Below are 71,690 nucleotides of genomic sequence, written 5' to 3'. Positions count from 1 at the left end.
CTCTTCAGCAGCCCAGATTGGTTTTCCCCTACGCTGCCAATTAGCCTTTTCCCACTTTTCCAGCCATCCCCATAGAGCATTGGCTACCATCCATGAATCAGTGTAGAGGTAGAGCTTTGGCCACTTCTCTCTTTCAGCAATGTCCAGGGCTAGTTGAACAGCTTTGAGTTCAGCGAGTTTGCTTGATTCACCATCTCCTTCAGTAGCTTCTGCAACCCATCATGTGGGACTCCATACGGCTGCTTTCCACTTTTGTTTCATCCCTACGATTCGGCAAGAACCATCGATGAAAAGAGCGTGGCGTGTGTCTTCCGATGGCAGTTGGTTGTATGGGGAGCTTCTTCAGCACGTTTCACTTGTTCTTGTTCCTCTTCATCAGTGAGACCAAAGTTTTCACCTTCAGGCCAATTTGTGATTATTTCCAAAATCCCAGGGCGATTAAGTTTTCCGATACGGGCGCGCTGTGTGATGAGAGCAATCCATTTGCTCCCTGTTGCATTGGTGGCATGGTGGGCAGAGGGAACCTCTGCTTTGAACATCCACTCCAGCACTGGTATTCGGGGTGCCAGGAGGAGTTGTGCCTCAGTGCCGATTACCTCTGAGGCGGCTTGGACTCCCTCATAGGCTGCCAAGATTTCCTTCTCTGTTGGGGTGTAGTTGGCTTCAGACCCTCTGTAGCTTCGGCTCCAAAATCCCAGTGGTCGACCTCGAGTCTCACCAGACACCTTCTGCCAAAGGCTCCAGGACAGGCCATTGTTCCCAGCTGCGAAGTAGAGCACATTTTTCACCTCTGGTCCTCTCCTGGCTGGGCCAAGGGCTACAGCATGAGCGATTTCCTGCTTTATTTGGGCAAAGGCTTGTTGCTGTTTGGGACCCCAATGGAAATCATTCTTCTTGCTGGTAACCAGGTAAAGAGGACTCACAATCTGGCTATACTCAGGAATGTGCATTCTCCAAAAACCTATGGCACCTAGGAAAGCTTGCATCTCCTTCTTATTGGTCGGTGGAGACATTGCTGTGATCTTATTGATGACCTCGGTGGGAATATGATGTCGTCCGTCTTGCCATTTCACTCCCAGGAAGTGGATCTCTTGAGCAGGTCCCTTGACTTTGCTCTTCTTGATGGCGAAACCAGCTTCCAGGAGAATTTGGATGATTTTCTCTCCTTTCTCAAACACTTGTGTTCCGGTTTTCCCACACACAATGATGTCATCAATAATGTACTGCTGAACATCTGGAGCCTCACCCTTTTCTAGTGCAGCCTGGATCAGTTCATGGTAGATGGTGGGACTGTGCTTCCACCCCTGGGGCAGTCGGTTCCAGGTGTACTGCACGCCCCTCCAGGTGAAGGAAAACTGAGGCCTGCACTCTGGCTCCAGAGGGATGGAGAAAAATGTGGTAGCAATGTCAATAGTGGCATACCACTTCACTGCTTTGGACTCCAGCTCGTACTGGAGCTCCAACATGTCCGGCACAGCAGCGCTCAATGGTGGAGTCACTTCATTCAAGGCACAATAGTCCACAGTCAATCTCCATTCTCCTTCAGATTTGCGCACAGGCCAAATGGGACTATTGAATGGTGAGTGTTGCTGCTTCTCCGAGCTGCCCTTCCCCCTCCGCGAAGCAAGTCAGGACTTGCCTCTGCCATATGCTCTAAACTCGTTTGTGCCAAGTGCGGGCAAAACTGAAAGGAACTCTAAACTCTAGAGCAGTGTCTGATTGTCCAGTTACCCCGGGTCTTCCCCCCAGTTCTCCCCTTTCCTTTCCTGAATAAAAGAGGACCCCAGAGGGGGCCCGCCCTCTGTGGCTCTGCATCCCTTCTGTGAACAACGTCTGTGTGTCTGTCTCTTATTGAAAGCAGGAGTATAGCTTAAGCCAAGAGGTATATTTCTCCCTCTTTGCTTCTACTAGTGGTATTAGCTTTGCAGCTATCATTTGCTGCTTTTAGAGCTACTGAAATGCTAGATTGCCCGTGCTACCTCTCTAGGCTGCTCGAGGCTTTCTAAGGCATTGAACTACGAGCGCTATCCAGTAGAAAGCTGTGAGTATTCCACATTTGGCTCCCATTGAGCTATCTCTGAACCTCGGTTCTGAGAGACTTTTAGGGTGTCCTGGCCGCTGCGTGTCTGCCGGAGTTAGCTCTGCGTGTCCTGCTGTGCCAGCTCTTTGTAGCAAGCTGTTACATTTTGCGTAACAGTGAGCCCAGAGCCTCAGCCTGTACCCTCCCCCACACCGCATGGCGAGTGAACGGCTGGTAAGTGGAAGACCCATGTTGCTTATTTTTTTCTCCGGACCTGCTTTCCTGTGATAAAATCCAGAATTCTGGTGAGTATTTCCCTGCTGGTTTAGGGGGTCCTTTTTTAAGCTGGTTCTGGTGCAAATTTTCTCTTTTTTTTCCTCTTTTTCGTGATTTGGGGATGAGGTTTATGGTGCTGCATTCGTAATGGGATCTGAGGTTTCGGCACACCACAGAGGAATATACTACCAAGTTCAAAGATACCTTTCTTGTACTGGGCATAAATACCCTAAAAATCTAGTTCAGTCTTTTGTGCGATGGCTTTTCCAGTACTTTCCTAATCTGACGTCTGAGGATATGAGCTCTTCTGAATTTTGGGATAAGGTGGGGAGAAAACTCTCCTCTCTCAGATGACCGGGAGATGAAACAGTTTCAAAATTCTTTCCTCTCCTGTTACTAAGTTTCATTTTGCCTGAGAAAACCACAGTACATGAAAAGCCACCGCAAAAAACCCTGTTAATTCCCTTATACCCTCTTCCAACGCCTGTGTCCCTGACCCCTCTTCCCCTATGCTGGAAAACACAGCTAGAGCAGACTGCTTTTTAGCACAGGAGAGCTATCGTCCTCCTGGCTCACAGGTGTTTCCTTAGCACCCTGCCTTGAATGGGAATCCAAAGCCCGTCCCAGGACCTTTCCGACCCCTTTTCTCCACTCCTTTGTCCCCAGTTTCTAGTCCTCATGTTTTAAGCGCGCGTAAAAATCCCTTCTCCCCAGATCTCTTTGTTCCCAGGGACAGCCATTGCCATGTGCTCGCAGCCTGGGAAAAACCCCAACCCTTTTTCTCCGAGTTTGTTTGTCTCCAATAATGGCAGACACAACGTTTCTTCGTCTCCGAACTACACCTCCCACAATCCCTTTCTCCCCCACCCCACAAATCCCTTCTTGTCCCCATCCCCTCCCACTTCTGCACCGCAACCTGTCCCCGACCCCAACCCTGCCCCCAAAGCCTTGTTTCACACCTCCCTCTGTTCCTGCCCATGACTCAAGTACCACCCCTGCCTCCCACAACCCCGTCCCCAAGCCCTCCCCTCCTCCTGCCGCATCCCCACCTCCACTCCCATGGAATGTTACCATTGGCTTGTGCTTCCCCAAGGTATGAAAGATTCCCCAACTCTCTGCCAAGAGTATATTGCTAAAATTCTATCTCCCATCCGTGCCAAAGCAGAGAAAGCCATCATCCTTCATTACATGGATGATGTGCTGGTATGTGCTCCCAATAATCAGTATCTCGAGCAGACACTTAACATGGTGATTGAGGCCCTAGAGGCCAAGGGCTTTGAATTACAACCTGAAAAAATGCAGAGAACAAGCCCTTGGAAATACCTTGGACTCAAAATCACAGAAACCTCTATCACCCCAACACACGTCACCATTAATAATAACCCAAAAACATTAAAGGAAGTACAATGGATATGTGGGACACTGACCTATCTAAGGTCCTTTTTAGGACTCACCACAGAGGATGTAGCTCCTATTGCAAACCTGTTGCAAGGAGAAGGCGGTCCAGCATCCCCTAGATCCCTGACAGAAGAGGCAAGGCAGTCTCTCAAAAAGATACAAGAGCTCATTTCCACCAGACAAGCACACAGGTATCAGCCCTCCTTACCCTTTAAGCTTGTCATTCTAGGGAAGGTACCACGTTTTCACGGCCTCATATTTCAGTGGGACAAAGAGCAGGAGGAACCCCTCATCATAACTGAATGGGTTTTCCTTCCACTCCAACCGCCTAAGACCATCACATAGCCACAAGAACTAATGGCAAAAATTATCATGAAGGGTAGAGCAAGGCTCCGCACCTTGGCAGGATGTGACTTTGCATGCATCTACTTACCGGTAACAACAGACACATTAGATCACCTACTTCAAAATAATATAAATTTACAATTTGCATTAGATAGTTACTCAGGCCAAATGTCAAATCATTACCCAAAACATGCATTGTTTAATCTGGCATTCTCTTTCATCCCTTGAGAGATTCAAAGTAGAAAACCCCTTGATGCTTTAACCATTTTTACCGATGGCTTGGGAAAAAGTAAAAGGTCTGTGGTCACATGGAAAAATCCAAAGACGTAAAAGTGGGAATCTGACATCAAGGTAATCCAGGGATCACCACAAGTAGCTGAACTAGCAGCTGTCCTTAGAGCATTTGAGAGGTTCAAAGAACCCTTTAATTTGGTGACAGACTCAGCATATGTAGCTGGAGTAACTGTTAGAGCTGAGCATGCTCTCCTAAAAGAAATCTCAAACAAAAAAATTTATGATTTGTTCTCAAAGCTAATTTATCTAGTTTCCCACAGAGAGCATCCCTATTTTGTCATGCATGTGAGGTCACATACAAACCTGCCAGGATTTATTGCGGAAGGTAATCGAAGAGCTGATGCTCTGGCTATGCCAGCAGAAATAGTTCTATCAGCCGACTCACCAAAACTCCCCCAAGTTTTTGAACAGGCAAAATTGAGCCATTCCATGTACAATCAAAATATTCCTGCTCTTATCCGTATGTTCCATCTGTCACGGACACAGGCAAAAGCAATAGTGGCAACATGTCCCAACTGCCAGAAGCTACAGCTTCCATGACTGGGCATGGGGGTCAATCCCAGAGGCATTAATAGTGGTGAAGTGTGGCAGATGGACTTCACACATTTCCCTGAATTTGGGATATTAAAATACATTCATATTTCTATTGATACCTTCTCTGGTGCTATGTCTGCCCCTGCACATGCAGGTGAGAAAGCTAAGGATGTTGAAAAACATCTTGTCCAAGCTTTTGCTGTGCTCGGTATACCTGAAGAGATACAAACTGATAGTGGACCTGCCTACACCTCTCAGGAGTTTAAAAACTTCCGTCAGCAGTGGGGATTTCGACATGTTACAGGTATTCCTCACTCCCCAACTGCACAAGGCATTGTTGAACGTGCCCATCAAACCCTCAAGCGAATGCTGTTACAACAATCAGGGATCACTAAACTCAACTCACCTGTCCTCAGACTCAGCAAAGCACTGTTTACCATAAACTTCCTGAATGGCACCTTTGAGGAACCAAACCCTCCCATCTATCATCATTTCCAGAACACCGGGAGACAGAAACTGAAGGAAAATCCAGAAGTCCTGATCTGGAACCTGGAGACTCAAAAAATCCAAGGGCCATACAAACTTGTAACTTGGGGATGTGGGTATGCCAGTGTATCTACCCCTCAAGGACTGAGATGGATCCCAGGGAAATGGGTAAAACCTTATGTCACTTCCTCAAAAGTCAAGGTTAAAACTGCCTCCTGGAGGAGATGCCGTAAAAAGGATCCTGATTTTGCACCCTCATGTAATCCCCCTACTGCAGATTTTGATGTTAATCCCTTAAGGTAAGTTGCATTGTTTTGCACCCACATTTTGCACTATATTTTGTAAATCTTCATCCTGATACCCCATACCATAGATGTCCTGACTAACCCCCTGAGTTTTAACTGGGGAACTAGTTTTAAGACATCCTAGGTACTGTCAGGTTGTAGGGACGATAGATTCCAATTAACTTTTGCACTGTTGTTTTGTTACTGTTCTATGCACTTTTAAGTTACTAAGAGGTACAACCCAGCTTTAAAGAAAAAAAAATAGGGAATTGTTCCTGCCTGCTCCAAGCTGCCCTTCCCCCTCCCCAAAAAAAGTCAGGACTTGCCTCTGCCATGTGCTCCGAGCTCCTTTGTCCCAAGCTTGGGCAAAACTGAAAGGAACACTAAACTCTAGAGCAGTGTCTGATTGTCCAGTCACCCCGGGTCTGCCCCCCAGTTCTCCCCTTTCCTTTCCTTGCCCCTCTCAGGCTCAGTTTAAAGGCATAGAAAGGTACAAAAACTAATTTCTGGGCATAGGGCAGCAATATGGGATACACATCATAAAGTCACCCCAAGACAGGACTCCAGCTCGTACTGGAGCTCCAACATGTACGGCACAGTAGCACTCAGCGGCGGAGTTACTTCATTCAAGGCACAATAGTCCACAGTCAATCTCCATTCCCCGTCAGACTTGCGCACAGGCCAAATGAGGCTGTTGAAGGGTGAATGGGTCTTGCTGACCACCCCTTGGCTCTCCAGCTCACGGATCATCTTGTGGATGGGGATCACAGCATCTCGATTAGTCCGATACTGCCGGCGGTGCACTGTCGAGGTGGCAATTGGCACTCATTGCTCTTCCACTTTCAGGAGCCCAACTGCAGAAGGATTCTCTGATAGTCCAGGCAGGTTGCTCAATTGCCTAATGCCCTCTGCCTCCACAGCAGCTATTCCAAATGCCCATCTGAGTCCTTTTGGGTCTTTGTAATAGCCGTTCTGGAGGAAGTCTATGCTCAGAATAAACGGGGCTTCTGGGCCACTCACAATCAGATGCTTTTACCATTCCTTCCCAGTCAGGCTCACCTCAGCTTCCAACAGGGTCAACTGCTGTGATCCCCCAGTCACCTCAGCAATAGCAACAGGTGACACTGAACTGTGCTGTAAATCAAATCTCTCCTGATGGGAGAGGGAGTTTTAAAAGTCCTTGCAAGGAGTTCACGAAAACAGAGACTCTTCCTGGAGCTTCACTGCTGCCAGATAGCTGTTTATTAAGTCTTATCAGAGAAATAGGGTCACTAGCGTGACCCAGGCATAACATAGAGCAGTGAAAGAAGGAGAGAAGTGTGTGTTTATCAAGATTTACACAGCCTTTTAAAGATAATTTAACCAATGGTTACTAGAAACGCATATTATTTTTACTTTCCTACCAATTATTCAGTAACATGGCCAGGAACTGCAGAATTCTTTGTCCAATCATCCCAAATTACTTTTACTGCAGAATATGGAGTAATAGAAGAAGAAGAAGAAGGTTTAGAGAACAACAACAATCCTCCATTTTGGTGTTTTTTGCTCTTATCTATTTACTACAAAGAGAAGCCTAAAACCTCTAAATTTTTCACCCTGTGACAATCTTACATAGTAGTCTATCACCTAATTCACACCATTGTATTTTCTAGTTCTTGTCTGATCGTAGGCAGTTTTTTCCAAGGTTGGAGGTTAAAACAGTGTTGTTCAGGGGGGTAAAAACCCTTCAAAACAGGCAGAGAAATATTCTTGGCACTCTGGGTTCCTACATCTCCCCCTCCTGTTTGAACCAAAAACACTTCCTTGACAGCTTTGTCCATGGCTCATCTAGCACAGTGAAGTATACATGGCACAAATACTAAAAGAATTACAACAACAATTAAGACATACAAACCTATCTTCAAAATTTTTCTCCATAAGGGTGTAAGGTCAAACCAATTGAACAAATCGTTCAACAAAGATCTGCTTTCTTCTCCAAGTTTAGCTATTCCGTCCTCTAATTGCCATATACTTTCATGAATGGATTTCGAATGATCCAACAAATTCATACATCACATACCTTCAAATTCTTCACATCTATGTCCATGCACTAATAGAAGATAATCAATTGCTGCTCTGTTTTGCAGAGTCGCTTGTCTCACACTCTGAACATCAGTTAACATATGGCTCAGTGCGAGAGAGACAGCATGAGAGTTCTTACTTAGCCAACAGCCCAATTGATCCAATTGTCTTAAGGCTGCTCCTGCAGCAGCACCAGGTAAAAGGAGAGCTGCAGAAAACCTTTGTCCAAAATTCCAAGCTACAAATTTGTGATTACAATCAGATTTATATTGCTCAACAAATCTTTTCTCCCTACTCTTATGTTCTTTTATCATTTTTGCATTAGGCGTTAGCAAAGAAAGCTTTCCAAAGCTGCATGGACGGCCTTTGACATTTGAGGGAATTGCAGGCCAAATTTTGCCCCCACAAATGAGAAACATCCCTCGTGGTAATTGTAATGGATCCTGGTTGAACGGTGTGCTCATCTTTACTGTTGAATTGCACCAAGATGTTGCATTTCTATATATTTTGTAATTTGGAGTGACATCTGTTATCTTGTCTTTATTTTGTTTCAATGACCCTGGAGAACTGAATACTACACAAAACTCCATCTTTATTGAACCAAGAATTTCCAATTCCTGAGGTTCGTAAGGAGCCTCCGGAAGGGATTTGGTCCAAACATCCCAACTTTCCACTGGATTTGAACTGAATTGTGAAAGTTTTAGATTAGCATGTTTGGAAGGTGGCCATTTGTCTGCTGGTAGACCAACCAAACGTTGAAAATGGCTTCTTTGGCCTTGAATGAGTTAGACAGATGGTATCTAAGCCTGATGCATTGGCCAAAGTCTCCCAGACATTTTCTTTTGGTTGTTTCACTGGGAAAGCTGCATTGCTTAAGGCAATCAGTGAGATGATAAGACACAAATGTAATACCTGATTGAGCTTCATGTTCAACAGCTTTATCTAATATAGGAATCTCTGATCTGTAACAACTTCTACCACACTCTTACATACAAAATTTGCACCATTAACTTTCCCACACTTTTGCATAAGATTCAGTCCACAATTCTTGCACAGAAAAATAACCGATGTCTGTGGCATCGACAGTAGTGTTGACACTGATTCACGTCTGCATGCTCGCTTCCTTGTCCCCGGAGTCGATTCCTGCTTGTTTCTGGACTTGATAAGGTTTCACGGTTTTTGCTGGAATCCACTTCGGTCCTGCACCTGTTGAGACACAAGCATACCCTTTGCCCCGTTATTAGTTGAAATGGACCCTCGATCTTTCCCGTCTCTAAATCTTTGATCAAGACTAAAGGATTTTCTCTCAATTTTGCCTGAGTACTATTTGAAAAATGCCTGATAATTGGTGGAGTAGGTTCTGCAAAGGAGCTATTCAAGAAGTTTAAAACATACAAAGCTTTGTTCAACCGCATTTGAGGCATAGCCTCTGCTTCCCCCCTTTTCTGTTTATCCAAAAGTGATTTTAAGGTATGGTGTGTTCTTTCAATGATGGCTTGGCCCGTAGAAGAATTAGGAATGCCAAATATGTGATGAACACCCCAATTTTTCAGAAATGTGTCAAGGGTTCGTCCGCTGTAAGCTGGACCATTGTCTGCTTTAAGTTCCTGAGGAATGCCTAATAATGCAAATGCTTGCAAAAAATGTCAACATGCATGTTTCGCTGTTTTGCCTATGTGTAGGGAAGCAAAGACTGCACCTGAGAAGGTGTCCACAGATACATGAATATTTTTAAATCTCCCAAAACATGGGTATTTTGTGACAACTGTCTGCCATAATTGCAGGCTCTGCAATCCTCTGGGATTCAGTGCTCCTGTGGATACAGGGGGTTGCACAAGCTGACAGTCTGGACAAGCATTTATGATGGCCTTTGCTTGATCTTTAGAAATGTGAAATGTCCACATCGGTGCTTGTGCGTTCTGATGAAAAAATGCATGACTCAGTTTTGCTTGTTCAAACATGCTCGGCAAAGTGTTTGAAACGACAATGGTTAATTTATCTGCTTGTGCATTTCCTTCTGCCAAAAATCCTGGAAGAGAAGAGTGTGGTTCTGTTCGTAACCGGGTGGAAAAACCAATTTAGTGTAGTGGTTTGGCCCAAAATACTCATTACTGTTTATCTTCTGTGAGATAAGAATTAGGAGGAATGCAAAGCAGGCACCAAACTTGAAAGAATATAAAGAAGTTTATTAACAGACCTAAAAGAGGGAAAAAAAAATTATGCCACCTTCAGAACTCTCCTCCTCCCCCCACATTCCTCCCTTATCCCACTGACAATGTAAAAAGACAACCCTTAAGATGTTCAGTCTGTTTACCACTTCCATAATAACCTTGTTCAGTTCATTTAGAAAGAGAAGTCTCTTCTTGCTCGTGCTATGAAATCATTATCACAATGAGACAGCCGCCCACTTCCAAATATTGCTCAGTCCATTTAGGAAGAGGTCTCTCTGTTTGCAATGTGAGTCCCTTCCCCCGACTTGCAGCTTTTCCCACAACTGCTTTCAAGGGTCCACTCTTGAAGGTTTTTGGGGTACAATTTTAAGGTTGAGCCATTCAGAAACAAAAGTTCTCTTCACCTATCTCTGGGAGCATTTAATCTCTAAGAACAGAGGCCCTCCTCCTTCCCTGGGAGCAAAGGGTCCTCCTCATCTTCATCTTTAGGACTATCTCTGGGAGCTTCTCTAGGAACTGAGGTTTTCTCCTTTCCTGTGTGGACCAAAAGTCCTCATCGTTTCCATCTCTCCCTGTTCAAATTTCTCATTAAATTACAGCTGCTTCAGCATCTGCCTATCTCAGCGCAGGTGCTTTTGCTTATGAGTTGAACACTCCACCCCCCATATCTTCATGAAATTACAACGGATACTCTGATATATCATAGCTTCACAACAGAATTTCAGCTTTAAGCATCTCCTCTTTCTCTTCCCTCAGGTTTTCAGCTCTTCACAGCAATAAAAGGGTTAATCTCACCTTGGCCTTGCAGCTGTGTGGGTTATCGTTGTTGGCCACCTGACCTCTGCTGGACAGCGGTACCGCTTTCGCTGAAATCTTGGCTGCAGTGGGGGGGGGTTCCAAGCCGCTCTGGCTGCCCACGGCAAGGCAGTGGGGGGGTCATCCTGGAGCCGTGGCTCTGCCCAGACTGGCCCGAGCAGGGGCTGGGCCCACTGGCCCCTGCTCGGGCCCCACAGCCACCTGTCCCAGCACCGGAAACGAGAGAGAGCTTGGGGGAAGAGTTTGTCTATTCTTAAGTGTGTATCACAGAGGCGGTCACAACTTTAAGTGGCTTAAAGAATTGTCCATATTCAAACTGGCCAGCTGATAGGTTCTATCAGGTCCCAGAGGAAGCTGTAAGCACCCCTTAGCAAGGACATCCCTTCCGGGACTATGCTTGCTAACCTATGACAGTGGTCTGATATAGGAAATAAAATATTTGTGCTCTCTCTTATCTATTAATTTTTTCATACACCTGAGATAAGAATACAGATTCTCATTATCAACTTCTTTCCAAAATGATCCTTCTATTCTTTTAACTATATTTGCTATGTAAGCTGAATCTGTAATTAGATTGAATGATTCTTGAAACAAATGAAATTCTCGAATGACTGCTGCTAATTCCACAATCTGGAGTGAGCCTTGTACTATCTGAATATCTGATTCCCATTCTTTTGTAGTTGCATTCTGCCATGTTATCACTTATCTAAGTGTTTTCCCTGAACCATCAAGAAATAATGTTATTGCGTCTAATGGCACTTCACTTATCATGGGTTTTTCTCTAAAGCTTACTTTTGCTTGTAGCAGTTTGTGGCTTGGAAAATGAATTGAGCAAACGCCTGAATAATCTAACTATGCAACCTGCAAATCATCTGATTTTTGCATTGCCCAGTCAAAATATTTCTTTTTCAAAGGCAAATAGGTTGTTAGTAACCTTGCTCTAGCTCTGATTATAATTTGAGCTGCCATTTCCAAAGTTGTGAATATTGTTTTAGGGGATCTATAGGGAAGAAAAATCCACTCTAACATTAATAAAGGATTTTGCTGTGATGAGTCCCATTGAAATATGAGACCATACAGTTGCATATTTTCTCCTAACACTACAAGGAAAAACGGTTGGCTCAGTATAAAGCGATGTGCTTGTCTGTTGAAGAGCTTCAGCAATCTTTTCAAGACCTTCTTGAGCTTCAGGTGAGAGGGTTCTGGGCGAATTGATATTACAGTCTCCCCTCAAGAGATTAAAAAGTGGTGCAAGTTCATAATCTGTGATTCCCAAGATTGGTCTGATCCAGTTGATCTCTCCCAAAAGCTGTTGTAGATCTCATAGATTTTTAACTTGAGTTCTGACTTGTATCTTCTGTGGTCTTATTGCTTGCTCTGTAAGTCTCCATCCTAAATATCTCCATGGTGAATTTTCTTGAATTTTTGAAGTGGAGATTTCCAATCCGGCTTTTTGGACTTCTGTAATCACACTGTTGCGAGCTTCTTGTAGTTCTTGTTGTGTGGATGCCTCAAGGAGCAGATAATCCATATAATGAATAATTATCGCTTGTGGGTGTTTCTTTTGCTCTGGAGATAAGGCTCGCCCCACAAACCATTGACAAATGGTTGGATAATTTTTGAGACCTTGTGGAAGGACAACCCAGTGATATCTTTGCAGAGGTTCTTGTCTGTTGATGCTCGGGACTGAAAATGCAAATCAAGGAGCATCCTCTGGATGAAGTGGGATGTTGAAGAAACAATCTTTGAGATCAATGATTACAGGTGGCCAATCTCTCAGAATCATCGAGAGAGATGGAAGTTCAAGTTGAAGTGATCCCATTTCTTCAATGACTTCGTTAATTTTCCTGAGGTCATGGAGCAATCTCCATGGACCGGAGGTTTTCTTGCAAATCACGAATACTGGAAAATTCCAGGGACTATTGGTTGGTTTTATGTGGCCTTTTTGCAATTGTTCTTTAACAAGACGCTTGAGGACACTCCATTTCTTCTCTTCCAGGGGCCACTGGTCCACCCATACAGTATCGTCTGTTTTCCAGGTTAATTTAAAGGTGGTGAGTGCTGCAGTGACCCCTATTAAAAATCCACTTCTATCTTTGTTCCCCATTGTGACAACATGTCTCTTCCCCATACTGTGATGGGCTTCTTCACAATGAAAGGACGAATGATTGCTGTCTTTCCTCCTGGTCCTGAAACAACGATTGCATGCTCACACTGCAGGCATAGGGTATTTCCTCCAATACCTGAATGCAAATTCAGAGTTGCCCTCAAGCGCCATTCTTTGGGCCAAAAGAGATAAGACATGACTGTAACATCTGCACCAGTGTCCAACATGCCCTTGATTGAGATTGTCTTGTGTAGCGGGTTTGGTTCTGTAACCGGGCAGAAACACCAATTTAGTGTAGTGGTTTGGCCCAAAATACTCATTACTGTTTATCTTCTGTGAGATAAGAATTAGGAGAAACACAAAGCAGGCACCAAACTTGAAAGAATATAAAGGAGTTTATTAACAGACCTAAAAGAGGGAAAAAAAAAAAAAATTATACCACACCTTCAGAACTCTCCTCCTCCCCCCACCTTCCTCCCTTCTCCCACTGACAATGTAAAAAGACAACCCTTAAGATGTTCAGTCTGTTTACCACTTCCATAATAACCTTGTTCAGTCCATTTAGAAAGAGAAGTCTCTTCTTGCTCGTGCTATGAAATCATTATCACAATGAGACAGCCGCCCACTTCCAAATATTGTTCAGTCCATTTAGGAAGAGGAGTCTCTCTGCTTGCGATGTGAGTCCCTTCCCCCAACTTGCAGCTTTTCCCACAACTGCTTTCAAGGGTCCACTCTTGAAGTTTTTTGGGGTACAATTTTAAGGTTGAGCTGTTCAGAAACAAAAGTTCTCTTCACTCATCTCTGGGAGCATTTCATCTCTAAGAAATCTTTGGGAGCGTCTCTAGGAACTGAGGTTTTCTCCTTTCCCATTTGGAGCAAAAGTCCTCATTGCTTCCATCTCTCCCTGTCCAAACTTCTCATGAAATTACAGCTGTGTCAGCATCTGCCTATCTCAGCGCAGGTGCTTTTGCTTACAAGTTGAACTGAACACTCCACCCCCCATATCTTCATGAAATTACAATGGGATACTCTGATATATCATAGCTTCACAACAGAATTTCAGCTTTAAGCATCTCCTCTTTCTCTTCCCTCAGGTTTTCAGCTCTTCACAGCAATAAAAGGGTTAATCTCACCTCGGCCTTGCAACTGGAATGTTGCTTATCGCAGTGGAGAGGGGGGAGAGCCGAGCCGCTCCAGCTGCCCACGGCAAGGCTGTGGGGGGTGTTCCGCCGGTGGAACAGGGCCCATCAGCTCCAGGATGGCCGTGGCCCGGCCCGGCCTGGCCCGAGCAGGGCCTGGGCCGGGCCCACTGGCCCCCGCATGGGGCCCGCAGCCACCTGTCCCAGCACTGGAAACGAGAGAGAGCTTGGGAGGGGGGGGGGTTGTCTATTCTTAAGTGTGTATCACAGAGGCGGTCACAATTTTAAGTGGCTTAAAGAATTGTCCATATTCAAACTGGCCAGCTGATAGGTTCTGTCAGGTCATGGGGGGAAGCTGTAAGCACTCCTTTGCGAAAACATCCCTTCCGAGACTATGCTAGCTAACCCATGACATCTTGTCTCCACATGTTAAGCTGCAAATGATCACAGGTTGATCACAGCCTATCTGCTTCATCCAACTGGCATGAATGTCCACGTCTTCAATGCCAAGTGAAGCTTGTTGATTGGTCACTAGCATGATCAGTTCTGTTGTATGAGATGGTAAGGCAATAGCCTTGGCTATTGGAGTATTTTTTGGAATAACCAGTGGAGGACGTAAAGGTTGAGCCAAAACTGTTAGCTCTTCATTTTGATCTGCTGAAACAATTGATGGAAAAACAACAAGCCCTATGATGCTACATCTTTCCTTGCCTACTGTTAAAAAGTCTTGTCTCTTCCAAGATGTTCCAGTGACCGCTGTGGGTATCACTGCATGACTTTCATTCATAAAACTTACTAATTTGGAAGCTGCCAATTCGCATTGCACCCCTGGTGGTAGCAATTCTGGGTCGCTGGGGAATCTACAGATGGTCCGATCGATGGAGTTTGATTGACCTTCCCCAATAACTGTGTTCCCTGTGGGATTACAGATTGAGCCATCGCCATCACTTGTGTCGTAGCACGTTGGCGTCCCGCGCTCCTTTTCAAGTTTTTCGGAAGAGGTAAAAGATTCCCATCCACATATGTTCTGGGGCGACATTGATTGGCATGATGCCTTCCTCTACTACATCTTGGACAGAGACCTGACGCTTTCACATTTTTTCCAGGTCCTGGACAATGCTTTTTCATGTGTCCATATTTTCCACATTTAAGGCATGGTCCCCCAGTGAATTCTGCAGCCATCACTTCTGTGGAGTTACTTCGTTGTAGATCTGAACGAAACGCTGCTACTTGCTCTTTAAGAAGTATTCCAAGTTCTTGTCCAAAAGCATTTGCTTGGACTGTTGCAACATGCTGAGGTGTGCCCACCTTACTGCATGCTTCTATCATTTCAGCTATGGTCGGTTGACCAGGCATAGCACTGATTATACGTTTGCACTCTGCATTAGTGTTTGCAAAAGCAAGACCTCGTAGCAGATATGGTTTTGCCTCATCATCACTGACTTGTCTGTCCAAGTCTTGCATAAGGCGATCGACAAATGAGGTAAAAGTTTCAGCAAGACCTTGCTTTATTTCTGTGTAAATGCCTTCTGGAGTTCCAGTTGGTGGAATTTGTAAGATTGCTTTTTGCGCTGCTTCTTTGATATCTATAAGCACATTTCAAGGTAAAACCACTGCCTGATCTTCTGGTCTAGCATGAAGTTCGTCACCAGCCAATTGCTCTAATGTGAGAGCTGCATGTGGTCCTCCTGCATATTTTTCTCTCAGCTCACGAAGTGCTCTTCTCCATCTTGCATCCCATAGCAGGAGTTGTGCATCTGTAAAAATTGTTGAGGCAATACTTCTACAATCAAAAGGTACCAAATCATAATTGTTAAATGTGCCTCTCAAAAGTTGTTTGAAGTATGGACTTCCCAGTCCATGATTCTTTACTGCATCCATTAAATCTTTGATGACTTGATGATCCATAGGTTGCCATACAGGAGGATTTTGATTTTGTCTGGAATACGTAACTGGCATTACAATACTATCTGTTTCGGCCATATTAAAATCAATGTCTTTGAGTCCTTTTTTACTAATACTTGGCCAGTCTGTTGTAACAGATGTATCTTTTGAAACATATTTGTTGGGTGAAACCATGTCCATACCAGCATTCCGTGGACTTGCAGCTTGAGAGGATGCAGGTTCTTCCTCACTGAAGAATCCATGCATTCTATCTTCTTCTCCCCCTCCTGGATGAGGAATAGGGGAGGGTATTCGTGGTCATGCACTGTAAGGTAATAAATGAGGAGTGGCTGAACCTGCCATCGCAGGTGGCTGTGATCTGGACACGGGAGGAGAGGGTACAGTGGATTTGGACAGGGTATTGCCACCATGCGGGATGGGTGAGGGCTGGGGACCCAGTGCACCAACCTCTTGAGGTAGATAATCTCTTGCACATTCTTTGAGTCGGAAATTAAGATGACAAACTAAGTCATCCAAAAGCTGAAGGCGACGGTGGAAGAATGAGGGATCAGATGCCTGTTGTTGTGGAACTCAAAGCCTTGAAGGAGGCATGCAAAAAGTTGGAGTTGTACTGCTCATCATAAAAAAATGAGATGAAGCTTGAGAAGATATAGGAATGCCTTCTGAAGCTGTGATGGTCACCATATTCTCCCAACTGAGGTCCTGAACAGGCACTTGAGGATGAAAAAGTCCCATAAAATCAGCTGAGCATCCCTGAGAAGTTCGAGAAGAATGTGCTTGAATTGGTACGTTACAGTGCGGATACTGCAACACGTATATCAGACAACAAGGCCCGTGGAAAAGAAATATATATGGACCGATTCTTGATGGATGCTTCAGGGAGATGTTTATTTTCCCAGCCACATGGCTGAGGATCTGCCCAGGAACTGAGGCAATCATGGGACCCGAGGGTCCTTGCCTGCGCAGGGGAACACAAAACAACCAATGGGGAATGAGACTGACCAGGGGCTAGGGAAACCCCATGTCTCCCCACCAGGGCCCCTCTCCCAGGACTACATGGCAGGGGGGAGGGCCCCAACAGTACGTTTCGCTCCGAGACTTCCCTTTTAGTAGGGATAATACGTGGTGCATCCTGCTGTGGTGGAAGAGGAGTTAGCATATAATTGAAGAAGTCCACCTTCTCTTCTGGAGATAGAACAGATCTTGTTTCGCTGAAGACGTGTGGGAGATATGGTTTAATATTGTGTGATTGTCGTGATAATTCTCTGAGTGGTGTTGTCAGAGGGATGGGGGGGGTACACGTGATGCTGACAGAGTAGCTGCTGAAATGCCTTGGCTGTATGCCCTTGGCCTTGGCTGCGGTGAAGACAGGGGCACTGTTGATGCAGAGCCGGTGGGAGCCGCAGCCGCTGAAGGCATGTACGATGGAGCTGCAGTAGCTGATGGAATTACAGCGCTGGCCGGAGGTGCTGTGTCTACTGGCGGTGCTGGCGTAGCAGCTGAGGCGTCCGTGTCTGGCAGCCGCGCAGGGGTAGCAGGTGGGATCGGGGGTGGGGCCGGCCTGGTACTAGAAACGCTGGGGCCGGGGACCGGGGGTGCAGCTTGGCCGGAGCTAGGGGTGTGGCTGACGCCCTGGCTAGGGCTAGGTGCAGGGCTAGGAGTGGCTTGAGTCGCGAGCGGCGTTGCTGGGGTAACCGCGGTATCTGAGGACGGGGGGGGGTTATGCTGCGCGGCGCAGGCATGGAAGCGAAGCCTCCGGAATGCAGAAGTAAAGCAGAATCAGCAGCGGCGGGGCTGATGATGTCAGAAGCAGGCGCCGCCGCCGCGCCGGGCAGTTCAAACGCGGAAGCGGCTGTGAATCCGTGCTGCGTGGGGGTAGCGGGAGGGCTAGATGGAAGCTCCGGGACCGCCCTTGGCTGCGCGCATAGTTCATCTGACGGAAGGACCCCGAGTTCGGGAGGTACAGATCGCCCCCTGTCTTGTGGTGTAATGGGTGGTTTGGGCATGATGGAAACCACGCCCTCCGAGGCAGACTCCGTCTTCAGGGAGACGGTCGGGGATCCCCCTCCCCCCCGGGCATGCGCCCGTGAAGGGAACTCTAAAATTGCTGTATCATGTTCCTCGCTTGGACCGACCAAAAAGTTGTAATTTCGGGTCCGGTAAAAATTCCCATTCTGCCTCCGGAATGGCTGCGCCCCCCCTCCCCGCCGCCTGCAGTGCCTGCAGGGATGGATAATCGCTTTTTCTAGGAACCTCGGGGACTTTTGCACGAACATCGCGTTTTCCGCCCGTCTCTGAGGGTGGGAAGGGTGCAAGCGGGGTTTTAAAATCTCCCGCTGTTTGCACGGGTGTCAGCGAGCTCTCCGCGGGAGTTTTAAACAGCTCGTCTGTGGGAGAAGTAGGAGGTGCCAGCTCTAGAAGTGTTTCATAAATTACTCTAGCTGGCGGTATTAATTTCTGAGCCGTTTCATCTCTTAGACTCGCGTAATGGTATAGAATAGAATTAACATTCTCCCAAAAAGATGGTAAATACAAATCTCCAATTACTGCATCTGGAAACTATTTTTTCACCCAGGATAGCAAATTACGTATTTCTTTTCTAGATGCTGGTAAGGGATGGTTACGAACTAGGTTTTCAAAACTATGTATTACATTTGCCTTGGCCTGGGATGGAACTGCACCCATAATTTGCTATTTGGTCAAGTTTTGGACAGCTCACCGTGTTTTAGATGGTTGTTATCAGCTCATGAAATCCTGGTCTGTGTTCCGTCCAGCAGTTCACAGCTCCTCCTCCCCCCTGTCGACCAAGGCTAGGAGATCCTGGAGTTTCAAAGCCGACCCCAGTTTTTTTTTTCTTCTGTTTCTAGTTGCGCGCTGCCATCCAAAACGTCCTGGCTTGCTTTGTTCCAATGAGGCCGAACATAGAGCACCAATTGACACTGAACCGTGCCGTAAATCAAATCTCTCCTGATAGGAGAGGGAGTTTTAAAAGCCCTTGCAAGGAGTTCGAGAAACAAACAGAGACTTTCTTGGAGTTTCACTGCTGCCAGATAGTTGTTTATTAAGTCTTATCAGAGAAACAGAGTCACTAGCGTGACCCAGTAGGCTTGAAACCTGGCAGAAACACCAATTTAGTGTAGTGGTTTGGCCCAAAATACTCATTACTGTTTATCTTCTGTGAGATAAGAATTAGGAGAAATGCAAAGCAGGCACAAAACTTGAAAGAATATAAAGAAGTTTATTAACAAACCTAAAAGAAGAAAAAAAAATATTATACACCTTTAGAACTCTTCTCCTCCCCCCACCTTTCTCCCTTCTCCAAGTGACAATGTAAAAAGACAACCCTTGAGATGTTCAGTCTGTTTACCACTTCCATAATAACCTTGTTCAGTCCATTTAGGAAGAGGAGTCTCTCTGCTCACATGCAAGTCCCTTCCCATGACTTGCAGCTTTCCCACAACTGCTTTCGAGGGTCCACTCTTGAAGTTTTTGGGGTACAATTTTAAGGTTGACCCGTTCAGAAACAAAAGTTCTCTTCACCCATCTCTGGGAGCATTTCATCTCTAAGAAATCTTTGGGAGCATCTCTAGGAACTGAGGTTTTCTCCTTTCCCAATTGGAGCAAAAGTCCTCATCTGGTCCATCTCTCCCTGTCCAAACTTCTCATGAAATTACAGCTGCGTCAGCATCTGCCTATCTCAGCGCAGGTGCTTTTGCTTACAAGTTGAACTGAACACTCCATCCCCCATATCTTCATGAGATTACAACGGGATACTCTGACATATCATAGCTTCACAACAGAATTTCAGCTTTAAGCATCTCCTCTTTCTCTTCCCTCAGGTTTTCAGCTCTTCACAGCACTAAAAGCGTTAATCTCACCTCGGCCTTTCAGCTGGATTGTTGCTTATCACTGTCGGTCACATGACCTCTGCCAGACATCAGTGCAGCTTTCGCTGAAATCTTGGCCTTGGCCGAAGTGGAGGGGGGGGGAGCCAAGCCACTCCGGCTGCCCACAGCCCTGCTCTGGGGGGGTTCCACAGGTGGAACAGGGTCCATCGGCTCCAGGATGGCTGTGACCCAGCCCGGCATGGCCCGAGGGGGGCCTGGGCTGCACCCGCTGGCCCCCATACGGGGCCAGCAGCCACCTGTACCAGCACCCAAAACGAGACCGAGCCTCTGCCTCGGGGTTTACTATTTTTAAGTGTGTATCAGATGCGGTCACAATTTTAAGTGGCTCAAAGAATTGTCCATATTCAAACTGGCCAGCTGATAGGTTCTATCAGGTCATAGAGGAAGCTGTAAGCACCCCTTTTCAAGAACATCACTTCCAGGACTATGCTTGCTAACCCATGACACCCAGGCATAACATAGGGCAGTGAAAGAAGGAGAGAAGTGTGTGTTTATCAAGATTTACACAGCCTTTTAAAGATAATTTAACCAATGGTTACTAGAAACGTATATTATTTTTGCTTTCCTACCAATAATTCAGTAAAATGGCCAGGAACTGCAGAAATCTTTGTCCAATCATTCCAAATTACTTTTACTGCAGAATATGGAGTAGTAGAAGAAGAAGAAGAAGGTTTGGAGAACAACAACAATCCTCCATTTTGGTGTTTTTTGCTCTTATCTATTTACTACAAAGAGAAGCCTAAAACCTCTAAATTTTTCGCCCTGTGACAATCTTACATAGTAGTCTATCACCTAATTCACACCATTGTATTTTCTAGTTCTTGTCTGATCGTAGGCAGTTTTTTCCAAGGTTGGAGGTTAAAACAGTGTTGTTCAGGGGGGTAAAAACCCTTCAAAACAGGCAGAGAAATATTCTTGGCACTCTGGGTTCCTACAACAGATTTTGCCCCCACATGCCCTGATGGCATTAGAGTACACTGTGCGCCAGTATCAACCAATGCATCATATTTTTGTGGCTCTGATGTGCCAGGCCATCGGATCCACACCATCCAAAAAACCCGGTTCTCCCATGCCTCTTCCTGGCTAGAGGCAGGGCCCCTCTAGCCCTGGTTATCATTCTTCCCCTGGGCGTACATTCTCGAGGTACCTTCAAGGGGATCCGACATATCATCCTCCCTTCTGTAATACCTGGCAGCTCGGTCACGGGAGGCTGAAGCTACTTTCATCTTAGCAGAACCCCCTCGGTTAGTGTCTCCCTCCTTGAGTTCACGCACCTGCACTGCCAGGACAGAAGTGGGTTTCCCATCCCACCTTCTCATGTCTTCCCCATGGTCGCACAGAAAAAACCACAGCTCAGCTCGTGGGGTGTTCCCTCCCTCTCTAGCCAGGGGACATCGGGCTCTAACTTGGGGGCCTGTGACACGCACTGGTGCAACACTGATCTTCCTCATCTCCTCCCTCATCCCCCTAATCTCCTCTTTAAATTCCTCTTTGAGGTCCTTAACCATGGCAGAGACATGAGCTTTCAGCGGGCCATTGACCATACTGTCATAATTTCCAAGCTTGTTGGCAACAGAGCCCACTGTTTCTCGGTTGTCCTCTGCATTAATTGTTGCAATGAAGGTGGTGTATTGCTGTGGCCCTAGCTTTGCCAGGTTCCACAACATCTGCCCTGTGCACTTGACCTTATCGGGGTCATTATCATGCTGTCCATCCTTCCCAAAGAGTACCTCTAATACTGCCACCTCTCTTAGCTGTTGGATCCCTTCCTCAAGTGTCTTCCATTGCATTCTATGATGGTACTCCTGCATTCTCTCTTTATGAACGAACCTTTCTCTCACACTCGTTAAGAGCCGCTCCCAGAGAGAAAGGGGCCCTGGCTCCCTGTCATAGGTTAGCAAGGATAGTCCCGGAAGGGATGTCCTTGCTAAGGGGTGCTTACAGCTTCCTCTGGGACCTGATAGAACCTATCAGCTGGCCAGTTTGAATATGGACAATTCTTTAAGCCACTTAAAGTTGTGACCGCCTCTGTGATACACACTTAAGAATAGACAAACTCCCCCCCAAGCTCTCTCTCGTTTCCGGCGCTGGCACAGGTGGCTGTGGGCCCTGTGCGGGGGCCAGCAGGCCCGGCCAGGCCGGCCCTGCTTGGGCCAGGCTGGGCAGGGCCACGGCCAGCCTGGAGCCATGGGCCTGTTCCAGCCGTGGAACCCCCCCCCCCCCACTGCCTTGCCGTGGGCAGCCAGAGCGGCTCGGAACCCCCCCCCCCCCCCCCCACTGCAGCCAAGATTTCAGCAAAGCGGCACCTCTGTCCGGCAGAGGTCAGGTGACCAACAGCGATAAGCCACACAGCTGCAAGGCCAAGGTGAGATTAACCCTTTTATTGCTGTGAAGAGCTGAAAACCTGAGGGAAGAGAGAGAGGAGATGCTTAAAGCTGAAAGTCTGTTGTGAAGCTATGATATATCAGAGTATCCTGTTGTAATTTCATGAAGATATGGGGGGTGGAGTGTTCAACTTGTAAGCAATAGGCAGATGCTGAAGCAGCTGTAATTTCATGAGAAGTTTGGACAGAGAGAGATGAACCAGATGAACCAGATGAGGACTTTTGCTCCAAACGGGAAAGGAGAAAAACCTCAATTCCTAGAGATGCTCCCAGAGATAGTCCTAACAATGAAGATGAGGAAGACCCTTTGCTCCCAGGGAAGAAGGGCCTCTGTTTTTTTGTTTCTGAATGGCTCAACCTTAAAATTGTACCCCAAAAAACTTCAAGAGTGGACCCCCGAAAGCAGTTGCGGGAAAAGCTGCAAGTCGGGGGAAGGGACTCACATCGCGAGCAGAGATACTCCTCTTCCTAAATGGACTGAACAATATTTGGAAGTGGGTGGCTGTCTCAGTGTGATACTGTTTTCATAGCACGAGCAAAAAGAGACTTCTCTTTCTAAATGGACTGAACAAGGTTATGGAAGTGGTAAACAGACTGAACATCTTAAGCGTTGTCTTTTTACATTGTCAGTGGGAGAAGGGAGGAAGGTGGGGGGAGGAGGAGAGTTCTGAAGGTGGTATATTTTTTTTTTTTTCTTTTCTTCTTTTAGGTCTGTTAATAAACTTCTTTATATTCTTTCAAGTTTGGTGCCTGCTTTGCATTTCTCCTAATTCTTGTCTCACAGAAGATAAACAGTAATGAGTATTTTAGACCAAACCACTACACTCGCTCACAAATATCTGGTCCACACCCGGGTCCTGGGTCAATGATCCCAAATACCTTGCCTCACCACTATCCAGTTGCACGCCTGTGCCCATAAGGTCCCAAACCCAAAGTAACCAAGTTGTATAAGCCTCACGCCCCCTTTGCACAATGTCTTTTCGCATTCTTGTCGTACAACACGGACTCAGTGATTGTTATAAACATATATTATAATACTGGCTTCTCGCAAAGTACAAGGGTAGATATTATATCTATATATATATTATATTATATTATATAATGTTAGAAATGCTTTTTGCTGTGTGGATGTAGTTTTCTCTCTTTTTAGCAGGAATGTTAGCAAGTGTGAGCAAGTAAGATAGCCTCCAAACGAACAGAGCATGAGGCCCAAGGAGCTGCTAATCAACACTTTGTCCAGGGAACAAAAGGGCCTAAAGGCTACTCCGCCCGGAGAACAGGAGGCCAGGAGAGTCCGAGAGCCGTTATCACCACTCTACCCGGAGAGACGAAGAGGCCCAAAGCTGCAATCAGCCCTGACTGTCTGGAGAATTAAGAGATCCACCCTACCATCGACTCTTACCTAGCGGGCCCAACCCCAAGAATCAAAAGAAATAAAACCGCAAGGCAGAAGACTACGCATGCTCTAAAAAGGCGGAACCAAGGAGTGGCCATGCAGAACAGCTCCGGGAAAAGTTTTAATATTAATAGAGAACAGACAGTAAAAATGGTATAAAAAGGACTCACCTCTAGCATCAGGGGTGCTCTTGGCAGAGCGCCAAGGTACCCGGCCGTTACCCCTTTGCTTTATTTTATGTGTCTCTTATTGTCTTTATATTAAACCCTTTAAATTCTCACAGGAGAGTGAACCTCGTTTTTCACAGTGATGATTTCAGGTTCTGACTCTCCTGCTGGTTGCGAGGGCCCTGGTTCCCCATCATCATTAACTGGGCATACTGATTTGGTCTTATACTTCCTCCTTTGCACAGGGGCGACTGCCGCTGGCTGTGATTGCCCTTGTGGTTCAGCTGGAGCCTGGACGGTTGTAACATCCGTGGGTTCTGCTGCTGCACCATCAGACTCTCCCCCTTCGGGGCAGGGAGAGGGTTTACCACTAGCTGGGGAGGTGTATTCCCTCTGCAGCACCTGCCACATCTTGTGCATCTCCTTCACCAGTGCCCCCACTAAATCTGGGTGGTTCATTTCTGAGGTGGGCTCTTGGGCAGTGTCAGGCTGTGGGGCAGGGTCAGGCTCTGGGAATGGATCTCTAGTGTCTGGGGCCGTGTCAGGTTCTGGGGCAGGATCAGGCTCTGGGGTAGGATCTCTAGTCTCTGGGGCCAGTGTCTGTGTAGTTATCCAAGTCAATCTCAACTTGTCTCTGAGTGCTAAATAGAGTAGGCTTATCAGCACCACTTGGTTAGTATCCAGAGGAAATCTAAACCCTTCAAAAATTGGTGGGGTGGGCCCAAAGAACTGGTTGAGGGGTTGGGAGAAAACTTCCCCTGGTGTCATTTCCTCACAGAAAGTACCATTTTTAACATAACCCCAAAAACATGCACTTAGTGTGTGATAGCCCTTTATCCATGTGCCCACATTCCAGAGCAAGATAAAAGCCCATGAATTCCTCACCTTCTTGACCCATAGTGCAAACTGGATAACAGCAATGGTAGCCATAGTCAGAGGACCCATGTTTAGGTAAGGAGCTGCAAAGGGGAAGAATATAGCCACGACCACCTGCCACCCGAACCAGGGTAAACTAGACCACATAGTGCTGCCTAACAAGGTTCCTATATGCAGCACACAAAATTAAGTTATCCAGGAGCTGTTATTCCTTTTTCACCCCTTTCTCTTGATGCCCTCAGGCCCCACGGTTGGGCGCCAAGATCTGTCTCTGTTTGAAAGACAGGTGTCTGCCAAGGAAGGCAGGAGTCTCTCTTGAAATGAAAAAGAAAATGCAACCCCCTTCCCTCTGAATTATTATAATTTTGAAATTAAGGGGCTTTCAGGCAAAGATATGAGGAATAGCAATAACAGTTCTTTACTATTATATATATGTGTGTGTGTACAACAAGGCAAACAAACAACAGTAAGTATGGCAGTAACAGCAAACAGAACCACAAACCCAGTGCCAGCCTTCTCAGCTGTCAGGCCCTTTCCCCTTCGGTGCAGTTCCGTTCACAGCCAGCAGGGGTGCTGGCGGCTCCTGGTGAGCAGGGCAGGTGCGATGGTTCCCCCCACAGCTGCAGGAGGCGCTCTGGAGCAAGCTTGGGGAGCACGCGGCAATGGCGGCTTGGGATCCCGGGAAGGGATGGAAGAAAAGCTTCACAAACCCCCTGGGCAGCCGATCCCGGTGTCCGGCCGGATGCTCAGGAACAGCAGGCTGGAACAGCAGGGACGAGCACAAATCCTGCGTGGCAGATGAGATGTATCAAACTCCAGGGCTGCAGCAGAAACCCCCCAGAGGTCTCAGTAGGCAGGGTTTGTGGGGCTACAGAGTAGCAAAGGCTCAAAGCAGCGACGGGGGCAGGGCGGTCGCAGCCCAGCTCCCAGCAGGGCAGGGAAAGGCGGGCTTGGGAATCCCAGGGTTTCTCCGGTAGAAGGAAGGAAGGCAGCCGAAAAAGCAGAAGTGTTCAGTGCTGACGAATTCCTTCCAGCCTCTCTCTCCATCCAAACGCCGGGAGCTAACAGCCCACAAGCCCAGGTGAAAAAGAGTAGCCAGATGGACACCCCCCCCCCCCCCCCCCCCCGGGGCCAGGTCTTTTGTTTTCCTTAAGCACCCAGTAATTCGTCCCCCTGGCAACATGTATGGGGAAAATTCTTTATGAGAAAAAGAAAACAGAAGAACTCCTAAAACCCCAACAAGAATTGATACTGAGTTTAATATCGTATCATCAAAGAGATCACTGTTTCTTAGAATTAGAGTATGCAAAGCTTTTCTTGGCTGCATCTACGTTACAAATATCTAAAAAAGAGCATATACTGTTTTTAAAGAAAAAAGAGAAAAAGGTTAAGAAGTCTATGTTGGACCTGACAAAAGGGGAAGACATGGAGATGGATTTAATTGTAGGTACAAAAATGCTGCTAGCAAGGATTTTCTTGTTATTTTCTAAGTCCGTGAGAGACTTTTCTCTCTCACAGAAGAGGTAGCAGGGAATGTAAACAACCAAGCCACCTGCAACCTTGAAAAGTCTTGTTTATGGTATAGTAGAAAAATATTTTGACAATGGATGTTTTAGGATTTTAGCCAATCACCCCCAAGGGGTGGCTGGTCCTTTGTCCAATTAGACTAAGAAGAAAAAAGTCTATAAAAGAGTTTGTAAAATAATTAAATAAATCAATCTTGATGTCAATTCCTGCCTGCTGGATCTTCTCTCCTCCTCCTCCCTATGGCTGCGGGATACGGTGATATACCGTAGGAACCAGGCCTGCGGTAATATTTAATAGCTCCCATCTTGAGATTGGGCCCTCCTTCTCCTTCTCCTTCTCCTTCTCCTTCTCCTTCTCCTTCTCCTTCTCCTTCTCCTTCTCCTTCTCCTTCTCCTTCTCCTTCTCCTTCTCCTTCTCCTTCTCCTCCTCCTCCTCCTCCTCCTCCTCCTCCCCCTCTCCCTCCTCCTCCTCCTTCTCAGCTGACGTGGGTCCCGGGGGTGGGGGGGGCGGGGGAGGAGAGGCAGCTTTAAAATGGTTCCGGCCAGTGAAAAAGGAAAAGGGGGAGGCGGACTGGCTGCCCCCACCACCTCCCACGGACCCAGGGGACTTCCCGGCTGCGACGCAGGCTCTGACAGGGCCGCATCTAAAAGAGGGTGAAGACTGGCCGTGGCGGCTCTGGAAGGTGTTTGTGTCTTCAGTGGCTTCTGCCCAGAAGCCCGGGTCTCTCTCTCCCCCCTCCCCTTTGGTCCCACCAGGAGCGGAGAAGCTAAGGGGTGGGGACAGCCAGCATGTGCAGCCTATGGCATCGCCCTTAGAGGTGGAGCCGGGAGGCAAGGCTTTCCGCCAGGAGGGCAGGGAGGGAACCTCCCGCAGGGGAGGTGGCGTTCCTTCCTCTCCCAGGCGTTGGAGTCTCCATGACAATGCCGTGTGCCGAGCAGTTGGCTTAGAGGATGAGGTCATCGAAGCAAGCAGGCCCAGGGACACTGCCCTTTCCCTGCCACAGAGCAGGTCCCTGACAGTGATACCAGGTACCAGAACAGGCCGGGGCAGACCTGACACAACCCTCTCACTCTGGCAGTTCCTCTGAAAAGGAAGATGAGATAGCTGCTTTAAGCAGGCGAAAGAGGAGAAAGATAGCAAGAAAAGCAATAAGGGAGCGAAGCCCAATTGCTAAATGGACCAGAGCAAAAAGGGAGCCAGTTTTGCAAGCCCCTCTGAGACAGGCTGCAGGTAATCAAGGGCCAATCTATGTGAAGGTTCCGTACTCCCTCATAGAGTTAGAACAATGGAAGAGTACAGTGGGAAAATATAAAGAAAATCCAGACAGAGTTGCTACTTTGATACAAAGAGCAATTCAAACACAGAACCCTGACTGGAGTGATTTGGCAGCTATAATAGAGACATTGCTTGATCCCACTGAAAGACAGATGGTAAACAAAGCTATTACAGACTCTGTGGAATTAGGCATAGCTAGCGGGACGTTCCAAGGTACGGTCACAAAAATTTTTCCAACGGATGATCCAAGGTGGGACCCAAATGTGCCAGCAGAAATGCAAAGATTAAAACGGTATCAAGATCTCATAGTATATGGGTTAAAGCATGGTGTCCCTAAAGCTCTCAGCTGGGCAAAGCTTTATGAAGTGAAGCAAGGTCCTAATGAAACTCCTACTGATTTTTTTAAGAGGTTAAGAGAAGCTGCTACCAAATACACAAACATAAATCCTGATACAGTGGAAGGGGGAAATGATCTGGCTTATTTGTTTATGGGTCAGGCTTCAAACGATATAAGAAGAAAGTTGCAAAAGTTAGAAGGGGTTCAAGACATGAATAAATTGTTAGAAGTAGCCTGGAGAGTGTTTCAAGAAAGAGACTCCAGTGACAAAGGTAAACCCTGTCCCAGGAAGAAGGATACCCAGGAAAAGTCATCTAAGAAAGCCTCTACCCCTAGGGACAAAGACACATGCGCTTATTGCAAGAAGAAAGGGCATTGGAAAGCTGACTGTCTGATGCTGAAGAAGACACCCCCAGTTCTATAGCTCCCATTAGAACAAAACTCATACTCAGAATGATGGGGACCAGAGGCTTCTCCCCAGCAGAGCCTTCGGTTATAGCCAAGCTGGGGAAAGATGATATAGAATTTCTGGTAGACACCAGCATGGCATATTCTGTGTTAAATACTTTAAAAGGGAAACTGAGTCATGAAACTGTTCATGTGTTTGGGGCAACAGGGGTAACTGAAACATGGCCTTTCTTCCAACCTTTGAAATTTAAACTGGGGAAGCACTGGGTAACTCATCAATTTCTTTATATGCCCAACTCCCCAAAACCATTGCTGGGGAGGGATTTGTTAGAAAAATTGGAAACCGAAATTAAATTTAAAAGAGGGGAGGGCATACGAGTTATCATTCCAGAAACTAAATTTGTCTAAGTTGCTGCACTTTTTATACAGGACAGATGTGGCAAATTCCCCATTGAAGTCAAAAATGCTGTCAATCCAATTGTGTGGTCCAGTGATGTTCCAGGAAGATCCAAACAGGGAGAACCAGTGAGCATTGCACTCAAACCAGGAGCTACACCGGTAAGGCAAAAACAATATCCTTTAAAATTAGTCGCAAAGGACTAGCACCTATAATCGAAAAATTCCACCAGCATGGGTTATTAGTGCAATATGAGTCCAGGTATAACACGCTAATCCTTTCAGTGAAGAAAGCTGATGGTAAAAGTTATCGGTTAGTCCAAGATTTGAGGGCAATTAACAAAATTACAGAGGACATACACCTAGTGGTAGTCAATCCATACACACTTTTGACCACACTGACAGATGAATTAGGGTGGTTTACTGTTGTGGACCTAAAAGATGCCTTTTTCTGCATTCCTGTGCATAAAAACAGCCAGGAGATTTTTGCTTTCGAGTGGGAGAATCCCGAAACAAGGAGGAAAAGTCAGCTTACTTGGACAGTCTTACCCCAGGGTTTCAAGAATAGCCTGACAATATTCAAAAACCAGCTAGCAAAAGAATTAGAAGATTGGAGGAGACAAGACCCAGGAGGGGTTATCCTTCAGTATGTTGATGACATCTTGATTGCAGCTAAGACCAGAGATGACTGCATCCAATTCACTCTAAGCTTGTTAAACTTTTTGGGGCAGAGTGCATACAGAGTTTCCAAAGACAAGGCGCAGATCGACAAGGAATCAGTAGTTTACTTGGGACTTGAGATCTTCCGTGGACACCAACAGCTCAGCAAGGAATGGAAAGAAGCCATCTGCCGGCTTCCGGAGTCCCACTCCGTGAGAGAGATGCAGGCTTTTCTGGGAATGGTAGGTTGGTGTCAGTTGTGGATAGCAAATTATGGGTTGTTGGTGAAACCCTTGTAGGGAGCAATAAAAGCAGCTGAAAATGGCATTATAATTTGGACTGAAAGCACAAGGGCTGCATTTAAACAGCTGAAACACTCTTTAATGTAAACTCCAGGTCTGGGCTTACCAGACTTGGCTAAGCCTTTTGAGCTTTTTACACATGAAAGACTTAATGTGGCAATGGGCGTACTAGCACAGTGCCTCGGAAGCCAATGGAAGGCTGTGGCCTATTATTCCAAACAGCTGGACAATGTTAGCCAAGGGTGGCCTGGGTGCTTGAAGGCCGTGGCAACTACTGTTATCTTGATTCAAGAGGCCCAGAAACTCACCCTTGGACAACACACTGTAGTGTATGTGCCACATGCAGTAGCAGCAGTACTGGAACAGAAAGGAAGACATTGGGTGTCCAGCAACCAAATGCTTAGATATCAGTCACTGCTGTTAGAACAGGATGATGTTACCCTGAAAACAACTTCTGTTGTTAACCCTGCCATGTTTCTGTCCTCTACCTTAACTGATGATGTGCCTGAGCATAACTGTTTGCAGACAATCGAGGAGGTCTATTCCAGTAGACCAGACCTGAAGGATGTACCCCTAGGAAACCCAGACTGGGAGCTGTTTACAGACAGGATCAGCTTCATGAGAAATGGTAAACGAATGACAGGTTATGCAGTAACCACCCAGGACAAGGTGATCGAGGCGAAGACCCTGCCAGCAGATGTGTCATCACAGAAAGCTGAACTGATTGCACTGCCAAGGGCCCTAGACCTGAGCGAAGGAAAGAAGGTAAATATATGGACTGACTCTAAATATGCATTTAGTGTTGTCCATGCCCATGGAGCCATCTGGAAGGAGAGAGGACTGTTGAATGCTCCAGTTAACCAGATCAAACACGCTGAACAAATCCTTGCCCTCTTAGAGAGCATCAAAAAATCCACAGAAGTAGCCATCATGCATTGTAGGGGTCACCAGAAAGGGAAAACCACTCCAGAATTGGGAAATTTCTTTGCTGATGAAACAGCAAGAAGGGCTGCAGAAAAAGGTATTCTTGCAGTAATTCCACAAAAAAAAGATTGATTCTTCCGGGTTGACCCTAAAATATGATCAGGCAGACCACAAGTTAATTAAGTTTCTTAAGGCTGAGATCACAGAAAATGGATGGGCTGTTACACCTGTGTCATGGCTTACCAAAGCATAGTCCCAGAAGTGATGTTCTCGCAAAGGAGTACTTACAGCTTCCCCCCATGACCTGACAGAACCTGACAGCTGGCTAGTTTGAATATGGACAATTTTTTAAGCCACTTAAAATTTTGACCACCTCTGTGATCCACACTTAAGAATAGACAAACCCTGGGCAGAGCTCTGTCTTGTTTCCGGAGCGGGGACAGGTATTACGGCAGTCCTGGTTCCTACAGTATATCACCATGTCCCACAGCCATAGGGAGGAGGAGGAGGAGATCCAACAGGCAGGAATTGACATCAAGATTGATTTATTTAATTATTTTACAAACTCTTTTATAGACTTTTTTCTTCATAGTCTAATTGGACAAAGGACCAGCCACCCCTTCGGGGTGATTGGCTAAAATCCTAAAACATCCATTGTCAAAATATTTTTCTACTATACCATAAACAAGACTTTTCAAGGTTGCAGGTGGCTTGGTTGTTTACATTCCCTGCTACCTCTTCTGTGAGAGAGAAAAGTCTCTCACAGACTTAGAAAATAACAAGAAAATCCTTGATAGCAGCATTTTTGTATCTACAGACAGGTAGCTGCGGGGCCCTGTACAGGGGCCAGCGGGCCTGGCCCAGGCCCTGCTCGGGCCAGGCCAGGCCAGGCCACAGCCATCCTGGAGCCTATGGGCCCTGTTCCACCTGCGGAACCCCCCCCCCCCACCCCACCCTGCTATGTGCAGGCAGAGTAGCCTGGCTCCCCCTCTCCAGTTCTGCCAAGATTCAGCCGAAAGCTGCCCTGCTGTCCGGCAAAGATCATGTGATCAACAGCAATAAACAAAATTCCTGCTGCAAGGCCTAGGTGGGATTAACCCTTTTAGTGCTGTGAAGAGCTGAAAACCTGAGGGAGAAGAAACAGGAGATGCTTAAAGCTGAAATTCTGTTGTAAAGCTATGATGTATCAGAGTATCCGTTGTAATTTCATGAAGGCATGGGGGGTGGAGTGTTCAACTTGTACTTGTAAGCAAAAGCACCTGCGCTGAGATAAGCAGATGCTGAAGCAGCTGTAATTTGATGAGAAGTTTGAACAGGGAGAGATGCAAGTGATGAGGAGTCTTGCACCAAATTGAAAGGAGAAGACCTCAGTTCCTAGAGATGCTCCCAGAGATAGTCCTAGAGATGAAGATGAGGAGGAGCCTTTGCTCCCAGGGAAGGAGGAGGGCCTCTGTTCTTAGAGATAAAATGCTCCCAGAGATGGGTAAAGAGAAGTTTTGTTTCTCAATGGCTCCTGTTGGGGAAGATGAAACAGGAAAGCCTTATAAATATGATTGCCTAACAAAAGATTTTGGGAATATGAAAACTGTGAGCGACATCGAAATGAAGGCCATCTTTGAGATATAGAGTCTTAGTTACTGAACAACTAGAAAACAATGGTATAGCCGGCTGAAGGTAATCCCCTCTTGATTGAACAATACCCTCTGCTTGCAGACAGGTCCAAGGGTCAGAGCAGACCCTACTAGCTCAGCAGAAGGGGTCCAAGGAGTAGTTTTTAGAAGTAAAAATGTAACACTCTATGGTAATGTAAGAACTCTTATAGGCTGTATGTAAATGCTATAGGATTTGTACCTTGTATTAGATTGGCTAGTGAGAATTAGAATATTCACTACAGAAGATGATTTATTGTATTGTAACAAGGACCTCGCTCTCTTAGTAACGCTCTTGCTCTTAGCTCTCTTAGTAACTCTCTTGCTCTTTACTCTCTTAGCTCTCAGCCTCTTGCTCTAGCTCTCTTGATTCATCTCTCTCTCTCCTACACCTTGGGCCTGCTTGGAGCTGCAGCTGGCAGCTCTAAGCAGTGCCCCTGTACCCACGCCCTTTGCAATAAACTGCATGCTCCTAAGACCTGCTTATAGACATCTCTAGTCTCCATCCGTCCATCTCCAGCCGGGCACTACCGAACCCACACCCTCATCACGATCAGTTTCGACAGCTCCACCTTAAAATTGTACCCCAGTAGCTCAAGATTGGACCCTCGAAAGCAGTTGTGGGAAAAGCTGCAAGTGGTGGGAGGGGGACTCTCACATGATGCGAGCAGAGAACCAACCTGAGCGGCTGTCTTGTTGTGATAATTTCTCCATAGCATGGGCAAGAGAGGCTCCTCTTCCTAAATGAACTGAACAAGGCTACTATGGAAGTGGTAAACAGACTGAACATCTCAAGGGTTGTCTTTTTACATTGTCACTGGGAGAAGGGAGAAAGGTGGGGGGAGAAGAAGTGTTCTGAAGGTGTGATATGATTTTCTTTTCTTTTCTTTTCTTTTCTTTTCTTTTCTTTTCTTTTCTTTTCTTTTCTTTTCTTTTCTTTTCTCTTTTCTTTTCTTTTCTTTTCTTTTCTTTTCTTTTCTTTTCTTTTCCTTTTCCTAATTTTAGGTCTATAAATAAACTTTGTTGGGGAGGATGAAAGTTTGGTGAGAAAGTTTCACAGATGTGTAGGCTTGGAAGAAAGATCTCTGAATGTAGAAACTGAGGATGAGATAGAAATGAAAGCAAGTTTTGATATAGAGTAAAAGATGTTTTGCTGAACCAGTGATCACTGAATAACTGAGAAGGCAAAGGTTGGAGATGAGTTGGAAGGAAATTTTTATGAATAGGACAAAGGTATGTGACTACAAACAGAGATGTTTTTCACCAAGTAAATGAGTCCCAAGAAGAGCATAAGTAAATAGGAAGCATGTCTTTACCAAAAAGAGAGATATGGCAGGCAAACAAGAAATGTTGATGTAGCAAGAAGAAAAGAGGTTTGAGAATTTTCCACTGTAAGCTTAAATTGTAACTTACTCTTGTGATTGGATAATAATGACTATAATATGGTAATGGTAGTAGTTATGATAGGCTATAGGCAAATGTAAAGGTATTATGTATGGTGCTTATTGGTTGTCATGTATTAAGATACTCAGCAAAGAAAAGTATAAAATGCTTTGTAACTTGAACAGAAAGCGGCTTCAGGTATGCCTACAGCTGTAGCTGACAGCTGTAGGGCTGGCTCTGGATACCCACCCCCTGAAATGCTGTAACTTTGCCTATGCAATAAACAGCTTTCAAGAGAGCCGCCTGAAGTCCAGACATCCTACGTGAAACTTTCTCCTATAAACTTCTTTATATTCTTTCAAGTTTTGTGCCTGCTTTGCTTTTCTCCTAATTCTTATCTCACAGAGGGTAAACAGTAATGAGTATTTTGGACCAAACCACTACAACCCGCAAATCAGGTTGTAGTCCCACCTCTAATTCTTTGAGGGCTAGCTGCAAGAGAACATGAAAGCACACATTTCGGGGTTGAAAATCTTCTGAAACATCTCAAAAAGGTAGTAATAGGAAAGTGAATGACAGATATTGTACAATCAGTAGTGAGCAAGTGCGAAATCTGCTGCAAAAATACTCCTGATACGAGGAAAAAGTTGTGTTAGGAGTAACAAAGGCAGGGGATCTTCCTGGAGATTACTGGCAAATAGACTTTGCTGAGTTACCACGCAAAGAGGGATACAGGTACATACTGGTAATGGTTGACACCTTCAGTGGAGGGCCTGAACGTTACCCCTATTGCACTAACACAGCCAAGGAGGTGGTGAAAGTTTTGTTTAATCATATAATACCATGGTTTGGGGTTCCTTTGGGTATGTCCATGAACAGAGGACCACATTTTGTTGCAAATGTGATTCAAGAGGTTAGCCGGATTTTGGGAATTGCTTAGGATCAGCACACACCTTACAGACCCCAAGCAAGCGGTAAGGTGAAACGCATGAATGGGACCCTTAAGGCACAAATTAGCAAAATTTGTCAAGAGACATCCATGACGTGGGTTCAGGCCTTGCCTATGGCTTTACTGAGGATCCATATACAACCAAGGCGGAGGGATAACATCAGTCCCTATGAAATATTGTATGGCAGGCCATATCAAATTCCACATGTTCCAGGTGAAATTCACGAGGGCAAAACTTGATTTGCAGTGATATCTAATGGCTTTAAGTTCTACTTTGCAGAAGCTCCAGAATTACATCGTGTTATCCAGACCCATAGGACTGGACACACCAGCCTGGAGACTGGGTCTATGTCAAGTGGTGGGACAGTGATCCTCTACAGGCCAAGTGGAGAGGACCATTCCAGATTTTGCTGACCACCCTCACCGCAGTCAATGTCGCTGGCAAAGGACACTGGATTCACTACTCCAGAATTAAGAAGGCTTCTGCTCCTGAAACAACTGAGAAAACAGAGACTGATACAAATGAAGATGATGTAGTTTAAAGGATTTTTTTCCTGTGCTTATTATCTACACAGTTGGTAACCCTGATTCAGGTTTGGAACTAAATTTTGCGTATGATTCTAGTCCAAAGTATATCCAAAGACATTCATTTGGATACAAAACTAATAATTGACATGTAAACTGAAGTGAAAAGAGCAACAAAATTTGTTTACAATTTGAGAATTAACTTAGATCTTTCATTGGATAGCATTCAAAGCTGATTGTATCTTCCACACCCTGGTTTCATGGTTACCAAACTGACCCTGAATTGAAGATTGTTTATAATGATTGTAATTATAATTCTTGTTTATAGAGATATACTGCTGTTAGACACATATTATTAGTAGATATTTAGAATATTTGGAATAGAGTCTCTACAAGATAGAGGCTTTGTCAAGCCTCTAAAGGGGGGAAAATGATGCCTTAAGTTTTAACCTTTATATTTTTCATATTCTGTACTGCTTGGTGCATGACTCTGAACTTTCTTGTAGCCTGTTAATTTCTGCTCTTGTTCTAGGTAGACACAACAAAACTTCTCTGGATCTGCTCTTCAAGGACACTTGGGCTGTCCTAGGCCCAAAAGTATAAACCAAAGAGCCTCTAAAGGGGGGGTAAGCTGTGGGGAAAACTTAAGCTTTAATTGGAGAATTAACCCTGCTATGCAAATGAACCAAACCTATAAAAGAGTGAAGAACTCGTGACCTGTTTTCCATCTTGGAGTCCATCTTGGCAATAGCCTCTGGCTCCCCAGGGTGTACCTTTGAAGGCCTTTCAAATAAATACCTACCTTTATTCCCTTACTCCTGTCCAGTCTGTTTTCTAGGAGGCCTCTCAAGGCATCATGAGGGCCCAAACTCTCCCATGGGGATTCTATAAATGCCCTCATAATCAAACTGAATTAATAAGGCACTCACCAATTTGCACCAGGAGCATACCTTTAGATGCGGGTAGGCCTCAGAGACTTGGAGCTCCTGGTCTCTATACTCCTCTGGAACATACCTTTGGGCACCCGAGTCTCTGGGATGGTGGGCGGGGCATGGCACAACAACTGCGCATTTGGTGTCATTTCACGGGGCCGTCCCGCGCTCTGTTGGTAGTTTCCCGGACGCCGCCTATGGTCTCAGTGATATTGGTGAGGCCAAGGTCATTCCCCTGGTAGCTGTAAGTCTCTTGAAGCCCCGTGCTCTGGGCAGTCTTTAATAAAATGTCCAGGCTCCCCACAATGGAAACAACGCTGTCTGTCCCCAGACGTTGCCACTAGGGTTTCCGCCACCCCCTTAAAAACCGCCATGCCAATTACATGTTCAGTGGATGTCAACTTAGCGCAGGCTTCGATCATCAGTTCAATTGTTGGCTCACGGTCTAGGGTGAGGGCCCTTAAGATCTTTTTACACTCCCCATTCTCATTAGACATTGCCAGATTGCGCAGCAGTTCCCTGCGGGCCACTGCATTCTCCACCTGCCTTTTGATCAAGCCTTTTAGGTGGTCCACAAACTTGATAAATGATTCCTCAGTCCCTTGCCGAATATCTGCAAAGTTCAGGGTGGGCGTGGCATCATCAGGTGTGTCGAACAGTGCTGCCTCTGCTACCCTTTTAATATCTCTTAGGACAGCCTTGGGGATGTCTTGGGCCTGGTCCTGGGGTTTTTCAAAGTTACCTTCTCCTCATAAGTGTTCGATGGTTAAATAACCCCTAGTACGGTCTCCTTGATATGTTTGTAGGAGCCCCCTTAGGTGTTTTTTCCATGTTGTCTCCCACAGCATGTATTCCGTGGGGGGAGAGGAGGCACGACATGGTGTTCTTAATGTCATGTGGTACTAGGGTGAGCACGGAGAAAGTAACTTGCAATAGATTTTTAAAATATGGTGACCCCCGCCCATAGTCTTTACTGGTCTTGCATAGCTCCTTTAACTCTTGGTAAGGGATGGGTTCCCAATGGGGATTCCTACCTCCCCTCTTATAAATAGCTGGGGCTGTATACGGCGTTCTCTTATCTGCCAGCTACCAGTTACCATCCCCGGTCTCCTGCTTCCTCACTATAACCCAGTGATCTTCAGACCTAGCATAAGAATCTGAGGAGTCACTGCTCTCCTCCTCCAAAGAGGAGGGAGAGTGCCTGGCTGGGATGCGAGGCTTTTGGCAAACCGGAGCTGCCTGGTGTGCTGCAGTGGAAGGCAAGATGGTGCCTTTCCGGTTGCCACCGCACTCACTTCCGGTCCCAGTGATGTGGGAACCTGAAGCGGGTTGGTTCCCAGGGGTGGAGTCACCGATGGAGGGGGTGGGAACACAGGAAGGAGAGGCAGGGTCTGCAGCCAGAAGGGGATTCCTGGTGGAATGGGAGGGGCATGATGCAGACACACCCATTGACGCAAGGGAGGAGAAGGGCGGAGGGGGGTCGCGAGTTTGAAATGGCCCCTGCCAAGTGGCTGGGTGAGGGTGGGAAAACTTGGAGAGGGAGAAGACAAGATGGCAGGGCTGGGCATGTTGCCAGCGCCATCTTGGGACATAACTGGGAGTGATAGAACTGGGTATGCAGGCATAGGTAAGAGGGTTAGGAAGAGCCTGGGACAGCATGGCCACTGCTGTCCTGGAAAGGGGACAGAGGAGACTGGGAGATGTCAGGAAGATGGTAGTAATCCTGTGCCCTTGGACGGGATCCATCTCCTGATCTCTCCTGAGGCAGGGAAGAGGGATCTGGAACGCTAGCGGAGGAACACGGCAAAGGGGTTTTTAAGCTGGGATTTACTTTTCCCAAACACCCCCCAATACACTTAACACATTTAATAATCATAGAAAATAAAGGATAAAACTTTCCCACTGAGAAGTCCCCTCTGGATTGCCAAACACCCAACTTTATCCCAACTTGATCCCAAAAATCCTTGGAAAGAACTTAAATAACTAAAGAACAAAACATTTTAACTCCCCCTTTGAAAAACGAAAATTTCCCCGAACAAGGGCTCCTTTAACTTGGATATAAGCTTCCCGCTGAGGGTGGGTCAGTTTAGCTCCCATCTCCCCTCTTCCCAACACCCAAGGCAAAAGGCTTAACAAAAAAATAGAAAAGAGACACGATATATCTCACCACACAGGGTCAAACGAAAACTCTCGGGGTGGTTCATCCATTCTTGGCCGATCCTCTGTTCCCAAGAAGGTTGCTGACCACCCGTCCAATCACCCTGATAGAACTCAGGGCTCTCTTCAGGGAAGTGGCTGCTCCAAACGCAAACTTCCAGCAGCTCAGGCTGCTGGAGATGCTTTCAGGGACCCTCAGAAGAGGTCCCTGTTCAGGCGCCACTTGTTGCGACGTGGTGCTGGATGGTAAAGTGCTGTGACCTTCCCAAAAGCGTCTCCTGGAGGAAGCTGCTCAGCGAGGTCACCACACGCACACACACACTACACCGGATAGCTAAGGATGAACTGATGACAAAGAAGGCAGGAAGGATCTCTGTATGGGGTTCCACGGGGGAGGTTTATTCCAGCCACCCACGTGAAGGGTTCCAGGGATGAAGACAAAAAACAATGGAGGGTCCAGGGTTATATAGGGGAGCAGAGAGAGCATCAGACACCAATGATCTGAGGGTGCAGGGGTGGTACAAAGGCGGGACTAGGGTAAGGGAGCCAGTAGGGAAGCTCTGAGGGCGTGGGGATGGGGCAAGGGCCAAGGGGGGGGGTAACAGGAAGTGGAGAACCTTCTAAGGCAGGGACATATAAGGTACCAAAGGGGCAGGGAGGCCAAACTGGCCAACCAGGGACACAGAACTGGGGTACATTAACATAACAGAACAGAGGATCCTGGGGCAAGCCTTTTCGGTTACCCTAACCTGGGGACAATCTTTGATACTAGGGACTGTCTCACCAGTGGACTCTCTTTGTCCCTTGTACCACAGGCCCACCGGCCCCCACACATTATGAACCTGTTAACCATGTCTTTCTCAGTCACTAGGATGTCTTCATGCCAACTGCTACAAATGCTTACAGCAGAAAGTGCCATTAAAAAGCTATAAGTGTTTTAGCTCTCCTAAAAACAACCTTAGAGGCTGGAAACAAGCAGAATAATAATTAGAATTCAATGAGCCATCACTCTATGGACTAGACACGAATGGTCCTCAGACATTAGATTTCCACAGACTGCAGTCTATAAAATTGAAAAGTGCTTGATACCATAGAATCTAACCCGAGCTCACCAGTAATTTCAGGACTGCAAGTTACTTGGGCTATGTATGGTAACATCCAATTGTGCCAGTCAAATGCATTCATCTCTCTTAACCATGGATTTAACTCATTATCACTGATTTTTGAACCTTCTCCTTAAGTAAGTTAAAGGAAGGTCTTAGCTATACTCAAATGTTAAAACCTAGTGCCTGGTGTCCAAAGAAAATAGTACTATTCTTAGTTAAGCCTGACCACTGCTCTGAAATAGCTCAACTCCAATATCCTAATGGAAAAGCAAAGAAGTGGCTTCATGAAGTATAAGTAATATGTAAGGAAAAATTAATTGATCTCAACCAGAAAAAAAATAAACAAAATGCAGCACAAAACCAAGACATATATTCCACCTGCAGAAAATAACTTCATTTTATAAAAATGGGATTGGTTAAGAAATAAAGTTTTATCTAAATTATGTTCTAGTGTTCTTAACACACCGCTATGATGCTGTGACACCATTTTTGAGCTGCTTTCTGGGTTCATGTGTCAGGAAAAATTAATCCACAAACACCAGAGGTTTATGTTCAAAAAGGAGACAGAGGAGCCCTGATACTTTATTCAAATAAAGGAAGAGGCCATGGGGCATTCCCCTGGGGTCTCTCAAATTGTTAGAGGACGCAGCCTCCTTTTTATCCTAATTTTCCCAGCCGTATTTCCCTCTCTCTTTCCCCATTGGCTGAGGTACTTGAGAGGTACAGACTTCCTGAATCACTTAATACTGACCCCTTTCTGATGTATACTCCCCCCCCTTTTTCTTTCCTATGGAATTTATGGTTCTTCCCATTGCCTCTTTCATCTCTCAGTATCCATCTTCACCTATCAGCAAACCCACAGTTTGTTTGTAAAGACAAATTCCTCTCACTCCTTTTGATGCCATGATGATTTTTTGCCTTTTCTTTTATACCCCTTTGTTGGGGTTTTAAGAGGTCTAGTTTTTTTTTTCTGTTGAAGGAATTTTTCACCCCATACTGTTACTAAGACAACAAATCGCTGGGTGCTTAAGAGAGACAAAAGACCTGGCTGCTCCTTTTGTTTCACCTGGGTGTGTGGGCAGTTGGGTCTCCAGAGTTTGGACAGAGAGGAGTTGGCTTGCTTCGGCTGCTTTTCCTTGTGCTGGAAAGCCCCTGGATCCCAAAGCCGCCTTCCCTGCCCTGCTGGAGGCCGGGCTGTGGCCACCCTGCCCTGCCGCTGATTCGAGCCTTCGCTACGTTGTAGCCGTGCTCGCCCTGCCTGCCCAGACCTCTGGGGGGCTCCCCGCTTGGATATATGGTGTCTGCCACCTGGGATTTGTGCTCATCCCTGCCGCTCCAGCCTGCCATTCCAGCCTGCCGTTCCAGCCTGCCGTTCCCGAGGGTCCGGCCGGACACCGGGGCCAGCTGCCCAGGGGTTTGTGAAGCCTTTGTTCCATCCTTCCCCGGACCCCAGAGCACCAGTGCCGTGTGCTCCCCGAGCTCGCTCCGGAGCGCCCCCTGCAGCCGTGGGGAAACCATCACACCTGCCCTGCTCACTGGGAGCCACTAGTGCCTCTGCCAGCTGCAAGCAGAACTGCACCAAAGGGGAAAAGGGCCCATCAGCTGAGAAGGCTAGGACTGGGTTTGTGATTGTTTGCTGTTACTGACATAGTTATTGTTGTTTGTTTGGCTGGTTATATATATAATAGTAAAGAACGGTTATTCCTATTTCCCACATCTTTGCCTAAAAGCCCTTGATTTCAAAATTATAATAACTTGGAGGCAAGGGGGTTGCATCTGCCATTCCAAGGGAAGCTTCTGCCTTCCTTAGCAGAACCCTGTCTTTCAAACCAAGACACCCTTTTATATACCTTTTTACAGCCTTTGTATTCTTAGTGCTTTTTAGCCTACATTCTTAGACTTATTTGTCAAGCTAGGAAACTAAACATCTTAGAAGCCTCGTAGTTAGGGATCAGAAAGCCCCAGACACCAAGGTCCTCTCCAGAACACATTTTGTAAAGTGAGATAGGACCATCCAGGGGAAAGGTTCCTCGGGGAGGGGGGCTCACTAGAGCCTCTCACTGGGGAATCTTTTATAGATATGCTAATTAGTAAGACCTATAATGTTATATCCGATCTATTGTGTGTGGACATTGTGGTGTGCATTTCGGCCCATTCCACCTGGACATGGTGCACCTAAGGATCCTTAAAATAAATATAGAGGTAACATCCCTTTTCCCCTTCTAACCGTGTTTGACTCTTGATTTTAAGACCAGGAAAAGGCATCAGTTGCTGGCGACCCAGGTGGGACCCTAGAGACCTTGAAACTCGTAGTCTTGGGTTGAAACACATGTCGCTTTGCCCCTCCCTTTCTGCTGGCGAACTACAGAGTCCAAAGCGACAATCCAGTACTGTGACTAGGGCTTTAGGACCCAGTACAGAAAGGCAGAAGGACAGAAAGGAAGGTGAGTTAAGAGGGACCGGTATTGTGCTAGCACTAGGGAAAGGTTGGGGTTTGAAAGTGTGGGCAGAGAAGCTCGCGAAAGGGGAAAGCTTAAAGCCTGCCCCTACAAATCTATGGAGAGGAGGGGACGCCCTCCATTGAATCCACAGGAGCCCAGAGTCTAAACTCCGCTGTGCTAGTTTGAAAACAAACCAGTGGGAGGCACCAAGTCAGAATAACAATTTAATGGAAATTAAAGGAAAGGAAAAGAAAGTAAAAGAAAACACTGACAGAGTCAAGATACAACCTGAGTCCCTGTTCGGCAGGGTGGTGGTAGCAGTCCTCTGAAGTGGTGATCCTGTAGTAGAAGGGGTCTGCTCTTCCTCAGAAAGTCCAGTGGTGGCTGTGTAGCTTCTGTCCTCTGGAAATCCAGTGGAAAGAGAGTGTCTCTGGTGCTCAGAGTCCCAGATTATATCCACGATGGGATGCTTGGTTCCTCTCTCTGGGTGGAGAATCTCACAATAGGGTAATGAGTCATGAGGCCAAGTGTTGATTAGGCTCATTAACAGAAGATAGTCCAGAGGGAGTTATCTCTGAGTCATGCGGCAGGACAATGATGGGCCATTAACAGCAAGATAGTCTGGGGGGAGGAGGTAAGGAAACACTGCCCCACCTGATTTCAACAGCTCATGAGGATGGTAATAGAATACACCTCAACCCAGGACATTATCCACCCCTTATTCTATTACCATCTACATCATCCCAAACCAATACCTTCTTAAACTCTAAACACACATAGATATATATATATACATATACATATACAAACATAAATACATCCATATATATATATACACATATACAATGAAACCCTACACACCATTCTCACCTAAGATTAGGTCTCCCTGTGGTACACAATGGGTTTCCCCATATTTCTGCATTACCCACCAAGTGCAACCAGGTCCTTGAGCAAAGACAATCCCACGGATGGGTTTGCCTTTGCCTGAGGTGGGATTAATCCAAACAGTCTTTCCTGAAATACCTCTCAGGTGTACCACAGGGACTCCATCTCCATCCACTGTGTGCAAGGGTTCAGACTCGGCAGGACCAGCTCGATTGATGGACCCTCGGGTATTGACCATCCAGGTGGCCTTTGCTAAGTTCACTTCCCAATTTTTGAAGGTCCCCCCACCAAGTGCCTTTAGGGTGGTTTTAAGTAGTCCATTGCAGCGTTCAACTTTTCCGGCAGCTGGTGCATGATAAGGAATATGATATATCCATTCAATACCGTGTTCTCTGGCCCAGGTGTTGATGAGGCTGTTCTTAAAATGAGTCCCGTTGTCTGACTCGATCCTGTCAGGGGTGCCATGTCTCCACAGGACTTGCTTTTCCAGGCCCAAGATGGTGTTCTGGGCTGTAGCATGAGGCACAGGGTAGGTCTCCAGCCATCCAGTGGTTGCTTCAACCATGGTCAACACGTAGCACTTGCCTTGGCGGGTTTGGGGAAGGGTGATGTAATCAACTTGCCAGGCTTCCCCATACCTGTACTTTGACCATCGTCCACCGTACCACAGAGGCTTCACCCGCTTGGCCTGTTTGATTGCAGCACAGGTCTCACAGCTGTGGATGACCTGTGAGATGCTGTCCATGGTAGGGTCCACCCCTCGGTCACGGGCCCATCGGTATGTTGCATCTCTGCCCTGATGACCAGAGGCATCATGGGCCCAACGAGCTAGGAATAATTCTCCCTTGTGCTGCCAGTCCAGATCCACCTTAGATACTTTCCCCTTGGCAGCTCGGTCCACCTGCTCATTGTTGCGATGTTCTTCATTAGCCCGACTCTTGGGTACGTGCGCATCCACGTGTCGAACCTTCACGGTCAGCTTCTCTACTCGGGCGGCGATGTTCTGCCAAATCTCAGCTGCCCAGATGGGTTTCCCTCTGAGCTGCCAGTTGGCTTTTCTCCAGCGATCCAGCCATCCCCACAGAGCATTAGCTACCATCCACGAGTCGGTGTAGAGATAGAGCCTTGGCCACTTCTCTCGTTCAGCAATATCCAAAGCCAGCTGGACGGCTTTAAGCTCTGCAACCTGACCCGATCCACCTTGTCCCTCGGTAGCTTGTGCAACTTGTCGTGTGGGGCTCCATACTGCAGCTTTCCACTTCCGGTTAGCGCCTACAATTCGGCAGGAACCATCAGTGAAGAGGGTATAACGTCTTTCAGTCTCCGGTAGCTCATTATATGGTGGGGCTTCCTCAGCACGAGTCACTTGCTCTTCGTCTTCTTCAGAAGATAATCCAAAAGTCTCACCTTCAGGCCAGTTTGTTATAATTTCCAAAATCCCAGGGCGATTCGGGTTTCCAATACGGGCACGCTGTGTGATGAGAGCAATCCATTTGCTCCATGTGGTGTTGGTGGCGTGATGCCTGGAAGGAACTTTTCCCTTGAACATCCAACCCAGCACTGGTAGTCGGGGTGCCAGGAGGAGTTGTGCCTCTGTGCCGATTACCTCTGAGGCAGCTTGGACTCCGTCATAGGCAGCCAAGATTTCCTTCTCTGTGGGAGTGTAGTTGGCTTCAGACCCTTTGTCGCTTCGGCTCCAGAATCCCAGTGGTCGGCCACGAGTCTCACCAGGCACCTTCTGCCAGAGGCTCCAGGACAGACCATGGCTCCCGGCTGCAGAGTAGAGCACGTTCTTCACCTCTGGTCCTGTCCTGACTGGGCCAAGGGCTACCGCATGAGCGATTTCCTGCTTGATCTGGGCAAAGGCTTGCTGCTGTTCAGGGCCCCAGTGGAAATCGTTCTTCTTGCGGGTAACCAGGTAGAGAGGGCTCACAATCTGGCTGTACTCAGGAATGTGCATTCTCCAAAAACCTATGGCGCCTAGGAAAGCTTGTGTTTCCTTCTTGCTGGTCGGTGGAGACATTGCAGTGATCTTATTTATGACCTCGGTGGGAATCTGACGTGGTCCATCTTGCCACTTTACTCCCAGGAACTGGATCTCTTGGGCAGGTCCCTTGACTTTGCTCCTTTTGATGGCAAAGCCGGCTTCCAGGAGAATCTGGATGATTTTCTCTCCTTTCTCAAATACTTCCTTTGCTGTGTTTCCCCACACGATGATGTCATCGATGTATTGCAGATGTTCTGGAGCCTCACCCTTTTCCAGTGCAGTCTGGATCAGTCCATGGCAAATGGTGGGACTTGACTTCGACCCCTGGGGCAGTCGGTTCCAGGTGTATTGCACACCCTTCCAGGTGAAAGCAAACTGGGGCCTGCATTCTGCTGCCAAAGGAATGGAGAAGAAGGCATTGGCAATGTCAATAGTGGAATACCACCTCGCTGCTTTGGACTCCAGCTCGTACTGAAGTTCCAACATGTCCGGCACAGCAGCGCTCAGTGGTGGTGTGACCTCATTCAGGCCACGGTAATCCACCGTCAGTCTCCACTCTCCGCTGGACTTACGCACTGACCATATAGGGCTGTTGAAAGGTGAATGGGCCTTGCTGACCACCCCTTGGCTCTCCAATTTGCGAATCATCTCATGGATGGGAACCACAGAGTCTCTGTCGGTGCGGTATTGGCGACAGTGCACTGTTGCTGTGGTGATTGGCACCTGTTGTTCTTCAACTCTTAGCAGTCCCACGGCAGACGGGTCATCTGAGAGGCCAGGCAATGTACTCAGTTGTCTGATATCTTCTGTCTCCACAGCAGCTATCCCAAAAGCCCAACGATGTCCTTTTGGGTCCTTGAAATATCCATTTCTGAGATAGGCTATGCCGAGAATGCATGGGGCCTCCGGGCCAGTCACGATGGGGTGTTTCTGCCACTCGTTCCCAGTTAAACTCACTTCAGCTTCCAGTACAGTCAGCTGCTGGGATCCTCCTGTCACCCCAGAAATAGAAATGGGTTCTGTTCCCACATACCTTGATGGCATCAGAGTACATTGAGCGCCTGTGTCAACCAAAGCCGTGTATTTTTGTGGCTCAGATGTGCCAGGCCATCGGACCCACACAGTCCAAAAGACCCGATTATCCCTTTCCTCTACCTGGCTAGAGGCAGGGCCCCTCTATTCCTGGTTCTGGTGCATGTTGCTCCCTTACGGTGAATATGTTCCTGAGGTCCCTTCAAGAGGATCAGTCATACTATCATTCTGGTATCGTCTGGAGTTCTGTGTGCGAGAGACCGGAGCAATGTTGACTCTAGATGCGCTTCTTGTGGTAGTTGTCCCTCTTTTTAGTTCCCGTACCCTGGCTGCTAAGGAGGAGGTGGGTTTTCCATGCCACTTACTCATGTCTTCTCCATGTTCCTGAAGGAAAAACCAGAGATTACCTCGTGGGGTGTATCCTCTCTCCCTGGTTGGGGGACGCCGGCTCCTAATGGCAGAGACTCTTGTTGGTTCTGGCGAGATCTGGTAAATCTCTTCCTTAAGTTCCTTTTTCAATTTCTGATGGCCTTCTTCAATCAAGCTCCGGACTTGCTCAGCCAAAAAATTTGTTTCCACGGATGAGACATGGGTGCGAAACAGGGCTGTGACGGTGTCCTCGTAAATCCTCAGCTTGTTCACCAAGATGCCCACCCTGTCCTCGCCTTCCCTCCATTGCAGCATTGCCAGGTAAAGAGAGTATATCTCTGGTCCAAGGGGTGCGAACCTCAACCACATCTGTGACGTGCACTGGACACCATCTGGGCTCTTAGGAAATCTCTCGTCTTCTGAGAAAATGATCTCCAGCACAGCCAATTCCCTCAGGCACCGGATACCTTGTTCCATTGTGCTCCATTTCCCTTGGTGCACCTGGAGGTCTTCTTTACAAAGGTACCTGTCCCTTACACTTGTAAGCAGTCGCTGCCAGAGGCTGTGAGTTTCTTGGGTTCTCCCGATTCCCTGGTCAATGACCACATCCCGGGACAGAGATCCCAGCTGCCTGGCCTCACTTCCGTCCAGAATGGTGTCATTGTCTGCAGCGTCCCAAAAGCGGAGCAGCCAGGTCAGGGTGGACTCGTTAGTCTGGCGCGTGAATTCCCTCTGCAGGTCACGCAGCTCACCCAGGGATAGTGACCGAGTGATGATCTCTGGCTCTGCCTCTTCTTCTGGGTGCAAAGGTCCTGCTGCATCCTTGTCAGTCACTATGCGGACTGATTTTCTTTTTGATTTCTTCTTCTGGACGGGGGCAACTGCAATCGGTTTGGGCTGTTCTGGTTCAGTGATGGTTTGCATGGGGACACTGACAGTGCTTTTGGTTCCTTTCTCCTCTGAGTCAGTCTGCGTAGACATGGACGCTGTTGTTTTGTGTTTGGTTCCTTTCTCCTCTGTGACAGTCTGCATAGAGATGGACACTGTTGCTTTGTGTTTGGTTTCTTTCTCCTTTGTGACAGTCTGCGTAGAGATGGACACTGTTGCTTTGTGTTTGGTTTCTTTCTCCTCGGTGTCAGTCTGCATAGAGATGGATGCGGTTGCTTTGCGTTTGGTTCCTTTCTCCACTGTGACAGTCTGGGTAGAGATGGATGCGGCTGCTTTGCTTTTGGTTCCTTTCTGTGTGGCAGTCTGTGTAGACATGGTATTTGCTGCTTTGCTCCTTTTTACTTCCTCCTCAAGCAGACATTGAACCACACTAAGTAGTGTTCTGTTTCTAAGCATGGTGTACACAATGCAGGCCATAGAGAAAAAAGAGAATAGAACTGACAAGAAGATTATACCATCCTTAACATCCAGAGGGAACTCAATATTTTTAAAAACTGCTGTGCCTGGCCTGAAAGGCTGGAAGAAACCACTCTCTACTCCTCCCACCAGGGGCTGGGTGCGATTGTTGAAGAGATCCCAGACATAGGAGCCCAGACTAGGACAGCCAAACAAAATTGAGTATATATTCCGAATGGTATTCATCGCCTCGCAGGTTATTATGTTATATGCATAATAAACCAATAAAGCAATTCTCATACCAGTCCCTGGTTTTAACAGGAGTAACACAACAGGCAGATAGTTCCCCATGTGAGGAAAAATATAGAGAGCAAGATACAGTACCCATGTAGACAAGCTGAGCACCATGGTGAATAGGTTTCTGTTTATACAAGATTGTAATTCTGACTTTCTCTCAGAGCAAGCCCCATACTGGGCGCCAAATTATGTGTGCTAGTTTGAAAACAAACCAGTGGGAGGCACCAAGTCAGAATAACAATTTAATGGAAATTAAAGGAAAGGAAAAGAAAGTAAAAGAAAACACTGACAGAGTCAAGATACAACCTGAGTCCCTGTTCGGCAGGGTGGTGGTAGCAGTCCTCTGAAGTGGTGATCCTGTAGTAGAAGGGGTCTGCTCTTCCTCAGAAAGTCCAGTGGTGGCTGTGTAGCTTCTGTCCTCTGGAAATCCAGTGGAAAGAGAGTGTCTCTGGTGCTCAGAGTCCCAGATTATATCCACGATGGGATGCTTGGTTCCTCTCTCTGGGTGGAGAATCTCACAATAGGGTAATGAGTCATGAGGCCAAGTGTTGATTAGGCTCATTAACAGAAGATAGTCCAGAGGGAGTTATCTCTGAGTCATGCGGCAGGACAATGATGGGCCATTAACAGCAAGATAGTCTGGGGGGAGGAGGAAAGGAAACACTGCCCCACCTGATTTCCACTGCTCATGAGGATGGTAATAGTATACACTTCAACCCAGGACATCCGCACAGCTGTGGGAGTGGCTCAGAGGCTTGAGAGATTGGTTGAATGATTGGGAAGTCGAGAAGTTGCGGGTTTGAATCCCGCCAAGACCAGATTTTCGCACGCACGCATTTTCTGTTTGCTAAAATTAGTTGCTTTTTTAGTATTTTAAATTGCTACAGTTTGTGTAGTAGGCTGGATAAACTGCCTGGGAAGTGGGATTCCGAGGCCGGATTGCAGGCTGAATTCCAGAGTTAAAAGCTTTTCTCCGGCAGAGCTTTCCTGTTTGTGAGTAAACATGGGTGGTATTTTTTCAGATGAAAATGTGAAAATTCCCCATAATAGTCCTTTAGAGTTGATAATAAAACACTGGAGATGGCTGACAGGGCTGAGAACTACTCTGGACACCCGAGAATTGATCAGGTTTTCGACACGAGTTTGGTCGACTTTAAAGTTAAGTCAGGGAAGTTGGCCTTGCTTTGGTAGCTTGGAGAATGATCTCATTACTGACCTGATGGTAGAACTTAGATCATTACGCAGGTTTGATGAATTAAGATATGCAGAGCTTTTTACTATGTATCTGAACAGAGAAGAAGCATATGTGATAGAGAAAAACAGTTTGGAGATGGCTTTGAGAAATAGGAAGGGAGGGAAGGCAAGGCTGCCGCAAGCTAGCTTGGATACAACCAGAGAAATCGATATGACAGACGTAGATATGGTAGCCCTAGCCTTGCACGGCAGGAGGGGGGTCTCCCTCCCCGTTCAGCCACCAGGGCGGCCCGCACAGGTGGGGGTAGGGGGTGGAGGAGCCGCACCACCACTGCCATCACCACGGCCCCGTAGTCCAAGAAAGGGACAAGCAGGCAGTGGTTTCAAAGCCAGATGCAGCTGGCGGGGAGCTGCAATGCGCAGCCGACTCCAAGCCAGAATCGGCTCAGCACAGAGCCTCTTTCCCTCCCTCTTCCTTGCTTGGAGCGGAGAGCGGGCACAGGGGTGGAGCGGAGGTGGGCTTCCCACAGCCCCCTGACAGCCCTAGAGGCAGGGAAGGGGCGGACTGGCCGCCATCCCCCGATTTCCACAAACACTGAAGTGAAGGCGGAAACGGACACGGACGGTTTCAGCCGCATTTCCCTGTAGGGAGAGCTGCAAGCTTCAAAGCTAAAGATAGGCGCTGCGGCTCCTATTCCCCACCCTGCGGCCCGGCCAGGGTTAAAGCTGGCAGCGGACAGGATGGCCCCGACCCAGGTGGCTCTTGCGGAGCTAGGGATGGAGGAAGCTGCTTGCAGCCCTTGCCTCCTTGCGCTTCTAGCGCTGGAAATAAAAGCGAGGCAGTCTCTGATCAACCTTTGGCTGAGACAGTCTCTAATACCAATGAAGCAGTTTCAATTAAAAGCAAATGGGATGATTCCGATACAGATGGTTCCCGTGGGGAGGGTGGTAGAAAAAGGGGAAAGATAGCCCAAGAAGCCATGAAAGCAGTCAGTCCCATCGCTAAACACACAAGGTCAAAAGCAGATAAAGGAGGGGAGGAAGGACCTGTATTAGAGGTACCTCTGAGACAGGCTGTGGGAAATCAGGGAGTAATTTATATAAAGACACCATTCTCCCTCAGATAACTACAGCAGTGGAAAAACTCAATTGGAAGATACAGAGACAATCCAGAAAAAGTAGCTATGCATGTAGAAATGTCCATAAAATCCCAAAACCCAGATTGGGGTGATCTGGATGTTGTGCTAGATGAATTATTGGATAACATGGAGAAAGAAATGGTCAACAAAGCTGCTATATCTGCTATAGAAACTCAAATTGCAGCTGGGAATCTCCAAGGGTCAGTTAATGACATTTATCCCCTATCAAACCCTGGCTGGGATCACAATGTCCCAAAACAGATGGAAAAGCTGAAGAGATACCAGAAATGGGTGGTTGTTGGGTTAAAATGTACCATTCCTAAAGCAGTGAATTGGGCTAAGTTATACGACATAGAACAGAATCCAAACAAGAACCCCACAGAGTTTCTGAATAGGCGCAAAGAGGCTGCACAAAAATACACTACCCTAGACCCTGACTCACCTGTGCAGCACTTCCACCTGGCCTACCTGTTTATAGGCCAATCTGCAAATGACATAAGGAAAAAGCTGCAAAAATTGGATGGGACACAGGACATAAGTAAATTGTTGAATGTAGCCTGGAAGGTACATCAGAACAGAGATTTAGCAGGCAAAGATAAACATAATAAACCCCACCACAAGAAGAAGTATGATAACGGAAAGTCATCTGACACATCAAAAAAGGCTCCCCCTTTTCCCCTAGCCAAGGACCAGTGCGCAATTTGCAAGAAACGGGGGCATTGTAAAAATGAGTGTCCAACATGGGTGGAAAAAAAAACCCCAGTTCCAGAACTAACTGTAAATAAGGACTGACGGGGACCAAAGGCAACTATCCCAGCAGAGCCTTCAGTTGTAGCTAAGCTGGGGAAGGATGATGTTGAATATCCAGTTGATATGGGGGAAATATATTCTCTGTTAAATATTTTAAAAGGTAAACTGAGTCAAGACACTGTGGATGTGATCGGAGCTACAGGGGTAAGCGAAACAAGGCCTTTTCTCCAACCTTTGAAATTTAAATTAGGAAAACACTGCGTCACCGTCTTGGTTTTAAAGACAGGTGTCTGCTAAGGAAGGCAGAAGCCTCCCTTGGAATGGCAGAGGTAACCCCTTTCCCTCCAAGTTATTATAATTTTTGAAATCAAGGGCTTTTAGGCAAAGATGTGGGAAATAGGAATAACTGTTCTTTACTATTATATATATAACCAGTCAAACAAACAACAATAACTATGTCAGTAACAGCAAACAATCACAAACCCAGTCCCAGCCTTCTCGGCTGTCGGGCCCTTTTTTCCCCTCGGGTGCAGTTCTGCTCGCAGCCAGCAGAGGCGCTAGCGGCTCCCAGTGAGCAGGGCAGGTGCGATGGTTTCCCTGTGGCTGCAGGGGGCGCTCTGGAGCAAGCTCGGGGAGCACGCAGCACTGGTGCCCTGGGATCCTGGGGAAGGATGGAACAAAGAAGCCTCACAAACCCCTGGACAGCTGGCCCCGGTGTCTGGCTGGACCTTCCGGAACAGCAGGCTGGAGCAGTGGGCTGGAGCGGGAGGGATGAGCACAAATCCCGGGTGGCAGACACCATGTATCCAGGCAGGGAACCCCCCGGAGGTCTAGGCAGGCAGGGCAAGCACGGCTACAACGCAGCAAAGGCTCGAATCAGCGGTGGGGCAGGGCGGCCACAGCCCGGCCTCCAGCAGGGCAGGGAAGGTGGGCCGGGGATCCTGGCATCTTTCTCCGCAGAAAAGGGAAGAACGGCCGAAAAGAACCAGCAGCTTCTCTCTCTCCCCAGCTTCTCTCTCTGAACGCTGAGAGCAAACTGACCCCACACCCAGGTGAAACAAAGGAGCAGCCAGGCCCACCCTACCTCCAGTGGGCAGCTCTTTTGTCTTTCCTTAAGCACCCAGCGATTTGTCGTCTTAGTAACAGAGTGGGGGAAAATTCCTTTAACAGTAAAAAAAACTAGACCTCTTAAAACCCCAACAGTCACTCACCAGTTCCTGTATATGCCAAATTCCCCAATGCCATTATTGGGCAGAGATCTATTGGAGAAATTGGAAGCAGAAATTAAGTTTTCCAAGGAAGGGGGAGTGAAAGTTATAATCCCAGAATCTAAATTTATCGAAGCAGCTGCTATACATGTACAGGAATGCCATGGAAAAATTCCAAAGAAGTTGAAGATGCTGTCATTCAAATAGTGTGGGCCAATGATTCTCCTGGCAGATCCAAAAAAGCTGAACCTGTGATTATCACACTCAAAGCAGGGGCTACACCAGTAAGGCAAAAACAATACCCTCTGAAATTAGGAGGCTGCAAGAGATTAGTACCTGTAATTGAAAAGTTTCTCAAATTTGGGTTGTTAGTGGAATGTGAATCCAGGTACAACGCACCAATCTTGCCAGTAAAAAAAGCTGATGGTAAAAGCTACAGGTTGGTACAGGACTTGAGGGAAATCAACAAGATAACAGAGGACATACACCCAGTGGTAGCGAATCCTTACACACTCTTGACAACACTAACAAATGAATTAGGGTGGTTCACTGTTTTAGATCTCAACGATGCCTTTTTCTGCATTCCTGTGCATAAGAATAGCCAAGAACTCTTTGCTTTTGAGTGGGAGAATCCTGAAACAGTTAGAAAGACCCAGCTCACCTGGACAGTTTTACCACAAGGATTCAAAAACAGCTGGCAAAGGAGCTGGAGGACTGGAGGAAACAAGAACCAGGAGGAGCAGTTCTCCAGTATGTTGATGACATCTTGATAGTAGCGGACAAAGTGGGTATCAGGTCTCGAAAGAGAAGGCACAGGTTGCTAGGGAAACAGTAGTATACCTGGGCCTGGAAATTTTCCATGGACATCGACAACTCAGCAGAGAACGGAAGGAAGCCATCTGTCCACTTCCAGAGCCCCATACCATAAGGGAGATGCAGGCCTTCCTGGAAATGGTAGGTTAGTGTCGCCTATGGATATCAAACTATTGACTACTGGTAAAACCTCTGTATGAGGTCCTTAAAGCAGCTGAAAAGGGGACAATCATGTGGACAGAATGCCAGGGCTGCATTTAAACAGCTGAAACATTCCTTGATGTCGGCCCCAGCACTGGGGCTGCCAGACTTGACTAAACCTGACACTAAACCTTGCCATATATCAAATCCCTCCTGATGGGAGAGAATATTTTAAAAGTCCTTGCAAGGAGTTTCAAAGAATAAACCCAGACTTTTCCTGGAGTTTCAGTGCTGCCAGATAGTTGTTTATTAAGTCTTATCAGAGGAACAGAGCCACTAGCATGACCCAGGTTCAGCACAGAGTACAGAAAGCAGGAGAGAAGTCCAATTATCAAGATTTACACAGCCTTTTTAACGATAATTTAACCAATGGTTACTAGAAACGTATATTATTTTCACTTTCCTACCAATTATTCAGTAACACGGCCAGGAACTGCAGAATTCTTTGTCCAATCATCCCAAATTACTTTTACTGCAGAATATGGAGTAGTAGAAGAAGAAGAAGAAGAAGGTTTGGAGAACAACAACAATCCTCCATTTTGATATTTTTTGCTCTTATCTATTTATTACAAAGAGAAGTCCAAAACCTCTAAATTTTTCACCCTGTGACAATCTTACATAGTAGTCTATCACCTAATTCACAGCACTGTATTTTCTAGTTCTTGTCTGATCGTCGGCAGTTTTTTCCAAGGTTGGAGATCAAAACAGTGTTGTTCAGGGGGTAAAAACCCTTCAAAACAGGCAGAGAAATATTCTTGGCACTCTGGGTTCCTACATAAACCTTTTGAACTCTTTACACATGAGTGACTCAATATTGCTCTGGGGGTACTGGCACAGCACCTTGCAGACCAGCAAAGAGCTGTGGCCTATTCTTCAAAACAACTCGACAATGTAGCCCAGGGTACAACTAGACAATGTATCCTGCTTTCAAGCAGCCTGCCCTCACCCTCTATGCTGCCAGGCAAATGCAGACTAGCAGTCATAGATATCAAAGACTGCTTCTTTAACATCCCCCTCCATCCTCGAGATGCACCCCGGTTTGCCTTCTCAGTCCTATTCCTAAACAGGCAGGCCCCTCTGAAAAGGTACCACTGGTGAGTCCTCCCTCAGGGGATGAAAAACTCACCTTCCATCTGCCAGTGGTATGTAGCCCACCTCCTCTCACCCATCAGAAAGACTTTTCCAGACACCATCATCCTGCACTACATGGCTGACATACTAATTTACTCTAGAGATCAGTCCTATTTGGACACTGTTTTAACTAAGACAATAAGAGCTATTGAAGACACTGGATTTGAAATCCGTGAAGACAAGATCTAGCGAACCTGCCACTGGACCTACCTGGGACTCTGAATCGGCAAGTGAACTGTCGTACCCCAGCAGCTCACCATCACAGATAACCCGAAGACCCTCCACGACCTCCACCAGCCCTGCGGGTCCATCAGCTGGGTGCGTCCACTGCTGGGGATCAAGACAGAGGACCTCACATTGCTCTTCAATCTTCTCCGAGGCAGCAAGGACCTGGATTCACCCTGTGCCATCACTCCTGAGGCCCAGGAATCCATCATGATAGTCTGTGGGAGACAGAGGAGTAAAAACTCCTGCAATTAAAGGAGGCTTTGATTTACAACCCTGGAAGAGACTAGGTCTGGCTTAATTGACAAAGATTTGTGGACTTTAAGCAAAAGGATTACAAACTTGTGTTCCTATAGTTATAAGTAAAATTGTACACTGGGTGTTTTGGTGAAGGGTTTTAAAATATAATAGTGTGATTTTATATAGTTTAAGTTAAGAATGTAGATGGTATAAGAGAGACAACTGTATGTACATGACATGAGAAGTTATTGGTCAAGACATAGCTGCATTGCAGTGAGAAGTGCCACAGGTGATAGGTCATTAATCTAAAACAAAGTGTCGTTTTAAGTATCTATTGGATTAGAAAGTTATAAATTACCATGTAACCCTAAATCTTGTGACTAGTCGCCATTACTCGGGGGTGTTGTAAAATCTCACGCCTGGACTGATGCGTTTGTTATTTTAAACAATAAATTCGTGTAGTTGCATAGTCCCATCCCTTAAAGTTATTTTCCTCCCACACGTGAGAGCGCAAGAAACGGACAATAGTCCAGGAAGCATTATCTTCCCGGCAGGCGCACAGGACTGATCCCACCCTCCAGTTCCAGCTCATCATCCTGGCTAAGTCACCCAGATTCAATGCGTTAATTTCTCAGTGGGACATTATGCAGAAAGATCCACTCCTTGTCATCGAGTGGGTCTTCTTACACAATCAGCCTACTGAGACCATTGCAACACCTCAAGAGCTGATGGCTCAGCTCATTATTAAAGTCAGGGCATGCCTCTGCACCCTTGCAGGGTGTGATTTAACATGCATTTACCTTCCATTGACCGCTGGGGTTCTGGACCATTTGCTCCAGAACAACGAGCACCTCCAGTTTGCCCTTGACTGCTACACAGGCCAAACTTCCATCCACAAACCTAGCCATAAGCTGTTAAATTTGACTTTCCATTTGGTCCCAAAATCACTCCAAAGTCGAACACCTCTAAAGGCCCTGACCATTTTAACCGACGGCTTGGGGGGATCCCACAAGTCAGTCATGACTTGGAGGGATCCAACGACACAGAAGTGGGAGTCTGATGACAACATTGTTGAAGGATCCCCGCAAATCGCTGAACTAGTGGCCGTTGTCAAAGCTTTTGAGAGATTCAAAAAACTGATTCATTTGGCCACTGATTTGGCATATGTAGCGGGTGTAGTTGCTAGAGCTGAACATTCCTTGCTAAAAGAGATGTGTCATAGGTTAGCAAGCATAGTCCCGGAAGGGATGTCCTTGCTAAGGGGTGCTTACAATTTCCTCTGGGACCTGATAGAACCTATCAGCTGGCCAGTTTGAATATGGACAATTCTTTAAGCCACTTAAAGTTGTGACCGCCTCTGTGATACACACTTAAGAATAGACAAACTCCCCCCCCCAACCTCTCTCATTTCCGGCGCTGGGACAGGTGGCTGCAGGCCCCGAGCGGGGGCCAGCGGGCCCGGCCAGCCTGGAACCATGGGCCTGTTCCAGCTGTGGAACCCCCCCCCCCCCCCCACTGCCTTGCTGTGGGCAGCCGGAGCAGCTCGGAACCACCCCCCCCCCCCCTCCCCACTGCAGCCAAGATTTCAGCAAAGCGGCACCTCTGTCCAGCAGAGGTAAGGTGACCAACAGCGATAAGCCACACAGCTGCAAGGCTGAGGAGAGATTAACCCTTTTATTGCTGTGAAGAGCTGAAAACCTGAGGGAAGAGAGAGAGGAGATGCTTAAAGCTGAAAGTCTGTTGTGAAGCTATGATATATCAGAGTATCCTGTTGTAATTTCATGAAGATATGGGGGGTGGAGTGTTCAACTCGTAAGCAATAGGCAGATGCTGAAGCAGCTGTAATTTCATGAGAAGTTTGGACAGAAAGAGAGAGATGAAGCAGATGAACCAGATGAGGACTTTTGCTCCAAATGGGAAAGGAGAAAACCTCAATTCCTAGAGATGCTCCCAGAGATAGTCCTAACAATGAAGATGAGGAAGACCCTTTGCTCCCAGGGAAGGAGAAGGGCCTCTGTTTCTTTGTTTCTGAACGGCTCAACCTTAAAATTGTACCCCAAAAAACTTCAAGAGTGGACCCTCGAAAGCAGTTGCGGGAAAAGCTGCAAGTCAGGGGAAGGGACTCACATCGCAAGCAGAGAGACTCCTCTTCCTAAATGGACTGAATAATATTTGGAAGTGGGCGGCTGTCTCGTTGTGATAATGTTTTCATAGCACGAGCAAGAAGAGACTTCTCTTTCTAAATGGACTGAACAAAGTTATTATGGAAGTGGTAAACAGACTGAACATCTTAAGGGTTGTCTTTTTACATTGTCAGTGGGAAAAGGGAGGAAGGTGGGGGGAGGAGGAGAGTTCTGAAGGTGGTATAATTTTTTTTTTTCTTTTCCTTCTTTTAGGTCTGTTAATAAACTTCTTTATATTCTTTCAAGTTTGGTGCCGGCTTTGCATTTCTCCTAATTCTTGTCTCACAGAAGATAAACAGTAATGAGTATTTTAGACCAAACCACTACACTAAATTGGCGTTTCTGCCCGGTTATAAACCCAACCCGCGACAAGGTGGCAACCCCAAATTTATACAGGTTGCTTTTGAAGTTAATCTACCTCGTCTCCCACGGAAAGGAACCATTCCATATAATGCATGTGAAGTCACACACCGACCTCCCAGGGCCAATCGCAGAGGGTAATAGAAGAGCCAATGCCCTGGCCATGCCTGTGCAAACTGCTAACATACCTGACATCTTTGCACAGGCCAAGATGAGTCACAGATTTTACCATCAGAATGTGCCAGCCCTCATGCGCATTTTCCACCTACCGTGCCACTAGGCGAGGGCAATAGTGGCCACAGGCCCCAACTGTCAGCAGCACCAGATTCCATAGTTGGGCTCGGGGATTAACCCCCGAGGACTCAACAACTGCCAGTTGTGGCAGACAGATGTGACCCACTATCTGGCATTCGGCAGGCAAAAATACATACACGTGTCCATTGACACATTTTCAGGAGCAGTGTTTGCTTCGGCTCATGCGAGAGAGAAGGCCAAAGATGTCACCAGGCACTTTCTTCTGGCCTTTGCCACCTTAAGCGTCCCTGAACAAATTAAAACTGACAATGGCCCTGCCTACACCTCTCACAAACTCAGGGATTTCTTCAATCAGTGGGGGGTGAAGCACAGCACAGGCATACCACACTCTCCTACAGGACAGTCAATTGTTGAAAGGGCCCACGGCACCATTAGGCGGGTCCTCGATCAGCAGTGAGGAGGGACAGAGACCAGTTCTCCCATTGATAGGCTCTGTAAAGCCCTTTTCACAATAAATTTCCTAAACTGCTCATTCATGGAACCAACCCTCCCTGTTTTCTGGCACTTCTCCAATTTGGCCTGAGCTAAGCTCAATGAAAAGCCACCAGTGCTGATCAAAGATCCTGAGAGCCAACAAATATTGGGCCCTTTCCCTTTAATAACCTGGGGGAGGGGGTATGCCTGTGTATCAACACCGTCAGGCCTGAGGTGGCTGCCGAGCAAGAACGTCAAGCCTTACACTGCCCAGCAAACACTGCTCCCAAAGACACAGCCATGCCTGAAGCTGATGCAGAACAACCAAAAGACCAAAGAAGCACAGCCTGGAGACGGAGACGATGTAGATCTCCACCACAGACACTGACTCACTGTCCCACAACCAGAGCTGTGACCGGATAAGTTTTACACTGTTGATGTCTTCCCAAATCTTACCCCCTTTTTTTCCTCCCTCCACTTTATCCATTCCCTTTTTCTCTGGCTTCTTAGTTAATAAAGAAAGGGGAATGCAAAGAGGGAGGGAATGGAAGGCCCTCCCCTGAAATTGCAAATTTTTAACTCTGTTTAAAACTCTAGCAGAAGCACCTACTAGCCAACTCTCCCATCATGAGACCCAGCACTTGTTGCGCTGCCATCCCCTGGATGCTCCTGGTACCACTGGCAGTGGATGCTTGGACTGTACAGCAGCCAAAAGAGACCCTGGCAAACACTACCCCCCTCCATGAGATCATCCATGCCAGCATCCAGAGGAAAGAGTCCCTGAAGTATGTGAAGCCTTGTTGGGACGTTGGGTTGTGGGTGTTTCTGATCATTTTTGTTGTTTTGTGGATGTTTGGTTGTTTAAAACATTTGGGTTTTGAGATCCCCAGGGGAAGCCTCCAATTAAGAGAAGGGGGAGTTGTGGTGGCCAGTGAGCCTACGGTACAAGGGACAAAGAGAGTCCACTGGTGCGACAGTCCCTAGTACCAAAAGATCCCCCCCAGGTTAGGGTGACAAAAGAGGCTTCTCCCAGGATGCTTTGCCCTGCTATGTTAATGTACCCCAGTCCTGCTTCCCTGGTTGGCTGTTGGCCTCCCCGCCCCTTTGTACCTTATATGTCCCATGCCCTAAAAGGTTCTCCACTCCAGGTTCCCCCCATTGGCCCTTGCCCCTCACCACTCCCCCAGAGCTTCCCCATTGGCTCCCATTCCCTAGTCCCCCCTGTGTACTGCCCCGTGCCCTCAGATCATTGGTCGCTGATGCTCGATCCACTCCCGTACTTAAACCTGGACCCTCCATTGTTCTTTGTCTTCGTCCCTGGAACCCTTCACAAGTGTGGCTGCAATAAACCTCGTCCGTGGAACCCCATATGAGGACCCTTCCCAGCTCTTTGTCGTTGACCCATATACTGGAGCTGTCCATGCGTGTGTGAGTGTACGCGTGTGTGTGTGTGGTGGTCCTGCCAAGCGGCTTTGCTAAGGAGACGCTTTTAGGAAGGTCGCAGCATCTCGCGCTCCTGCACCGCAAAGCCCCTCAGTCTGCGACACCTAAAGCAGTGAATTGGTCTAAATTATACGAGGTCAGACAGAATTCAAATGAGACCCCTACAGAGTTCCTGAATAGCCTCAAGGAGGCTGCATGAAAATACACTACTCTGGACCCTGACTCACCTGTGCAGCACTTCCACCTGGCCTTCCTGTTTATAAGCCAATCTGCAAATGACATAAGGAAAAAGCTGCGAAAGATGGATGGGACATATGACATAAGTAAATTGTTGAATGTACTCTGGAAGGTACATCAGAACAGAGATTCAGCAGATAAAGACAAACATGATAAACCCCACCACAAGAAAAAGCATGATAAGGGAAAGTCATCTAACACATCAAAACAGGGTCCCCCTTTTCCTCTAGCCGACGACCAGCGCGCAATTTGAAAGAAAAGAGAGCAGTGGAAGTACGAGTGTTCAACACCGGCGGAAAAGAAGCCTCCAGTTCCAGAACTAACTGTAAATACAGACTGACAGGGACCAAAGGCATCTCCCTCAGTGGAGCCTTCAGTTAAGCTGGGGAATGATGATGTTGAATTTCTGGTCGATACAGGGACAACATATTCTGTTAAATACTTTAAAAGATAAACTGAGCCAAGATACTGTGGATGTGGTCGGAACCACCGGGGTAAGTGAAACAAGGCCTGTCTTGGGGTGACTTTATGATGTGTACCCCCTATCGCTGCTCTATGCCCAGAAATTAACTTTGTGCCTTTCTGTGCCTTTAAACTGAGCCTGAGAGGGGAGAGAGAAAAAAAAAACCGAGTGAACTTTTCAAAGCAGTTGTTCAAGGACAAAGATGTATACACTCCTCTGCTTCTAACAGCAGCAAGAGCAGAGGAAGCACCCTGCTGGCTGCTTTTCAGCCAGCTTTCGGCTCCTTTTCTCTGGAGGGAGATGGAGAGTAGAACTTTGTTTTCCTGGGACTTCGGTTTTTCCCTTCTTCTCTTCTGGACTGTTTCAACATCAGTGCACATTGGGAGAATTTTCCACCGAGGCCCTGGAGGTGGGCCCACGACCCAGCTCCAAGGAGGGGGAGAGAGATTAGACCTACGGAAGGACTCTGAAATTTCTGCAGGTTTCTCTCCACAGCGAGAGGTTTTATTATTTAGCATCATTACCCTTTTCCTGTGTGTTTGTTTATGACAGCTGGTGAGGGGTCAGTAGCTCTGACCGAGGAAGCTGTGACCGGTCCGGAGAGATGGTCCCAAAAGAGATCGTCTTCCCGAAGCCCGGTGTCTTCCCTCAGCTGCTAGCTAGGAGGGCCCGTGCAGAAGCTGTCAGCTCTTTAGTGATTGTCAGCTCATGATTTCAGCTCAACTCTGCAGGGCAGCCTCCAGGTCAGACCAGGGAGAGAGAGACAAGAGGCCCATGTAGCTGTCCTGCACGAGGTAGCTTTATTAGTCCGGCGAAGGGGAGGCTAGGGACGAGCATCTCTCTGCCCTCGCAGGGGCAGGGGGCTAGCTCTTATAGGGATACAGGGGGTGGGTGTCAGAGGGTAAAGGCCAATGGGCTACAAAGGATCTGCATAGGGTCTCCCAGAGGATTCTGGGTTTGTCTTCTTGCCATAACTGAAAAGTGGTTGCCTTTCCAGGGGAGTTCCGCTGGGAGATTTGAGCAATCTCCTTATCTCAGCAGACATCCCTCCAGGGCAGTGGCTGTGCATACCCTACAACTCCCCTTTCTATATTTAAAAAGGCATTTCAAGCAGCCTTTCTGCAGCAACGTAGGAGGCAAGAGAACATAAGTAACACAATAATAATTACAATGAATACCCACAAAGCTCCCTTAATCAAAGATGCAATCCGTCCCGTTATTCCCCATCATCCGAAAAGGTCATTGACCCAGTCTAGGCTCTTATCTACTTTTAAGTCTTTTACTAGTTCTTGTAGTTTCTGGATGTTCGCCTGGATGGATGTTGAGTGCGAAGAAAGATTGAAGCAGCACATGCCTTCAAAGTCTTGGCAGCCATGTCCATGGGCAAGCAGTAGGTAGTCTATTGCTGCTCGATTTTGTAGAGTTGGTTGTCTAGTAGTCTCCTCATCTTTTAAAAGATCGCTCAAGGCAGCAAAGGTCTCATTGGCCTGTTTGCTTAGCCAACACCCTAGGTGATTGATATCCCCAAGGGATTTGAGTGCAGCAAACCAAGGAGTGAACATGGAAGCTGCGTCTTATCCTGCCTTATTCCAATTGTAAATGCGGCTGTCACAACTTTCGTCAAACTCAGCAAAGGATCTCTTTTGACGTGTTGATGTGTCTGTTTGTCTCCAATTATGTAATAATGTGATATTTGGGGTGAGCGTAGAAAGCTTGCCAAGGCTACAGGGGCCTCCTTGGATGCGTGAGGGGATTCCGGTCCATACTCTGTCACCACAGACAAGAAACAGCCCCCGGGGTAACACTTTGGGGTGGAGAGTGGACATAGAGAGTACATGACTGGTGTAATTGCACCAATCCTGACTATTATAGGCTTTGTTAAATGGTGATATGTCTTTTCTGTATGTATTTTTTGCTTGGTCAATCCCTGGCCAGCGTTGGCTTTGCAGTCTAAAATAAAATTTGACACAATATGTTGCTTGGGAGGACCTCAGAAGGTTCAATTCTTGGGGTTCATCTCGAGGATTTGACAGAATCTTTGTCCACTCGTCCCAGGTGTCTACCAGGTTGGGCCTCTTACCTGTGGTGTGAAGGAGCTCTGAGTTAGTGATGGGCCAATCATCTGCTACTAAGGGAATTCCTACCAGACATGTAGAGAGTGGGTTGTCTACGCTGCCCATGGACAGGAACGGATTGTCTTGATTGAGTGTCTTTGCTAGGGTCACCCAAACATTATGGCTAGGCTGTGGGACAAGCCAGCTGAAGGCATGTGGTATGGCGAAGACCATCGAGGCAGCGGGGAGGAGAGCATCAACGTAGATAAATTTCATCTTTGGATGGGGATGGGGCTTCTGAGAGGGAATATAAATGAGATTTATTAGCTTTGTGGTGAGAGGGGAGGTTTTGGGGTTTAAGGAGGTTTGACAAGGGTTGAGGGAAGGGGATATTTTGGGGTAAAAAAGGGGTGGTAACATATAAACTAAGGATTAATTTTTTTCAGGCTGTGTCTGGCCTACGGCTTGACTTCTGCCATAGCATCTTGTTCAGCTTTCTGTTTCGTCTGCTGCCGTGTGGTGGGATGATCTTTTCTCTGGTTGGTGGGCATTCAGCGACATCTTCGTCTCCATGCAGAACTGGTCTGGTTTTGGGGAGGTCCTGTGTTTGACTCAGGAGAGTTCTTGTTGGTGTTTGTGGGAGCAGTGTTCGTAGGGCCTAGGTATGGTTTTATACTTTTTCCTGGGAACCACTTCGGGCCAGATGGTAGCTGGACACAGGCGTAGCCTCTCCCCCAGGTAATCAATTGGAAAGGTCCAGAGACCTGGTGTGATTCTGGGTCCTTCCCCAGTACTGGTGGTTTCTCTGTGAGCTTAGCTTGGGTTGAATTTGATAAGTGGCGGAGTATTGGGGGGTCAGGCTCTGATGAGGTACCATTTAGGAAGTTAATGATGTAGAGAGCCTTACAGAGTCTTTCAAAAGGAGACAAAATTTCTGTTTCTCTCCGTTGCTGGTTGAGGATTCTTTTGAGGGTTTGGTGGGTCCTTTCTACGATGGATTGTCCTGTGGGATTGCTAGGTATGCCTGTCTTGTGTTTTATCCCCCATTGGTTGAAGAAATCTTTTAACTTACGAGAAGTGTAGGCAGGCCAATTATCTGTTTTGATTTCTTCAGGGACTCCCAGGGTGGCAAAGGCAAGGAGAAAATGCTTGATGACGAGGACGGCATTTTCCCCTGCGTCGGCTGAAGCAAACACTGCCCTAGAAAACATGTCGACTGACACATGCACATATTTGGATCTCCCAAAGGATGGGAAGTGGGTTACATCAGTTTGCCACAATTGGCAGCTGTTCAGACCGCGGGGGTTGACTCCGGTACCCATAGGTGGTATTTGGTAGTTCTGGCAGTTCGGGCATTTTGCGATGATAGCTTTTGCTTGATCTTTTGAAAGCTTGAACATTCTGACAAGGGCAGGAATGTTTTGGTGAAAAAATGCATGTGACAACTTTGCCTGGGCAAAGATGTCAGGGACGTTTGCAGTCTCTGCTGGCATGGCCAGTGCATCTGCTCTCCTGTTCCCTTCGGCAATGGGACCAGGGAGGTCAGTGTGTGACCTCACATGCATAATGTAGTAAGGCTGTTTTCTGTGGGAGATTAAATGAATTAATGTAGAAACCAATTGGTATAATTTTTGATTTGAGACCTCTTTGAGAAAAGCATGTTCGGCCCTCATAGATATGCCAGTGACATAAGCCAAATCTGTGACCAAATTAAAAGGTTTGTCTTTGAATTTCTCAAAGGCTCTGACAACGGCTGCTAACTCGGCAATCTGTGGAGATCCCTCTACTATTTGGATATCAGATTCCCATTTTTGAGTATTGGGCCGCCTCCAAGTCATGACAGACCGATAGGATGAACCAGACCCATCGGTAAAGACGATCAGAACTTTGAGAGGTTTTCTAATTTGGATTAATTTTGGAATCGATTTAAAGGCTGCATCATGGTAGAAAAGTCTATGTTTTGGCATGTGGATGGAAATTTGGCCTGTGAAGTGATCTGGGGCGAACTGGAGGCTCTCATTGGTCCGGAGCTACAGCTTCAGATCTTCAGTGGTCAATGGCATATGCATATGCATGTGAACTCACACCCTGCAAGAGAGCAGAGATGAGTTCTGGCCTTTTTTATTAAATGTGCTATTACTTCTTGGAAGGTGGTTAATGTCTTTGTAGGTTGATTGCTTGTGAAGACCCATTCAAGTATCAGCAAAGGGTCTCTGAGTTGAGGGTCCCATTGGAAGATCAGTCCGTGGAAACGGGGAGCCTTACCCAGAACTGCAAATTGGAGAGGCAGGCTGGGTTCAACACGATAGGCTTGGCGTGAAGACAGGGCTTCCTGGACTTTGGTGATGGTATCTCGGGCTTCAGGTGTGAGGGCACGTGGAGAGTCCAAGTCTCCGCTGCCGCGGAGGAGGTTGAAGAAGGGAGTGAGGTCGTCTGTTGTGACTCCTAGTATGGGGCGCATCCAATTTATGGATCTGCAAAAGCTGTGTAAGTCCCTTTCGGTTTTGGGATCATCTTTGATGGTGAGTTGCTGGGGTACGATGGTTCTCTCATGGATCTGGAGGCCGAGGTATGTCCATGGGCTGGAGTGCTGCATTTTGTCCTCGCGAATCTAGAACCCTGCTTCTTCTATGGCTTCAATTGTCTTTTTAACAGTTCTGTCCAAATAAGTTTTTTCTGATGCACAGATCAGGCTGTCATCCATATAGTGGTGGATGATTGCTTCTGGGAACAGGCTTCTGATGGGGGACAGAATGTGGGCGACGTACCACTGGCAGATGGTCGGGCTGTTCTTCATGCCTTGTGGGAGGACGAGCCAATGGTATCTTCTGAGTGGAGCTTGTTTGTTGAGAGAGGGTATGGAGAAGGCGAACCCTGGTGCGTCCTGGGGATGGAGCAGGATGTTAAAGAAACAGTCTTTTATGTCGATGATGGCAAGCATCCAGTCTCGGGGCAGCATTGATGGTGATGGCAGGCCAGGTTGGAGGGGGCCCATGTCTTCAACGACCTCATTGATCTTTCGTAGGTCATGGAGTAGTCTCCATTTGTCTTTGCCAGGCTTTTTCAGCACAAAGGGGAATTCCAGGGGCTCGTGGTCTCGGTGATATGACCTTTGGCAAGTTGCTCTTCCACCAGGGCTTCCAATGCAGAGTTTTTCTTCTTCAAGGGGCCACTGTCTTGTCCATTTTGGGTTCTCAGTCTTCTAGGTGAGCGGGGGAGTAGATGGTAGCACGCGTTTCTCAGTGGCCCCAGTCAGACATCCTGGCTGGGAATGGTGAGGGTGGCACCCCACTGGGATGGAAGGTCTCTGCCCCATAGAGTGATGGGGGCCCTTACCACGAATGGTCAGGTGGTCGCTATCTTGCCCTCAGGTCCTTCAATGACAACATTTCGTTTGCTTCTCATGGATACTGCAACTCCACCAATCCCGGAGATCATACCTGCCACTGGCTCCAGTTCCCAATTCCCTGGCCACTCGGAGTGGGCGATGAGGGTCACATCTGCTCCGGTGTCCAGCATCCCTGGGCGGTAGAGCCTCTCTCCTTTACAGAACAAGCTGCACTCAATGGTCGGTTTGTTTGAGCCCACAATCTCTGTCCACATTGCTGTTGGATTGAGAGGAATCTGTTCTGGGCGGTTCTGTGGAAGTAGTAAAGCTTGAGCAATTGGTGTTCCCTGTGGGAGAAAGAAAGGTGTGTCCGTGCAGCAAAGCTGGACAAGAATCTCTTGTCCAGGGTGCACTGTTTGTATCTCTGGTAATACAAAGATTTGTTCTGGACCATGGAGGGTGTCGCTTAGGATAAGAATGTCCCATGGGCCATTCTATGGTCCGTACTTTCCTTTGGGGATACGATAAAAACCCTTGTCAATAAACTTAAGTGACAGTGACGTTACCAGTTGACGTCTGGTTCCCATCGGTAGAGCTCCATGTGTTGGATCCTTCTCATGTGTTCTGGGATCGCCTGGGATGATGGTGCTGGGTGAGGTCCAGTTGTCTGCTCTCGGTGGTCCGATGTGCAGTTCTCAGGTGGGGCGGGGTAGTATGTCCATTGATTTGTTATCTGAGCATGGGGCCTTGACACCACGCTCTGATGGAAGTTTTTTGAACGTTGCTAGTGCTTTTGCTGTCTCTGGTGCCTTTGGTAGGTGGCATGACGGTCCTGGGTAGGTGACCTTTGTGGGCAGTCCTTTATAAAGTGTCCAATTTCACAACAATAGAAACAGCGGACATTCCCTTTAGACACTGCTGCAGCAAATGAACCAGAAACTCCCTCTGTGATGCCTTTTACAACTGCTTGGGTCATTGTGTTTTCTGTGGATGTGTGTCTGGTACAGGTCTCTATCATTTGTTCTATTGTTGGTTCTGTGTCCATGGGTAGGGCCCTCAAGATATTCTTACATTGTTCGTTAGCATTTGCCATGGCGAGTTTACTCAAAAGTTCTTTTTGTCCATCTGGGCTCTCTATGTGTTTCTTTAAGCTAGTTTTTAAACGATCAACAAACTGAATGAAACTTTCATTTAGTGAGTGTTTGATGTTAGAGAAATATTGTGTAGGAACAGAATCATCAGGAGTAAGGAGCAGTGATGTCTTTGCTGCAATAGCTATGTCTTGTAATGCTACTTCAGATAAGGTTGTCGCTTGGTCTGAGGGTTTTTGGAGGTCACCTTCTCCAGCCAGTTGTTCTATTGTCCAATCTGTCTGATTTACATCTTTAGCATAAGTATCAGACAGTGTTTTTAAATGTCTCTTCCAATGCCTTTCCCATAACATATATTCAGCAGGGGAAAGGATGCAGTTAAATAATGTTTTTAATATCATGTGGTACTAATGTATAGGCAGAGAAAGTGGCTTCCAATAAGTTTCTAAAGAAATGTGACCCTCTCCCATGTTCTTTTGCTGCCTTGCAAAGCTCTTTGACTTCTTTGTATGGGATAGGTTCCCATGTTTTTGTAGTTGATGGACCACCCCTCCTCCTTCTCCCTATAATGACTGGGAAGGCTGAGATTTTCTGGGCTATCTCCCAGTCTCCCTCCCGGTTATCCTCCCTGCGTGTCTATGCCCAGCGGTCATCAGATTCAGAGTCAGAGCTGCTGCTACTGTCGTCTGAAAATGAGGAGTCAGCTGTTGCAGGGCGGGGCTGGATTACAGGGGGCGTAGCGCGGCATTTTTTGAAACGCCGGCTTTGCTTTAGCCAGGGCAGGAGTAGTGGGGGGTCGAGGGTGTTTTGAGGAATGGGAATGGGGTCTATTGTGGCAGCATGGGGGTGGAGAGACTGTGCAGCAGCAGGTCGTTTTGGGGGGCGTCGGGTTGCCGGTGGTGCCGGTTTCGCAATTCCGTGTGGAGTCGGCATGGGCTGTAGGAGAGTGTGAGGGGGCGGTGGGGTTTACGGCAGGAGCGAAGGAGATGGGGATTTCGCAAGAACCCGTGGTAGGGGGAGGGGGGGGTAAGTAGGAAGGTAGGGACCAGCAGCAGGGATTGCGTAAGATGCAGCTGGGGGCGGGGGGGGGGGGGAGAGCGGGGGTCTGCTGGTGTTTGCCAGGGTTGCAGAGCTATTGGCGGTGGGGGGAGGGGGGAGGGAGAATCTACTCCATGCACGGCAGCCTGGCGCAGCAGCGCCGATACTTTTTTGCACAATAGCTGCGTCCCGCCAGCAGCGATAGGGGCAGACGCTGGCGGGGGGTGTGACGCTTGTTCTGTGACCCACAGTGTGTGCACAGGGCTGTGCGGGACCGGCACTTTGTACCATGCCTGCTCCATGGGTGCGGGGAGGGGCAGCGGAGGCGGGGTGGCTTGCTGAGGTGGGGCCGCCGTGGTGGTGCTGGGGTTGGGGGGGGGGGGGGCGAGGTCGCGGGGAGCTGGGACGCGGTGGGGTGGGGGGGGAGGTCAGAGGCACCGCGAGCAGGTGCCGGGGGGGGGGAGTAGTGTCACGCGCAAAGGATTGCGAAATACCAGGGGCACAGGAAGATTGAGCTGGGGGGGGCTCAGAGCCATCCATCCCGGGGAGGGGGTATGGGTCTGGGATGGGTCCCGTGTGCGCTGCCTGGGGGCTGGCAGCGGGACCGAGGGGGCTAGCGGGGGATTTTGGGTATGGGAAAACTGCTGGGAATAGGGGATCGGGGGAGGGTAGTGGGGTGGCCGGCGCCCCAGCCTGGCCAGGGCTGGGGGGGCAGGCGGGCTTCGCGCTCTGACTGGCTGTTGCCAGAGGTGGAGAGGGGGACTGGGAGGGGGGAAGGGCAGAGAACGGGTTTGGCTGAGGGGCTTTTGCTGCGCGACACGTATTAACCATTAAATGAAATAAAGGAATGAATCTGGAAACAGAGAAGTTTCCCGTTGCCTGAAAGGAATAGAGTTTCTTCCCCACTGTGTCCCAGAATGGATCAGAAAGGGCGGTCTGTGGTGGCATCAGGAAAATTTCGAGATATCCAATTAGTGAAAGATTTAAGATTTTTCTTACAAAGAACACCTTTAGAGAATTTAAAGTCGGATTTTAAGAGAAGGGTTAGAAGAAAGGGGTATAGGTCTCTCTCAGATGGGAAAAGGCTGGGTTTAGCTTGCCTATTTCCCATTTAAGTTCCTCCCTCAGCAGAAAAAAGAGAAAAAAAAAAAAACTAAAAAGGACTTAAAAGTATTGCATGCGAGAAAGAGAGGAGAGCCTGATTTTAAACTTACAAATCCCATCTTCTGGTGAGGCTGGTTCCTGTTGAAGTCCCAAAAAAAAGTCTGCTGGGGGGGTGGTCTGGCCAGTTTGAACCTCAGGGATTTCTGTCCCAGATGAGAGAGGTGAGGGTCTCGAACTGTCCCCGTCCAATAGTCCCTGCTACAACGTAGGTCCTTTTTTCAGAGGATCAGCACATGAATGGCTGGTTCTGTCTTGGCATGGTCAAGATACAGCTCAGGCCAGGAGTCCGTTGGAGGTCCAGGGTCCAAATGGATGTTTGGGCACCAGTTTTGACAGCTGGTGAGGGGTCAGTAGCTCTGACCGAGGAAGCTGTGACCGGTCCGGAGAGATGGTCCCAAAAGAGATCGTCTTCCCGAAGCCCGGTGTCTTCCCTCAGCTGCTAGCTAGGAGGGCCCGTGCAGAAGCTGTCAGCTCTTTAGTGATTGTCAGCTCATGATTTCAGCTCAACTCTGCAGGGCAGCCTCCAGGTCAGACCAGGGAGAGAGAGACAAGAGGCCCATGTAGCTGTCCTGCACGAGGTAGCTTTATTAGTCCGGCGAAGGGGAGGCTAGGGACGAGCATCTCTCTGCCCTCGCAGGGGCAGGGGGCTAGCTCTTATAGGGATACAGGGGGTGGGTGTCAGAGGGTAAAGGCCAATGGGCTACAAAGGATCTGCATAGGGTCTCCCAGAGGATTCTGGGTTTGTCTTCTTGCCATAACTGAAAAGTGGTTGCCTTTCCAGGGGAGTTCTGCTGGGACATTTGAGCAATCTCCTTATCTCAGCAGATGTCCCTCCAGGTCAGTGGCTGGGCATACCCTACATTTGTTAAATAAATAGGTTTTGTCTCTTTCACTTTCGTTCGAGGAAAAAGTATTTTTTCCCTGAACCTGGTGGGGGAGGGGTGGTTGTAACCTGCCTTCTCTCAGAGGATATATTTCCTCCAATTTGTCCAAACCAGCATAAATAATTAATGGCACCCAGTGCGGGGCTCAAAGGAAAGTGAAAAAACCTGTACTAATTTCATTTTGGTTTGAATTTAATTACTTTCTCTGTGTTAGGGTAAAGTAGTCACCATGTAGGTTGAGTTCATAATGTCTCTCTGACTTGATGTACTCATGTCTTTTTGGTCCCCAGACCTGTTTGAGATACTGATGCCTTTCTGGTCCCTCGGCCTACTTGCCTATCCACAGATTGCTCCGATCTTGTCCCTGACACGTAACTTTTGCCGAGCAGGGGCACAAATCTGGATTTCTGTTTTGCTGTACTTGGTGATAATGATTTATAAGAAGTTGACAGAGGTACCTGCAGTTTTTCAAAGTGTGTATGATATGTGGTTTCTCCGTCCTAACCCCAGTCCTAGTTTCAGTAGCCTGTTTTGGGAGTTTATTAGTAATTGTTTGAGGAGGAGTTTGTTAGAAGAGGAGGAGATGGGGTTTCCCAGCCTTTCATGTCCCTCCCCTTTAAATTTGATAAGTTATCTTTTGAGAATGTTCAGTTTCCCCTGGATGTTAAAGACACCATCCTTCTGGTCTTTAATCTGGTAATCTTCCTCTTTATGATTTGCAGCTTGTCTAGAATAAGAGCTCAGATTTCCAGGGTGACTGCTAAGACACCTGACCCAGAGGTGGAACATCCTGAGTGGTGTGGGGAATGGGAGGATATGGGTCAAATCCTGAAGAAATTCTCTGACCCAATGGTTTGCAATTTTCCCCCTGAACAAGTTCAGAACCCTGCTGAGGTGGGGAAATATCTGAGAGAGAAATACAGTGACAATTCTGATGAGAAAAAGCTCATTGCAATAAGATGGGCCTTGGCGTATGCATATCGGACACTGCTAGGTACTGTAGAGCAGTAGGTATAGGTAGAGGGGAAAAAAAAAATCAGCAGACACCCCAGTCACTCAAGGTGCAGCCAAACCAGATGGAGAGCCTAAGCTATTGACAGTGGCTCCTGTCACGAGGAAAAAGCACACAACCAAAATTGATCGCCCAGTGAAAAATGATGATGGTGCAGGGGAAGGAACCTCAAAGCCACCAACTGACTCAGGCACAGAAACCATTACTGAGTCATTGTCCATAAAGGACCTTCACAGCCTAAGAAAGGACTACACCCGACGGTCTGAAGAATCCATAATAAGTTGGATGGTCTGTATTTGGGATGCTGAAGGCGATGATGTGATGCTGGACGGTGCTGAAGCGAGGCATTTGGAATCCCTGCTACGTGATCCAGCTATTGACCAAGAGATAATAAGGAGGGCTGACTCTGTCAGTCTCTGGACATGGGTTTTGACAGGTGTGAATGAATGATATCTGTGCGAAGACGACTTCTATATGCAGAAAACCCAGTGGAAGACCATAGAATAAGGGATCCAACGATTGAGAGAACTAACAATGGTAGAGATTGTCTACACACATGACCCAGGATTGAGGAGTCACAACAGGGTCAGAGTTGACCCACTGATGTGGTGAAAACTCATACGACTTGGGCCACAAGAATATGCTTCTGCTTTAGCAATAATGAAACCGGAGGAAGGCAGGAATGAGACTGTGCAGGATGTGGCGACGAAGTGCTGAGCATATGCAGATGCCGTGCATGGCCCAACACATGCAAGAATCTCAGCTGTGGAAACACATACGCAGAGATTGGAAGATAAGGTGGAGAAGAATCACCAGGAACTCAAGAAGGAGATCAAAGAAGGCCTTCTCCAAATCTTGGCGGTACAGATTGGAGATTGTGTCACCAGACGCAGACATCCCCCAGAGAGAGAGAGAAGGTACATGCCATGAAGTGAGCTGTGGTATTTCCTGTATGATAGTGGGGAAAACAGGAGGTGGGAGAGACAACCCACTTCTGCTCTGGCAGCACGAATGCGTGAATTGAAGGAGCGCAGGACTCAGAAAGGAAGTTCCACCAAAAAGGAAGTTCCACCAAAAAGGAAGTAGCTTCAGTTGCCCATAGCTGAACAGCCAGAAATGATGGAAGAGAAGATGACATGTCTGATTCCCATGAAGATACCTCTAAGATGCAGGCCCAGGGAAAGAAGGATGATCAGGACTAGAGGGGCTCTGCCTCTAGCCAGGTAGAGGTCAGGGAAAACTGTGTTTTTTGGACTGTGTGGATTCGTTGGCCTGGTACATCAGAACCACAAAAATATGATGCGTTGGTTGATACTGGTGCGCAGTGCACAATAATCCCATCGCAACATGT

The 71,690-nt window shown here is 47.3% G+C and overlaps 2 long non-coding RNA genes across 2 annotated transcripts; one reads left to right on the top strand and one right to left on the bottom strand.

Annotated features, from left to right (window-relative positions):
* Positions 1–17,573: 17,573 nt before the first annotated feature.
* LOC138102811 (uncharacterized) lies at positions 17,574–23,804 on the top strand. Its single transcript, XR_011147554.1, has 2 exons — positions 17,574–17,796; positions 23,279–23,804. It is a non-coding gene; the product is annotated as an uncharacterized lncRNA (long non-coding RNA).
* Positions 23,805–24,962: 1,158 nt separating this feature from the next.
* On the bottom strand, positions 24,963–69,226 carry LOC138102812 (uncharacterized). The gene is made up of 3 exons (XR_011147555.1): positions 68,494–69,226; positions 54,099–54,331; positions 24,963–25,354 (listed from the first exon to the last, which is right to left on the bottom strand). It is a non-coding gene; the product is annotated as an uncharacterized lncRNA (long non-coding RNA).
* Between the last annotated feature and the right edge of the window lie 2,464 nt (positions 69,227–71,690).

The sequence above is a fragment of the Aphelocoma coerulescens genome (assembly GCF_041296385.1).
Source record: "Aphelocoma coerulescens isolate FSJ_1873_10779 chromosome W unlocalized genomic scaffold, UR_Acoe_1.0 ChrW_unloc_scaf_2, whole genome shotgun sequence".
Classification (NCBI taxonomy): Eukaryota; Metazoa; Chordata; class Aves; order Passeriformes; family Corvidae; genus Aphelocoma; species Aphelocoma coerulescens.
This window is presented reverse-complemented; position numbering and strand designations above follow the sequence as displayed.